Raw genomic sequence first — 72089 nt, forward strand, 5'->3', positions numbered from 1 at the left:
TAGATATTTTATATGCATATATAGTGTATACATACTTGAAATATCTAGATGTATGTATGTTTATATATTATTTTTTTCAACCTATTTTCTTTCTTCTTTTTTTTTTTTTTTTTTTTGAGTTTAAGACTGAGTCTTGCTCTGTCACTCAGGCTGGAGTGCAGTGGTGCAATCTCAGCTCACTGCAACCTCTGCCTCCCAGGAAATTCTCGTGCCTCAGTCTTTCAAGGACCTGGGATTACAGGCACGTGCCACCACACCCAGCTAATTTTTGTATTCTTAGTAGATTTTGCCATGTTGCCTTGGCTGGTCTTGAACTCCTGGCTTCAAGCAATCTACCTGCCTCGGCCTCCCAAAGTGCTGGGATTACAGGTGTGAGCCATCGCACCCAGCCTACAACCTATTTTCTTCCAAGAGGTCTTGAAAAAGAGAGATGTTTTAAAAATTTTATCAAAATGTGAGCCCTAGTACTTTTTATTGTTGTGACCATAAAGAAAAGGGCTACCGGTGACGAGCAAGTCTGGTGGTTTACAGGTTTTTAGAACACATTCCTAGATATTATAACATTAGCAAGATAGGATTGAGAAGAATCTCCAGAAGTCTTGTTGGCTGTATTCCTATATTTGGATAATCTTGTGGAAACCCAGGTGATTTATCCTCAAAAGAAAACTGTATTTGTTGCTTCTGGGGATATGTCCTTGTTCATCTCAGCAACAGAAATCCAGGAATCATTCCAAAACGGAACAGAATAAGCAAAAGAACTGGGAGAACGTGACATGGAAAACGAAGTCCTCCAGCTCCAGTTCTTGCCCATCCGGGCTGCTGGCAGTGCCCAGCCACAGGAAACCCCTTAATGTCTGCACCTGCTGTTGGGCTGGGCCAGGGCCGACAGGGCACAAAGGTTCGATGTGCCTCAGCTGGCTCTAGGCAAGATGAAAAATCATGTGAACAGCCACAAGATCACGGGTCGGGAAGGGTTACGTACTGCCAAGCAACTTGCATCTCCTAACCATGCCCACCCTCCATCACCCCCTGGGGACTCTCTGACAGACAATTAGAGCTTTTGATTTCTTGGTGGCCAGAGTCACGGATCAGGTCCCTAAAGGGAAATGATGACAAGCTCTCCTGGTAGACAGGCTTCTGTTTCTCAGCAGTGAGCAAAACACACGGAGCTTTGCACCCCAAGGCTCTAGTATCTGCAAAGTCCCCGAACCTTAGGGTAACACCTGCCTTATCGTGCCCTGGAGCAAATCGCACGCAGAGTAGTGACTGGTACCTGTCACATGCTGCAGACCGTCTGCTGGGAAGAACTGCCGTGGGACTCTGCAGAGTGAAAGCATGCCAAAGGGATGTAAACCATTTCTGTTTATGAATTTTTGCTTTCCTTATCACAGTGTGGCTCAAAGCACCAGAGAAGGCACACTGGTGGCCGTCCCCATTTGGCTTCCACTCCTCGAGCTGACAGAAGCTAGCGGTGGCACCTCAGCCAATCCCTAACTCTTCTGAGCTTCATTTTCTCCAGCTGAGAAAATTGTAATGGACGAGAAACATCCTGTTTGATGTCTAAATTCTATTTTATTTCAACTTGACTCAAATAAGAGGCATAGAATGAGTCCTAACTATTATGTACCAGGTGCTGTGCAAAAGTCATCCATTGTATTCTAGACTCTTTCCCATAACCCTTTGGGGTGGGTTTGAGTTGCTACTGTCATCCCTGATTTTACACACAGGGAAACTGAGCCACAGAGAAGTTAAAGCCCTTTCCTAAGTTTACACAGCCTGTAAGCAGCAGAACCGGGGTTCAGAAAGCAGCTGCCTGCAGAGGCTTAACTTTCAACCCCCCTGCTATATACCGTGAGACCCAGGAGGGCCGATGTCAGTCTTGTTTATCCCCTGAGGGACCTGACTAGGGCTGCACAGCTGACAAGTGGTTTGGCCCTGACTGAAAACCAGTTTTTGTCTGAATGTAAAGTCAGCCCTCATCGCCATTGTAATGTCACCTATGTCAAACCCCTGGAGGCAAAAATGGAAATGTTCAATGGCAGGGCATTTGTTAAACAGCCTCATAGCCATACAAAAGAATATGCCTTAAGATTATAGGGACAGGTGGGCATGCTCACGCCTGTAATCCCAGCACTTTGAGAGGCCAAGGCAGGTGGATCACCTGAGGTCAGGAGTTTGAGACCAGCCTGGCCAACATAGTGAAACCTTGTCTCTATTAAAAATATAAAAATTAGCCAGATGTGGTGGTGGGCATCTATAATCCCAGCTACTCAAGAGACTGAAGCAGAAGAATCACTTGAACCTGGGAGGTAGAGGTTGCAGTGAGCCGAGATCATGCCACTGCACCCAAGCCTGGGCGACAGTGAGACACTGTCTCCAAAAAAAAAAAAAAACAGATTATAAGGAAGAATATAGGAAGGAGACTGGAAAGTCAGAGAGAGGAACCAAGGAGATGCCGGCTTTCCCTGCAACTTTCCCTGCAGCATTTCATTTCATACACACAGATAAATACATACACAGCCACGTATTATTACAGATGCCCACATTGACTCATTCTGCTGGTGAATAGCACAGATGTGTTTGTTAGATTACTCTGTACTAATTTTTTTCAACTCCTCTAAGTATTTCATTTTTGTATAATAGGTATATTTACTTGGGGGTAGTTTATCTCCAAAGACTCGTGGTGGCTATTTTTAGAGGTTGGAATTATGGTGATGTAGATTTTCTTCTCTTTGAGTGTCGGTATTTTCTACATTTTTCAAGTTGGACATTTATTATTTTTGTAACAGGACAAAAAGTGAGTTATATGCAAATTTTTGTTGAATCTAGGAGCAAAGTGAGGAAGGAATTTAGACCCCTGAGTGACGTATTTTCATCACTGCCCTCTGTGGTGGTGACTGTCTCCACCCAGGACGTAAGGGTTAAGACATTGGGAAGAAAATGGAATTATGACGAGCTCTCTCCTGCAAAAACAAGAGTTGAGTGAGTACTGACTTTTATAAAATGCATGGGGCAATGGCAGGCTGGTGACAACTTTCTGCAGACAAGAGAAAGAAAAAACTTCTATTTTTGTTTCTAGCTCAGAGCACAAGTCTAAAACACCTGCTGGCTGGACAGTATAAAAATTGGTTCAAAAATATGGACACCTTGAAATAGTTTTAATTTCTTCATTAAAGAAATTAAGATGTTTTCATTGAATAGAAAGAAGAATTTGAATTGGCAGATGCTTCTAGAGCATCCAAATCACTTGTCATCTAAACTAGGACATTCTTGAGAGAGAGAGGACAGCTAACATGAATCAGGACTTCTCCCAGGCATAGGACATAAGGTCATCCTAACTACAACTGCCAGAAGTAGTTTGTGCCCCAAGGCTGCCATGCATCTAACATGCATTCAATCATCCAATGAGCATTTAGTGAGTGTCTACTGTGAACCTGGCACTACGCATGTCCTGGGAGAGTAGCAGTGACTAAGACAGACTTGGGTGGCCTCCACTGAGCTCATCACCTCCACAGAGAGGACCAGCCCTGCTTTCAGAGACTCCAGAGCCCAATGGCTCTGAGGCAGAGTCAGGTCAGACCCTGGCTGTTAAAGTCACACCTGAGACATGCTATTCAAACCTGCACTGATTCCAGCACAGGTGGTGGCAGGAACCGGGGGAATAGGGGTGAGCATCTCTAAGGAGAAGCTGGGAAACCATGTCGGGACACTTGCAGCCCATCATCTAGCGGGGAAGAATGCTGTTAAACAAGTAACTACTTCATGATTTGAGAGCCCAGGTTGTATAACAGGAAGATCTGACCTGGTTTAGGAGTTCATGGGTTTTTCCCAAGGAAATGGCATCAAGGCGAGGCCTCAAGAGTGATAGGATTTAGCTGGGTAAGAGGGAAGGGACTTCGTGCAGGGCCCCTGCATGCTGAAAAGCAAGAAGGAACAAAATGCATTTATGGATCTAAAAGAGGCCAACGTGGCTAGAGAGCAAAGAAGAGAAATTCATATGCTTGGCTTATTTCTCTAGTTTCATGTGTGTGTGTGTCTGTGTGTGTGTGTGTATGGGTATGTATATATGTATGTATGTATGTATGTGTGTGTTTATACATTTAAAATCGTATCCTGTTCTTAAAAACCACACTTCACTCGAGCAATGAGAGGCTTTCTGAGGCTTCGAGTGAAGCTGTGTACAGACACACTTTGTTTCCTGGGAAGTGTGCAGGCAGTGGCTCGGCTGATGGAATGGGAGTAACAGAGCCCTTCCCAGTGGCTGATGTCAGAGGTGAGAACCCATTTCTGCTGCAGCCAGGTAAGACCTGGCACCCCTGTAAATCATGTCGCTCCAGGTCCACAGTAGCCGGGGCGGAGCAGCTATGTGCGGTATCCTATGAGCTTGCTGGTTTTGATGTCCCAAACTCCCTCTTGCTGCTTCCTGGGTGAGGGTTTTATCTTTCAGGTGACCTAGAAATCCTGTGTCCCTGGGCCAGCACAGCAATAGCACGCAGCTCAGGAGAAAAGCAGCTGATCACGGCGACACAGACAAATCTGGCACTGAGAAAGGCGGGCTTCTTGCCTTGGCGTGGCTGGCTCTGTCATTTTTTTCTGGGGCAGCAGTTTCACTGCATTGAGCATGTATGGCTGGAACTGAAGCAGTATTGATCCGGGATGTTTGATCCACGACACATAACTGGATGGGGGCCATCAGAAAGATGAGCGGAGCTCTGGGAGCTGGGACCAGCATCCTGAGGTCAGCGCAAGGACTGACACCACCCTCCTGCAGAGTGTGCTGACACCAGGCTCTATCAGCAGCTGCTCCCCACCCAGGCACCCCGAAAAGGAGGTTACAGGATGGGCGTGGCTGCCAACTTAATCAGGCTGTCTCTCTGATGGTCTTTCGGTGGCTTCCATGGGAAAAATTGTAAAAGTTGTGCTAAAGAATTATGATAGTTGGCTGAGTGTGGTGGCTCACACCTGCAATCCCAGCACTTTGGGAGGCCGAGGCAGGAGGATCACCTGAGGTCAGCATTTAGAGACCAGCCTGGCCAACATGGTCAAACCCCATCTCTACTAAAAAAAAAAAAAAAATATATATATATATATACAAGAATTAGCTGGGCATGGTTGTGTGCACCTGTAATCCCAGAGCTACTCTGGAGGCTGAGGCAGGAAAGTCGCTTGAACCCGGAAGGTGGAGGTTGCAATGAGCCCAGATCACATCACTGTACTCCAGCCTGGGTGACAGAGCGAGACTCTGTCTAAAAAAAAAAAAGAATTATGATAGTTAAGTAGTACTAAGAAAGAAGCCCCACAGATTTTGGAGTCAGAAAATTCTGGATTTGAGGCTGGTCCTGGTGCCTCATCCTTATAATCCTAGCACTTTGGGAGGCCTAGGTGGGGGAATCACTTGAGGCCAGGAATTCAAGACCAGCATGGGCAAAATAGTGAGGCCCTATTTCTACAAAAATAAAAAATTAGCCAGGTAAGGTGGTGCATACCTGTAGTCCTGGCTACCCGGGAGACTAAGGCAGGAGGACTCCTTGAGCCCAGGAGTTTGAGGCTGCAGTGAACTATGATCAAGCCACGGCACTCCAGCATGCACAACAGCAAAATCCTATCAAAAAAAGAAAAGGAAGGAAGAAAGGAAAAGAAAAATCTGGATTGAAATCTTAATTTTGACCCTGCTAACTGGGTAACTTTGGGCATGTCACTTAACTCTTCAACTGTAAAATGAGACTGTCAACATCTATCTTATAGGGTAGTTGCAGGGATTACATGAGATCATGGCTATCAAATATTTAGCATAGTGACTAGAGGTAGTGTGTTCTCAGTAATCGCCTGAGTGACAGAGAACATTGTTTTTCTCCCTTATTATTCGTAGCAGAGCTGTGTTAGATGTCACTGGCTTGAAGATTGCACTAGGGGTAGTGGGGCTGTGATGGAGAAAGAGCCAAAATCTTCCATACTCTACCTATCACTATCCATGGGCTTTTAGAACTCTGATTTGAGCTGGGCACAGTAGGCACACCTGTAATCTCAACACTTTGGGAGGCCAGGGCAGGTGGATTGCTTGATCCGAGTTCAAGACCAGCCTGGGAAACACGGCAAAACTTTGTCTCTGCAAAAAATATGAAATTAGCCAGGCATGGTGGTATGTGCCTATAATCCCAGCTACTCAGGAGGCTGAGGTGGGAGCATCGCTTGAGCCAGGGAGGTAGAGGCTCCAGTGAGCCGTGATGGCACCACTCCGCTCCACCCTGTGAGCCTTGTCTTAAAACCAACAGACAGAAACAAAAAACCCTCTGATTTAGGGGACTTTCAGGAGTTGGTCATCCTTAAACCTCAAATCAGTGGGTCGCCTATAATTTAAAATCACTTCCATCTGTCTGGTTTGAGCAGGTCTTCCAAATGACAAAAACAAAACTTCCCAGTCCCAGCCAGTTGATTGAGGTGTGACGTAAAAATGAAAGGAGGTGGTCATCTAGATGTTATAACATTTGGAGAATATTGTAAATTTCTTACTACCTCAAAAATATTTGTTTAAAAACCTCCATCCAAACTCAGTTCTTATGACATGCATCCACTTGGTGGTCTCAGCCTCTGGTGACCAGAGCTAGGTGTATGGGCTGAGTCCAGTGGTCTGCATGCAAATGCGCAAAATGAGGTTATGAAAAGTAGACCTTGGCTGCCATCTGCAAGTGGAACAAGCCATCTGAGCCCCCTGGCTTTCAGCCTAGGTCTTAGTTATTTGCCAGACAGAATGCAGTTGATTTTAAAAGTTACAAAACTGGCCAAGTGCAGTGACTCACACCTGTAATCCCAGCACATTGGGAGGCTGAGGTGGGCAGATCATGAGGTCAGGAGTTCGAGACCAGCCTGGCCAACCTGGTGAAACCCTGTCTTTACTAAAAATGCAAAAGAATTACCAGGCGTGGTGGTACCTATAGTCCAAGCTACTCAGGAGCCTGAGGCAAAAGAATTGCTCGAACCCAGAAGGCAGAGGTTGCAGTGAGCCAAGATCACACCACTGCACTCTAGCCTGGGCAACAGAGCAAGATTGTGTCTCCAACAATCAAACAAAAATTATTAAAGTACCCGGGGTGGTGCTTACATGGAATCAGAACCTTAGGACTGTAGACTAAAGATCAATAAAAAAATCTTTTATGGATCTGTTAGCAACTTCCTGTGGGATGTGTTCTGGCCTTCCTTCTTTTTGACTGGGCAGGCTGCATCCATACCCTCCTGCTGGGGTGGATAGATCGGGAAACACAGAAAGCAGGTTTCTTAAACACAGAAAGCAGGTTTTTCCTGGTGTGAACAAAGAGTGATCTCAAAAAAATAACTCGTTCTGGTGTTCAGGCACTGCCAACTTACAGGGCTACAGAGGCAGTGCCCTAAAATACAAGGCATTGTTTCTGAAATTTAGCTGACTTTAGCGCATACCCTACATAGTCATTTAATTTATTCACATTTAATCTATGTACATATTTAAAATTATTACAAAATTAACATAGTTGATTAAGAAAAATGAAAAAAATACCAAATAGTGCAAAGTGAAAAGCTCTTATTATGTCACCATCTGGAGCCTCTGGCCGTTCATGATGGGATGTAAATCCTCTCAGTGTTTTTCTATGCCCTTACCCAGTGCTTTTGTTATTTGTCAGTATACAAAAATTGAAGCTGCAGCAAACATGCTGGCTTGCAACCCACCCCCTCCTTATTTTCACTTCACAATTTCTCTTGAACATTTTTCTATGTCATCATACCATCCATCTACCACTCTAAGAGCTGATGGACATACCACAGTTTTTCTTAACTTACCCCCTATTGCTGGACTTGCATACTTTTGCCAATATTTTACTATTATACACAGTAGTAGCTATATAAGATATCTACATATACATCTCTCTATATATTTCAGATTATTCTTTTAAGGAATTATTGGCAAAGATATGCTATATATAAAAAGCATTGACAAATATTGCTAGGGGCTGGTTCCCTTGAATCCATGTAGTAGTGCATAGGGTACTTCTTGTCTAAACCTGGCCTATGCTATTGTACCCACTTTTAAAAATCTTTGCAGTTTGATGTGTAATGCTGAGGTTTGGGGTGCAATTGAACCTGTCACCCAGGTAGTGAGCATAGTACCCAACAGGGTGCTTTTCTGTCCTTGCCACCCTCCCTCTCTCCTTCCTCCTGTAGTCCCCAGTATCCGTTATTCCCATCTTTCTGTCCATGAGTATCCACTATTTAGTTCCCACTTATAAGTAAGAACATGCAGTATTTGATTTTCTGTTTCTACATTAATTTGCTTAGGATAATGGCCTGTAGCTCCATCCATGTTGCCACAAATGATATGATTCTGTTCTTTTCTATGGCTGTGCAGCATTCCATTGCATATATGTACCATGTCTCCATTATCCATTTCACTGTTGATAGGAACCTGGGTTGATTCCTCGTCGTTGCTATTGTGAATAGTGCTGCGATGAACATGCATGTCTTTGGTAGAATGATTTATTTTACTTTGGGTAAATTGGGATAATTGGATTACTAGATTGAATAGCAGTTCGGTTTTAAGTTCATTGAGAAATCTCCAAACTGCTTTCCACAGTGGCTGAATTTACATTTCTACCAGCAGTGTATAAATATGCCTATTCCTCTGTAGCCTCACCAATATCTGTTGTTTTTCTGACTTTTTAATAATAGCCATTCTGACTGTTGTATAATGCCATCTCATTGTGGTTTTTATTTGCATTTATCCGATGATTACTGATGAACCAAAGAACACTGCTGATAATCACTCACTTGCATGTCTTCTTTTGAGATGTGTCTGTTCATGTCTTTTGCACATTTTTAATGGAGTTATTTGAGTTTTGGTTGTTGAATTGTTTAAGTTCCTTATAGATTCTGGATATTAGACCTTTATCAGGTGCGTTGTTTGTGAATATATTTTCCCATTCTGGAGGTTGTCTGTTTACTCTTTTGATAGTTTCTTTTGCTGTACAAAAGTTTTTTAGTTTAATTAGATCTCACTTGACAATTTTTGTTTTTGTTGCAATTGTTTTTGAGAACGTAGTCATAAATTCTTTGCCAAGACTGATGTCCAGAGGGTATTCCTAGGCTTTCTTCTAGGATTTTTATAGTTTGAGGTCTTATATTTAGTTCTTTAATCCATCTTGAGTTAATTTTTGTATATGGTGAATGGTAGGTGTCCAGTTTTATTCTTCTGCATATGGTTAGCCAGCTATCCCAGCATAATTTATTGAATAGGGAGGCCTTTCTCCGTTGCTTATTTTTGTCAATTTTGTCAAAGATCAGTTGGTTGTAGGTATGTGGCTTTATTTCTGGGTTCTCCATGTGTCTGTTTTTGTACAAGTACCATGCTGTTTTGGTCACTGTAGCCTTGTAATATAGTTTGAAGTCTGGTAGTGTGATGCCTCTGGCTTTTTTTTTTTTTAATAGGATTGCTTTGGCTATGTGGACTTTTTCTTTTGAAATTTTAGAATAGTTTTTTCTAATTCTGTGAAAAATGACATTGGTAGTCTAATAGGAAACATTAAATCTGTAGATTGTTTGGGGTAGTGTTGCCATTTTAAAGATATTGATCCTTTCAATCTATGAGTATGGAATGCTTTTCATTTGTTAATGTCATCTGTGATTTCTTTCAGTGGTGTTTGGTAGTTATCCTTGTAGAAGACTTTCACTTGCTTAATTAAATGTATTCCTAGAAAATGTTTCTTGTATGGCTATTGTAAATGGGATTGAGGAAGTATTGCTTTAACTAGCATTTCATTATTAATTATGAGTCTGAAGTTATTTTCTAATATATTTTGGTCATTTTTAATTTCTGTTCTTGAAAGTTGCTTTTCAATGTCTGTTGTCCATTTCTCTATAGAACTTGTCTTTTTATTACTAAATTATAAGAGCTCCTTATTTATACTACAAAAATGTTCCCCATTTTCTTTTCTTTTCTTTTTTTTTTTTTTTAGTTGTATTGAAAAAAACAGAAGTTACTAAGTAAATGCAGCAGGCATTTCTGGTCTCTCCCTCTGACCTCTCCTTAGCATTTCACAGAATTGACCATTTATGGTCTCTCTGGTCACTCTTTTATCCTTGGCTTCCATGACATTACACTCTTCTGCTTTTTCTCCTCCTTCTTTAGCTAGTCCTTCTTATTTTCCTTGTGGGATGCCCTGCCTCTGCCCATCACTTAAGCGTTCATGACCCTCCAGCTTTTGTAATTGCTCTTACCTCTCCTCACACTGTATACCCTCCCTAGGCAATCCACATCCACTCCCTTAACTTCAGTTGTTCAATTACAACTATAGGCTCATAATTCCCATGTCTAGAGCATCAGCTTGGATCTGCCTCCTGAGTATCAGACCCATATATCCAAGTGTCTATTGGATATCTTCCCTTTTGTGTCTCCCAAGAACCTCAAACACAATAGAAATCTCCATCTTCTCCTTGTAGTAATACTCCTTCTCCTCTGTTCCTTATCTTCTTAAATGGCTCCACCACCAATCTGATTGCCCACTTCAGAAGTCTGGGTATCAGCTGTGACTCCTCCCTTGCCCCCTTCCACACATTCAGACCATCAACAAGAATTGAAGGTTTTACCTCCTAAATTTCTCTCAATTCCGCAGTCTCCATCCCATACTTGCAACGCCAGTCCAGAAGATAATCATCTCCCTCTGGATTACTCCAAAAATCTCCTAAATCTTTTCCGCATGCTCCCTTCCATTCCATCCTCCCCATTAGAGATAGAATTATTATCTTAGTCTGTTTACATTGCTATAAAAGGATACCTGAGCCTGTGTAATTTATAAAGAAAATAGGTTTCTTTGGCTCACAGTTCTGCAGGCTGTACAAGCAGTGTGGTGCTGGCATCTGCTTCTGGCAAGGACTTCAGGAAGCTTCCAGTCGTGACAGAAAGCAAAGGGGAGCTGGCATCCCATGGCACTAAAGAAAGAAAGAGAGGGAAGGGATGCCAGTCTCTTTGAGATAACCAGATCTTCCAGGAACTCATAGAGCAAGAACTCACTCATTATTACGGGGATGACACCAAGCCATTCATGAGGAGTCCACCCCCATGACCTAAACACCTCTCACTAGGCTCCACCTCCAAACTGGGGATGGAATTTCAACATGAGATTTGGAAGGGACAAATATCCAAACCGTATCACTTATTTTCCAAAATATACAAATCTGATCAAGCAAGTTTGCTATTAAAATCCTTTAATGGCTTCTCATTACACTTGGGATAAAATTCAACCCGTTAATACTAGATGTATGGTGTGCCTCCCACCTGTCGACTTTCTCAGCCTTTTTTCCTATAAATTCTTATGCTTTTTCTCAAGTCTAACAGGACTACCTTATTTCAGTAAATCTGAAATACCAACCATGAGATGCACCATTATTTTATGTGACATTAAGAAAAAACAATTCTGCCAGTTAAAATGGTAAAATAACTTATATTGCAAGGCATGTCCAATTTCAGAGATGCAAAAATAGGAGAAAATCTGGGTTGGGACCAAACAGTTCTTTCCTTAGCTCTGTGGAACCAGCTTCCATCATGTCTGGGCCTCCGCATGTGCTAGCTCCTCTTCCTCCTTCCTTACACTCCCCCTCATGTTCATAACATTCCCCCACATCCATCTTTAGCAAAATTAAATATTAGGTAAAATTGGTCCAGTGCACCCATTCTCCTTTTGTCCTCTTTCTTACTAAAATCACATTTCCTTCCCCAACTAAGCTGAAGTTTGGAAGAGATATTGTTGGGGCTGGACTTTAGGCTTTGGCAGGTGTGTCCTTATTCTTAAAGCCTATCTGGGATCTCAGCTGAGTACCAGATGTGTTAACACAGGTAATGAAATTTCACTTCTCAGACATGGCATTCCAAAATGCCTCAGCACTGCTAACCCTCTGCCATCAGCGTCACCTTCAATCCTGTAGAAGTGTCTGTTCTTGTGTCAGTTTGCTGAGAATGATGGTTTCCAGATTCATCCACGTCCCTACAAAGGACACGAACTCATCGTTTTTTATGGCTGCTTAATATTCCATTGTGTATATGTGCCACATTTTCCCTTTCCAGTCTATCACTGATGGGCATTTGGTTGGTTCTAGGTCTTTGTTATTATAAACAGTGCCCCAATAAGCATACGTGTGCATGTGTCTTTATAATAGAATGATTTATAATCCTTTGGATATAAACCCAGTAATGGGAATTGCTGGGTCAAATGGAATTTCTATTTCTAGGACCTTGAGGAATCGCCACACTGTCTTCCACAATGGTTGAACTAATTAACACTCCCACCAACAGTGTAAAAGTGTTCCTATTTCTCCACATCCTCTCCAGCACCTGTTGTTTCCAGATTTTTTAATGATCGCCATTCTAACTGGCATGAGACGGTATCTCACTGTGGTTTTTATTTCCATTTCTCTAATGACCAGTGATGATGGGCATTTTTTCATATGTTTGTTGGCCTCATATATGTCTTCTTTTGAAAAATGTCTGTTCATGTCCTTTGCCCACTTTTGAATGGGTTTGTTTTTTTTCTTGTAAATCTGTTTTAGTTTTTTGTAGATTCTGGATATTAGCCCTTTGTCAGATGGGTAGATTGCAAAAATATTTTCCCATTCTATTGGTTGCTGTTTCACTCTAATGATTATATCTTTTGCTGTACAGAAACTCTGAAGTTTAATTAGATCCTATTTGTCTATTTTGGTTTTTGTTGTCAATGCTTTCGGTGTTTTAGTCATGAAGTCCTTGCCTATGCCTATATCCTGAATGGTTTTGCCTAGGTTTTCTTCTAGGGTTTTTATGATGTTAGGTCTTATGTTTAATTCTTTAATCCATCTGGAGTTAATTTTAGTGTAAGGTGTCAGGAAGGGGTCCAGTTTCTGTTTTCTGCACATGGCTAGCCAGCTATCCCAACACCATTTATTAAACAGGGAATCCTTTCCCCATTGCTTGTTTTTGTCAGGTTTGTCAAATATCGGACGGTTGTAGATGTGTGGCATTATTTCTGAGGCCTCTGTTCTGTTCCATTGATCTATATCTTTGTTTTGGTACCAGTATTTTGCTGTTTTGATTACGCCATTCTGCTCTGTACTAGCCTTGTAGCATAGTTTGAAGTCAGGTAGCATGAAGCCTCCAGCTTTGTTCTTTTTGCTTAGGCTTGTCTTGGCTATGCGGGCTCTCTTTTGGTTCCGTATGAAGTTTAAGGTGGTTTTTTCCAGTTCTGTGAAGAGGGTCACAGCTAGCTTTTTGGGGATAGCATTGAATCTATAAATTACTTAGGGCAGTATGGCCATTTTCACAGTATTGATTCTTCCTAACCATGAGCATGGAATGTCTTTCCATCTGTTTGTGTCCTCTCGTTTCCCTGAGCAGTGGTTTGTAGTTCTCCGTAAAGAGGTCCTTTACATCCTTTGTTAATTGTATTCCTAGGTATTTTATTCTCTTTGTAGCAATTGTGAATGGCAGTTTGTTCTTGATTTGGCTCTCGTTAAGTCTGTTATTGGTGTATAGGAATGCTTGATTTTCTATCCTGAGACTTTGCTGAATTTGCTTTTCAGTTTAAGGAGATTTAAGTTCTGAGATACACATGGAGGTTTGTTATATAGGTAAACTTGTGTCATGCGTGTTTATTGTACAGATTATTTTGTCACCTGGATAATAAGCCTAGTACCCATTAGTTACTTTTCCTGATCCTCTCCCTCCTCCCACTCTCTGCCCTCCAATAGGCCCCAATGTCTGTTGTTCCTCTATGTGTCCATGTGTTCTCATCATTTAGCTCCCACTTATAGGAAGAACATGTAATATTTGGTTTTCTTTTCCTGTATTAGTTTGCTAAGGGAGGGTGGCCTCCAACTCCATCCATGTTCCTGCAAAGTACATATCTCATTCCTTTTGTTGGCTGCATAGTATTCCATGGTGTATATGTTACCATTTTCTTTATCCAGCCTACCATTGATTGGCATTTAGGTGGATTCCATGTCTTGGCTAGTGTTAATAGTGTGTAGTGAACATACGTGTGCATGTCTCTTTATGATAGAAGGATTGTATGCCTTTGGGTATATCCCAGTAATGGGATTGCGGGGTCCAATTGTAGTTCCATTTTCAGTTATTTGAGGAATCGCCATTCTGCTCTCCGTAATAATTGAACTAATTTACACTCCCACCAACAGTGTATAAGTGTTTCTTTCTTTTTTTTCCACAAACTCATCAGCATCTCTTATTTTTTGGCTTTTTAGTAATATCCATTCTGACTGATGTGAGATGGTATCTCATCATGGTTTGTAAAATCAGTTTAAAGGGGAAAATAATGGAGAAAGTGGACAAAATTGCTTGAAAATGCATTTTAATAACAAATCATCCTGGAATGTAAATGTTAGCAATACAAATACTAGGGATTTGAAAGATTCATTTTTAATGAGCATTTTTTTTAGAGATTTACTTGGAAACAAAAATCAAATTGGAAATTCATGGAAGGCTCATGCCTGTAATCCCAGAGCTTTGAAGCCAACGTGGGCAGATAGGTTGAGCTCAGGAGTTCAAGACCCTCCTGGGCAACATGGTGAAACCCTGTCTCTACAAAAAATACAAAAAAAGTAGTTGAGCTTGGAGGCATGTGCCTGCAGTTTCAGTTGCTCAGGAGACTGAGGTAGGAGGATCACCTGAACCCAAGAGGTCAAGGCTGCAGTGAGCAGAGATCACACCACTGCATGCCAGCCTGGGCACAGAGTGAGACCCTGTCTCAGATTTAAAAAAAGATGTGGTAATGACCACCATGAGCTACTTCACAACACTTCAGGTACCTCCAGTGAGTCTAAGAGCTGTGGAATTAGGGAAGACGGGACTCCCCAGCAGTGCAGTACTTAAGACTGTGAAGTCAATCAAGCAGCCATGTTTATAAAGTAAAAGGTAGAAAATAGATTATTTCAATTGCTAATTGTTCTTGAGACCTTTACCAAGATATATTTTTTAATGTGGCCTAAATGCTCTTCTCGACAGGCATAGTGAAGGAATTACAGTTCATTCAGAGGCTGACATGCTGCTGATTGAAGTACAAAGAAGAGTAATCAAGGTGGTGGCTTTTATTTCCATATGGCTTTTAAAATTTACAAAGAAAATGATTTTAAGTGGTACACACTAGAAAGAAACAAGTCTGTAAACAGTTACCAATCAGCCAAATACACACCAATTGCTAGGAATAGTCCCTCCACCCTCATCTGTTATCTATTCCCATACCCCATAATCAGCATCTAAAGGTTACATGCATTATCCTTTTGTTCATAATTCTGAGGGAAGGGAAGGAAGGGTCAGACCGTGCTCAGACACCCCAGAACCACATCTTAGATAACTTTGCAGACACAAATCTACCACCATGATAGCGTTGGGGAGGCAGCCATGTGGGACGCCTCCATTTAGGATAAAATGAGCAGAGGTCAGGAAGCAGAAGGCTGCACAGACTAAGCTTTGCACTGGGTCTGCTGTGGAGGCTGGCCTCCTGTCCTCTCTTCAGAACTAAACTCAGGGGCCTCAGATAGTGAGTTTTAATTGGAGAAAAGGCTAGAGACTGTGAAGGGAGGAAATCAGACATACATACAAAGCAATTCCTCACTCCTGGGTGTCTTGAGAAGATTACCTTTTCCTGGAGTCCCAAAGCCCCGTTGGTGTCTCACAGGACCTCTTGAGGTGTCAGTAGGTTAATAGACTTAAGAATCTCTAAGTCACTGGCCATGTCAGGTGTTCACATCCCTCTTGCATCATAGGGAATTGATCATGCTGTTAAGGTCCACGCAGAGGCAGAATCCAGCCATGGTGACCTTGGAGACTCATCTTGGAATATTCTTAGACAGGCTTCTTAAAATCCCACAGATTGATGGTGGGTTCTAACATGCCTGTGAATTATAGGAAGAACATCTTACAGAACCATCAATCAGCCTATAGGCTGAGGTAGGCACTTTTAAATTTTATATTGTTTAATGTTTTAGTTTTCAAGAGACAGGGTCTTGCTATGTTGCCCAAGCTGAACTTGAACTCCCAGGCCCAAGTGATCCTTCTGCTTCTCAGCCTCATGAGTACCTGGGACTACAGGTGTGACTCATCATTCCCAGCTTAGGTCTGCAGTTTTTTAAGTGCCTACTGGGTCAAATTTTAAACTTGGTTTTAAAACCAAGAGTAACTTTGTGACAAAGGAGAAGAAAAGCAGTGATGCCCCCTTGGCTTCATTATTTCATTTTTCAATCCTAATTAACTTTTTCCAAATTTAATCTCTGCTATTCCCTATGGGATGTCATACATCTGGTTTACTCTCTTGGCTGAAGTGGCACAGTTTTAGTGGTTTCCATTTGATCCTTTTCATCACAGTTGTCCTTACTCCACACTTGGTAAGCCATATGAGGTTTCCCAAGCTGGGAAGTCAATCCATCCCAATAATGTCCTCAGGAGCCAGCAAAATGATCACAGAATGGATCCCATGAACTCAGTGGATCTCCTGTGGGATGAATCTGAGTGATGCCCATGTGCCTCTGTGCACCTGCACTAGGATAGAGGGGCCATGATGCTTTTTAGGTTCCACTTGTAGGAGCAATGACCAAGACCCTTCTATGCTCCTCAGAAAACAACTGCAAAATGTGGACTCAGTACAAAAGCAACTCTGAAGTACTGAGTGAACAGAAGCAGACAGTCTCTAGCAAAGAGTGTGAACTGGCGTAAAGAAGGGATACAAATCTGTTCTCATCTGCCCAGACTTTAGCCTGAGGCCAAGTGAATTCCATGTGGTGCACACAGTGGAGGTGGGGGTGCAGAAATGGAAAAAACCTGCAGAATTTTTTGTCTGAGAAACCAGAAAAGTGAAGCCAAGAAATTGTGAACATTGAAGAGTCAGGGAAAGTTTACAAGGGAAAGGCAAGAGAGGACATCCCACATTTTGGGTGCCCACGTTTCTGACGGACTCCTGAACTATGTACCATGGAGCAGACAAGACTTCACCAGACGCCAAAACAGCCAGTGCCCCAATCATGGACTTAGCAGCCTCCAGAACAGTGAGAAAATACATTTTTGTTCTTTATAAGCTCCCCAGTCTTTGTTATTTTGTTATAGCAGCACAACAACAAAAGACAAAAGCCAAAGATAGCAGGGAAAATTTGAAAGCAGCAAGAGGAAAATAACAGATTGTACAGAGGAGCAACAGTCCTAGTAACAGGTGACTTTTCTTCAGAAATCATGGAAGCCAGAAGAGAGTGGGCCAAAAAACCTGTCAACCCCAGATTCTATATCTAGTGAAAATAATATTCAAGAATAGGCCAGGCGTGGTGGCTCATGCCTGTAATCCCAGGACTTTGGGAGGCCAAGGCAGATGGATTGCCTGAACCCAGGAGTTTGAGATGAACCTGGGCAAAATAGAGAGATCTCATATCTACAAAAAATAGAAAATGTAGCCAGATGTGGTGGTGCACACCTGTAGTCCCAGCTACTTGGGAGGCCGAAGTGGGAGAGGATCACCTGAGCTTGGGAGGTTGAGGCTGCAGTGAGCTGTGATTGTACCACCACACTCCAGCCTGGGTGACAGAGTAAGACCTTGTCTCAAAAAAAAAAAAAAAAAAAAGAACAGACATTTTCATTTAAAAAAAAGTTACAGCATTAGTTACCAGCAAACCTGCACTATAAGAAATACTAAAGAAAGTTGTTCAGTCTGGAGAAAAACCAGATAGAAACTTGGATTCTCTGAAAATAATAAAAAGCATGAGTAATTGCAAGTACCTGGCTAAACACAGTTTTTTCTTTTTTCCCTTTACCTCTTAATTATTTTAATAAACTACATTTTAAAAATTATAACATGGTCTTGCAGGGTTTGTTATGTTATAGATGACTACATATAAAAACTATAAAATAAAAAGGAACATGGACTAATAGGGTTGCAAGATTTCTGTATTTTATGTGAAGTAGTGAAGTAATTATTGTAAGCACCCAGTGAAGTTAAGTGTGTGTGCGTGTGTGTGTGTGTGTGTGTGTGTGTGAATTCCTTCCACAACCACTAAAAAAATTAAGAAGTCTACCTAAATGAAAACAGGAAAATTTAAAAAGAAATCTAAAAAATATTCAAAGAATGTAAAAAGAAAAATCACAAAAGAAGGAACAAAGGAAAAACAACAGAAGAGACAAAAAAACCCAGATCCTGAACGCAAGCATATGACTGACTGCAGTAAGTGTTGATAAACAATTCAGTTAAAAAGCAGAGATTGTCAAAATGGACAAGAAAAAAACTATATAATGTTTATTAAAGAATGACCTGCAAATATAAAGGCAGATAGGCTGAAAGAAAATGGATAGAAAAATACACCATGCAAACAGCAGACATCAAAAGGCTAGACTGGCTATACTGATATCAGGTAAAATATACTTAAAACAAAATGTACCTTGTATATTGTTAAGTGGAGAATTTTACATGATATGAAATTTCATGTTATACCAACTATATCACAATGAGAAATGCATTATCATATAATTTCATTACTCCATAATGATAAAAATCTTATTGTCAAGGACAACACAACAATCAAAATTTACATACACCCAATATATGAAGCAAAAACACATGAAGCAAATAACTGACAGAATGAAAGGGCAAAAGAGACAGTTCCACAGACAACACTGGAAATATTAACATCTCTACCTAGCAACTACTAGAACAATTAGACCAGAAAATCAGAAAAGACATAGAAGTTTTGAACAATATTATCAACCAACATGACTTGATATTTATAGAACATTGCACCCCAAATGGCAGAATATACATTATTTTCAAGTGCACCTGGTATGTTTGTCAAAATAGGCCATATTTTGGGCCACAAAACACATCTCAATAAATTTGAATAGTTGAAAATCGCACAGACTATGTTCTATGTTCACAAGGGATTAAACTGGAATTCAGTAATAATGAGATAACCAGGAAATTCCAAATATCTGGACTTTAACATATAAATAATCACTAGATCAAAGAAGAGTCACAAGTGATATTAGAACATATGCTAATAATATGTAATATGATAATGAAAGCATATCAAAATTTGTGGGATGTAGGGTAAAACAGCACATAGAGAAAACCGTAGCTTTAAATGCCTATCTGGGAAAGAAGCAAAGTCTATATCTCAATGATCTAAGCTTTTACCTTAAGAAATTAAAAAATAAGTGCAAGTTATTGCTCAAAGTAAACAAAGGGAAGGAAAAGATAAAGGGTAAAAATCAATAAAATAGAAAAGATAAAAACAATAGAGAAAAATCAATAAAACCAAAAGCTGCTTTTTTGAAATAAACTCAATAAAACTGACCGGCTGTAGCCAGACTAGTCAAAAAAACAGAAGATACAAATCCCCAATATTCAATATTAGGAATGAAAGAAGGAGTTTCTCTACATGTCCTTTAGCCAGGAAAAGAATAATACGGGAACAATTCTATGCTGATAAGCTTGACAATCTAGATAAAATAAAATCTCTCAGCAACTAGAAATAGAAGTCTTCCTCATCTGATTAAGGTTATCAATTAAAAAATCTACCGCTAACATCAAACTCAATGGTGAAGATTTAATGTTTTCTACCTACAATCACAAAGAAAGCAAAACGAGGATATCCACTCTCACTATTTGGATTTAAATTTGTATTGTAAGACCCAAATAGTGAGTAAGGCAGGAAAAAGAAAAAGCAAATTGGAAAGAAGACATAAAACTCTCCTATTTACAGACATGACTATGTATGTGGAAAGCTCTAAGAAATCCAGAAAAAAGTTATAAGGGTTAAGATAGGTCACTTTAGTAAAGTTGCAGGATACATGTTCAAAACACAGAAATTAATTGTATTTCTATATATAGTGAAAAAACAGAAAATAAAAATGTAAATAACAATTTATAATAGTATTAAGAAAATTAAAATATTTTGGCATTAATTTAACAAAATATGTACAAGACCCACATACTAAAAAGTACAAAATATTTAAAGAAAAACTAAAGAATAATTAAATAAACAGAGAAACATACCAGGCTCAGGGACTAGGACGCTCAATCTTTTTAAGATGCCAGTTTTCCCTAGTTTGATATATCAATCCAATATCAATCAAATTCCCAGCAAGACTTTTTATAGAAATTTCCAAGCTAATTCTAAAATTTATATGGAAATGCATATGTTTTGATTATGTTTTTCCAACTTTGTTGTTTTCAAAATTGTTTTAGCTAGTTGTTTTATGCTAAAACAATTTTGAAAAAAGAACAGAGTTAGAAAACTCACACTACCTGATTTCAAGACTTGCTATAAAGCTATAATAATCAATACAGTGTGATATAAATGCTGTAAGAATAGATATATCAATGGAACAGCATAGAGAGTCCAGAAATAGACCTATGCTAATATGGAAATTATTTTTTTGAAAAATGTCAAGGAAATTCAAGAAAGTCTTCAATAAATAGTGCTGGCATAATTGGCTATCTGTAGGGGAAAAAAATCTAATTCTCCAAATTAGAACTCTATACTCAGGGAAAATATTCTTCAGAATTAAAGGAGAATAAATATGTTTTCTCACCATCAAAAACTGATTAAAAATCACTAGGAAACATGAACTAAAGGGAAAAATAAAAGAAGTTCTTTAAGTAGAAGAAAAATAATCACAGAGAAACAGAATTGCAGGAAGAAATAAAAGAGCAACAAAAGGGGCAAATATGTAGGTAAATATAAATGAGTACCAATCATATATACTAATAATGCATAGCATTATATATTAGTATGTCATATATTATGTATTCATATATTTTATATATTAGTATATATTATATATTTATACTAATGTATTATATGCTAATTCATATATATTAGTACATATGTGAGTATATTATTATAATGGTTTGGGAGCTTTAAAATGTCTGTAGAGTGAAATACATGACAACAGTAAAACAAAATATGGGAGGATGTTAATAAAGTGTTCCAAGGCTAACATTTTTGGGGAACCCAATATAAGTAATAATTTACATAAGATAGTAACAAGTAAGGAAGCATGCTGTAATTTCCATGGTATCCATGGAAAGAAATGTAAAATAATGTATGACAAGTTAATAAATAGAAAAATGGTATAAATTTCCTTTCCACCCATAAAGTCACAAAGAGAATGATTTATATACTTTCAGTAACAAATGATTCAAGACTCTTAACTTGTGAAATCCTTGAGTTGCTGTCAGTCTTGGTATAACCAAATGCCTGCTACATGTGAGTCAATTCTTATTTGTCATTTTTTATTTAGAGTCTTTTTTTATAAAAAAAAAAAGCACATTCATTGACTTAGCCAAAAAGCAAACATAAATTTTAGTGAATATTTTATTTGGACATTTTAAAGTTTCGCTTTGTAACCAGAAGGTATGAGGGTGAACATGTATTCACAGTCACTGAAATCTAACCAAGTCCTATTGTAGTATATTTGTGGGTAAAAGGGTTGGAAGTAGCATGCTCAAGACACTTAAAATTTTGAAAAAGCAGTCATGCATCTCATTGATCACCATATGTGCTCCCAGAACACAGCTCCTCCATAATCCTGCTGTTCAATGCTAGCATTGTTGATTCCTTAGATCCTGTATTTCCCTTCCTCTTCTTACTTGATACCTCACTTACATCGATCAAGGACTGGACTGCAGTGGAAGGGGCACGGAATTTTTGTAGGAATTGTTTGGCTTACTAGTCCATCAGCCTCCCGATGTTCCCAGAGTCGTGCCCTTGTCTCAGGTGAAGCTGTGGAAGTTTTTGAAGGAAGCAGCTACCCCTCTGTCATTCTGTGAAATTCTACAGTCCAAGTGGGAGTCAGGGTGATATGGTTTGAATGCTCCCCCCTCCAAAACTCATGTTGAAATGTAATCCCCAGTGCTGGAGGTGGGCCCTGGTAGGAGGTATTTGGGTCATGGGTTGGATTCCTCATGGCTTAATGCTGTCCTGGTGACAGTGAGTGAGTTCTTGAGAGCTGTGGCTGATTTAAGACTGTATGACACCTCCTTAGCACTGTGTCTTGCTCCTGCTCTGCCATGTGAGACGCTGGCTCCCCCTTCACCTTCTGCTGTGAGTAAAAGCTCCCTGAGGTCTCTCCAGAATCCGAGCAGATGCTGATACCATGCTTCCTGTACACTCGGCAGAGCTGTGAGTCAATTAAGTCTCTTTTCTTTATAAGTTATCCAGTCTCAGGTATTTCTTTTAAAAAAAAAAAAAAATCTATTTATTGCTCTACATTTTTTTTTTTTTTTTTTTTTTTTTCCAATTCTCCCAGATCCTGATAAGGTGTTTCTTTATAGCAACACAAGAACAGCCTAACACACAGGATTAAGTTGATTCCAGGTAAATAAACAAAGAGAAGCAATGACTCACTGGAGACAGCAGCAAACTCAGCCCAGTTTTATGGCAAATAAAATAAGTCAAGCGAATTGTGGAAATTGAGGGTACACACGAAGGGGTGGCAGGGAACGGGACTCTTGAAGATGGTCATTGTTTCCTGGGTTTGAACTTCAGAGCCAGACTGTTGATGCAAAACCTCTGACCATTGGGCCCAGGTCCATCAGGAAACACGTGACCAAGATGAGCTTCACACTGCAAAGGAGAGAAGCCTCTGTCATCTCCAAATGCAAACAAAGCTCTTTACGTAAAACCAGACAGACAAACCCCTCCATGGCCACTCCACTCCGAAATCTGACATCTGTGTTAGGAGAAAAAGTCTATTGAATCAGAATTCGATTAAGAAATGAAAGAAAGCAGGACACCATCATGGTAAATAGCTTTATTTTATCAATAGGATGTGAGCAAATTATTGAATTTGAGCCTTGAGTTACTCATCTAAAAATGGGGATAATTATCATACCTACATAAGAGAGCTGTGGGGACAATTAATTGGTATGTTGTATGTAAAGCCTTAACATCATTCCTGGGTAAGTACTGAATAATGTTGTAGTACCCAGTGTATTATTATTATTTATTACTGAAGGCAAAAAGACTCTATCTTAATTGGCTTGCCTCTAGTGTTTTACAAAACCCATGAGGCAAAAAATGTTAGCACCTAAGGATATCAAAATGAATTTATGATCTGGATTTAAGCCACTCTCTCCTAGTGGGCTCACAGAAGGCACAGAGTGCTGACGTCACCCGCAGCATTGCTCTGCAGGCCAGTGACTTGCTGCAGAGTGCAAAAGGAAGGTGGAGAGATGGAGGTGCCAGCCACGCTGAGTAAGTCCACGATGAGATACCAGCCACTCTGGGCTTTCTGCTCCTTATCCATGCACAAAAGAAAGTGAAGATCCTACCTCTGTTCCTGTCTCTGTGGAAGATTAGAACTAGGAAAGGCCACTGTAGAGAGAGGCTCAAGAAGCCTTTTCTCTTTTCTGCAGTGCCCAGATGGAAGGGAGACAGTGATCATTATTGGCATGTGTAGAAACTCCATGTGTTCTGGGCTGGGTGCAGTGGCCCATGCCTGTAATCTCAGCACTTTGGGAGGCCAAGGCAGGTGGATCACTTGAGGTCAGGAGTTTGAGACCAGCCTGGCCAGCGTGGTGAAACCCCATCTCTACTACAAATACAAAATTCACTGAGTGTGGTGGTAGGCATCTGTAATCCCAACTACTTGGGAGGCTGAGGCACTTGAACTCAGGAAGTGGAGGCTGCAGTGAGCTGAGATCATGCCACTGCACTCCAGCCTGCAGAACGGAGTGAGGCTCTGTCTCTAAAAGAATAAAAAAAAAAAAAAAAGAAATTCCTTGTGTTCTGAAGACAAAAGTAACCCCATAAAAGGACATCAGATTTGCCAAGAACAAGAGAGCTCTTTGTGGCACTTGGGGCAGCATCAAGGAAAGTAAAACAAAATAAGAAATCTCACCTGCTTGCAGACGACCTCTGTGCGAGCGGATCCTAACGAGGTGTCCAGACGTCTCAGGATCCCTGCGTGGCTTTCATCAGAGCCAGACGTACCATGAGCCTCAGAAAACGAAGGCCACCCGGTGCCAGAGCAATACTTTTTCTCAGAACTGTGGAAGACATAAATGACACTACAGCTGCTAATGACACTGTCATTAACATGCCAAGAGGGTTTCATGCCCCAACATGTCGTTCCAGTGAGCAGGCTCTGTTCCCACTCTCCTCTGCCAGATCCCAGTTCTGTGACAGTCAGTCGCATGGGAATCGTTCTCACTGCACCTTCACTATTGAAGCCATTGCCTCTAGAAGTGAAAGGACTTCTTGATCCTTCGATGCTAAAGGCTTCTCTCTCGATGTCCAACAAGGATCTAAAAACACATGGTGCTTTGTGAACTGTGCTGCATCTTAGGTAACACAGATCAAACCCATGTGTTGAAAATGTGAAAAAGGGAGAAATCAAAACTAGATACTAACGGTCCGAGGAAGTCATCATCGGGGTGCATCACGGAAGTGTACAGAAGGTCTCATGAGAAAGTCATCCTTAGCAACAGGTATTTCAGCTTATCTAAACACAGAAGCCTCTACAGGGATTCAAAAGCTGCCTCTGGCCACTGTGTGAAATCACAGCTCTTGAAGCCTCAGTTTGCTCACCTAGAAAATGGGAATAGTATCTGCCCCATGGGGCTGTTTTGAAGATTTGAGGGGAAACTCTGTGAAGTGTGATATAAAGCTTAGCACATGGTAAGTGCCCTGAATGCTTGCTGTGATGATGATGATGATGAATAACTAATACGCCTGGTCCCTGGCATCAATCACTGCAGTGAAATCTAACCCTGCAGAAGTCTCCCAGGGACTCACGATGCTGGCACAAGGTGAAGGAGAAGGACAACAGGGAAATCCACTCACCAAAGACCCACCGTCCAAGTGCTCTAATGGATAAGCTCCCTTAATGGCACTGGGAAAATAGTCTTTAAAACATTGCTATGGCAAGGAAATGGCTCTCTCTATCTAAGGAAGAAAGAGAATAATTGAATATTAAACCCAGAAAAAAAAAATAAGAAAAAGTGGCAAAGAATCAAATCCCTAGACTATGAACACAGAAGAAAGCATGGCTGACAGCACAAACTCCCACAGAAACAACTGTGTCATGCAGCAATTCTCAAACATTTTGGTCTCAGCGCCCCTCTATGTCCCCAAAATTAATAGAGGTCACTGAGAGCTTTTGTCTATGAGTTATATATGTCAACATTTAACAAATTATAAATTATAACTGAGAATTTAAAAATATGTGTGCATTAATTTTTTTTTTTAATATAGGTTGAGAACCCCTTATCTGAAATGCTTAGGACCAGAGCTGTTACAGATTTCAGATCTTTTTGACTTCTGCATTTTACTTGATGGTTCAGCATCCGTAAGCTGAAATACTCCAATGAGCATTTCCTTTGCGTATGATGTTGGTTCTCAAAACAAATCTGTTGGTTTCAGATTTGGCTAGGTGTGGTGGCTCACACCTATGATCCCAGCTCTTTGGAAGGTGGAGGTGGGTGGATCACTTGAGCTCAGGAGTCAGAGACTAGCCTCACCAACATGGTGAAACTCCCTCTCTACTAAAAATAGAAAAAAGAGCTGGGCATGGTGCACGCCTGTAGTCCTAGCTACTTGGGAGGCTGAGGCAGGAGAATAACTTGAGCCGAGGAAGCGGCAGTTGCAGTGAGCAAAGATCAGGCAACAGAGTGAGACTGTCTCAAAAAATAAAAAAGTTTCAGATTTGGGTGAATTCAGATCTTGAATTTTCAGAGTAGATATGCTCAACCTGAAATAAATTTATTACATGTTAACATAACATATATTTATGACAAATAATTGTACTTTTCAAAATGAAACAAATGTTTCATGAGAAGAGTTGCACTGTTTTACATTTTGCAAGGCCCTTTAATGTGTGACTTAGAAAAAGACAACTGAATCTTCATATGTGCCTCTGCGTTCAGTCTGCTGCTCTGTTGTTTTGATTTCCCTCCCAGGAATCCCTGGGGTCCTCAGACCAGGCTTTGGGAACCACAAATATAGCCATTAGGAGGAAGGGCTTTGACTTCTGAAAGATTTGGGTGTGAATCTGGGATCTGTCTGTTACATGTGTATGACCTGGGCAAGTCATTGAATCTTATGAAGCCTCAGTATCCTAATCCATAGAAAAGTATAAACTAAAAATAAAGTTCTAAGCTACCCACTGACTGAATAGACCCCTTCTTGGCCAAGGGGACTCTGGAAAAGCCTTTAAACCAAGTTTCCAGTCATGATGGGACAGAAGGTCAGACACACTTCATTATACCCAGCCCTTTCATGGTTTAGACACAAGAAATGACCAGCATTAATGTTTAAATAGAGATCATAAGACTGGCAGAACAGACTGTGTGTGGCAATAATATACCAAATTATAAACAGGACCTAAGGCCACGCCAGGCCAGGGTGAAGTCACGTACCCCTACACTTAAAGAATCAACTATGTTCTAACTGCCTCAAGGGTTTTCTTTTTCTCTAGCAGCTAAACAAGCCCTGGTCTTGAGGTAAGCAGTGCTGAGGCAATTGCAGCTCGCTCACCACCAGACACAGACTACCTGAGAGCCTCTGTGCCACCAGCCGTAACTACAGCTTTGATTGCACAAGGGGCTGATTTTAGTAACTTTCTCCTGATTAAAAGACCGTGAACTGGTTCTGGATGCTTTACGGAGGGTGGGCACTCTCGAGCCTTCATATCCTGAAAGATCTTTTGATGTATAGGGTCTAATTATGATACATTTAAATGTTAAGTTTCTACCCCCAAATAAACATAGGTCATATGTTACATGCATGTTTGTTCAGTATGCATATGTCAGGACCATCATCACGAATTTTCCTAGCCCCTTCTGTGATCTGTTAAATACATGTGTTTAGCCAACGCCATCAGCATAAAGCTCCTTCCCCAGCTGTTCCCCCTTCCAAGTGCCTGTGGCTGCTCTTGGCTGAGAGCTCGCTTCCCAGCCTGTGGGATGGCCACCTTGATGGCTGTAAGCCCTTAGAAGAAATAAAGTCTCCTTTTCTAAATTTATGGGTTGTATTATTTTTTAAGCTAACAATAGCAATGGCATTATCGCCTCACTTTCTGTGTATAGTATGCTTACCATAGGAAGCATGACACACGAGCACATGAAACATGCATGGCATATAAGTCAGTAGCTATTATTTTTAATATATTTTTATTATTAATAACAGAAATCTATGAAATTGGAGCAGAAGTGGGTCCAACTAGAAGTGTCTTCATATTCAGGTCGGGTTTACAACCCTCTTCCAGGGGTTCAAAAACATTCACCTGGCCACTCTGCTCAGGGTAAAACATCATTAAGTAGTGTTTCATCCCAGCCTTTCCATCCTCAACATTACATATAAACTAGTAGGCATTAAAGGAATTTTGATGGAGAATTATGAATATAATAAAAGCATTTAAATGAATGAATCTAAGACTAATAAAAACTCATTAAAGCATTTACGGGAAACAATAAACCTTTATTGATGCAATTAGCAGAATCTGGAGATTTTACCAAGTAATATGAGAGGCCCTACATATATAAATCAAGACTGGGAACCAAAAATATTAAAGCCAATCAGAAATTCCAATATACATATTTAAGTGGTTAGCGGATTGTAAGGTTTGCCCTTGAAGAACTAAAACCATTCTGAATCATATACTCTAAGGGCCTTTTGTTTCATTTTATTTGCTTTGGTTTTCTTTGATTTCTGGAAGTTCTGCAGTTCCCAACCAACAGCACAGGCACTTGGCGATAACTGACAACCCTAACCTCTTAGAAGAATTTCTATTCCTTTCAGAAAATGGGGCTCACAAAAGGTTTTTAACAATATTATTTAGTTACTCATGGCACGTACAACATCAGGATGTTATGTAAAAAGTGAACTAGTATCAGGCTCTATTTCCTCTTATTTTATGAAGACTTATGGTCATGAAATATGTGATCCCACAGTAGATTTTAATAAACACTTTCCAAAAAGGCTTACGGGGAAGAAAACAAGGGAGAAGGAAGGAGAGAAGGAGGAGAGGAAGCAGCAGTGGGGGGCAATGTCACTTCATTCCAAGCTAAGGAAATGAGAGTCTGGAGTCCCAGCTTTGGAGAGGCAGAAGCTCTCCAAAACTGTGCACCAAACTCATTCCAACAGCTATAGGATGATGAGGGGAATGACAGTAAGTCTGGCAGATGAGGGTGGGAACAAGGCTCTGTAAAGGAAACTCACGAGTTACACTGGCCAGTGTCACCCTTAGAGGCTGCTTACATCTGCTGGGAAACAATGCCTGTAATTCAGAAAACAGGCACTAGAAGGCGATGGCACCTATGTCAATGGTGCTGCCCACGTGGCTTACGGAAGCTCAGCTAGTGAAGAATGTGGGCTCTGAAGTCCAAAACTGTGGGTTGGTATTTTGGCTGGCTACCAATAAGCTGCTGAACCCTGGACAAGTTATTTCATCTTTCTAGGTCTTGGTTTCCTCATGTGAAATGAGAATAATGATAACACTACACTGAGCTGCCGAGAGGTCTGATGAAATGATGCACATGAAGAGCCTAGGCACAGCACCTGCCACATGCCCAGGGGGCTCCTTCATTGCTGGGGAGCTTCCCACTCTCCAGAAGAGTGCACTGTAGAGGCTCCAGTGGAACCCCAATCCCTGCACTATCACTTACTATATAAGTGATTTAATTCTTTAAGCCTCAGTATTCATATCTGTTAAATGGGGGTTTTAATAGCTCCTTATTGGAGGGTAAGGATTGTTTGCAAAGTACTGGAGCTCAGTGTCCGGCATATAAATGCTCAAGAAGTTGCAGCCACTTCCCTCACACATTTCCACAGTGATTTCATAACCACAGCTTCTTTTTGTTTGTTTTTAGGTGGATTCTCACTCTGTCACCCAGGCTGGAGTGCAGTGGCTTGCTCTCAGCTCACTGAAACATCCACCTCCCAGGTTCAAGTGATTCTCCTGCCTCAGCCTCCCTACTAGCTGGGATTACAGGCATGCACTACCATGCCCAGCTAATTTTTGTATTTTTAGTGAAACAGGATTTCACTGTGCTGGCCAGGCTGGTCTTGAACTCCCGACCTCAAGGCCTGCCTTGGCCTCTGAAAGTGCTGGGATTACAGGTGTGAGCCACCGTACCCAGCCCATAACCCCAGCTTCTGATAGTCCCAACATTGCTACAGCGTCTAAGAAGCACGACAGATATTTTCAATCAACCAATCAAGAAGTACTTATGGAGCATGTAAGTATTAGTTTCTGAGATGGCTATAACAAAGTACCACAAAGTGGGTGGTACTCTCTCACTATCTGGAGGCTAGAAGTCCAAAGTCAAGGTGTCTGCAGGGCTCTGAAGCATCTAGGGAATCCCTCCTTGCCTCTTGCTACCTTCTAATGTTGCCGGCAATCTTTGGTTTGTAGCTGTGGATTACCAGCCTCTGCCTTCACTTTCACATGGCTGTCTTCTCTCTGTCTGGGCTTCTTCTCCTCTTCTTATAAGGACAGCAGTGATATTGGAATTAGGGCCGACCCTACATCAGTATGGTCTTATCTAAACTAATTATACCTGCAGCCACCCTATTTCCAAATAGGTCAAATTCCCAGTTTCCAGGGATTAAAACTTCAACAGGTCTTTTTGGGAGACACAATTCAACCCCTAACAACTTCCCTGAGCTTTGTCCAAGAAGTATACGATGCCAAGGGACTCAAGGACCTGATCAGGTTTATCTCCTTAACTAAATAAAATACTGGAGCCAACAGGAGAATAATTAGGTCCTAAATTGTGTGCTACTGATAAATTAATAGGAATTTGAAGCAGATTGAAAAAAACCCACAGTATATGCTATCAGAGAAGGTTTCTGGAGAAATCTGCATTAGTGGGGCTGAGCAGATCCCAGGAGGACAGCTGGGCATGAGGGGAAATCCTGGGCAGGAAGCAGCCAGGCTGGAGCAGGGAGCTCAGAGGAGCGAGCCCTGCGCTTACTTGTTGAACGAACTACTGGTTTTGGTTGACCAGCTTTTCCCTTCATTTTCACTCTCCACAAGCATTTAAGGAATTATTATTTTTGTACCTCTTCTTCCTGCTGTACAGACTGGAGACCAGAGACAGAAAGAGAAGGAAAACCAGAGGCCAAACAAGAATGTATTTCTAAAACTTCTCTTGAATGGGAAGAAGGTTCAGCAATATAGTCTGCATTTGTATATTCTCATTAATTAAAATATAACTCCAGAATTCCTCAGGATCAAAGGCACATTCACGTCTACAGCCCTAAGAGGGGTCTATTGCTTAAGAATTCATCATTACTAACTTGGATCAAGTGCTGGCCTGAGTCAGGTATGTCAGGCATTGCTCTATGCTTTCCCATGTATTAATTCATGACTCAGATCATCCTCCCAACAACCTTATAAATTAGGTACTATTATCTTCATTTTATAGGTGAGAAAATCGGACACAGAGAGGTTAAGAAAGTTGCTCAAGGTCACACAGCAATGGAGCCCACTCTACTGCCTCTCCCATAGATGAGTACATCTTTAAGAAGAGTATATTCTGGAACATAAATAATCTTCAGAATATGTTATTTCCTTTGGCTGCAGTAGCAGCAACAGGAAAAAGGAACAGAAGCAAACTTAGAAGTCTTTAAGAATGCAAAATGGAAACTTTTCAACTCAAACTGAACGGTGACAAAAAAATAAGGTGGGTGAGTTGGCAGTCCTGTAAACTGGCCACTTGGTCAATGGGCTTTTGGAGAATTGCTGGTTTTCCTATTAGTCTTGGCTGTTTCACAACCTCCGGGACCTGGAGTTGGTCATGTAACTTCCCTAATTTGAACTAGCATTGTGCAAATGAACTAGCATTGTGCTCTGGCCACATGTGGCCTTTTGTTTAAATTGAAGTTAAATTCATAAAGTCAGCTTCTCAGCCACGCTAGCCACATCCTGAGTGCTCAACAAGCACGTGCGATGGGCGGCTAGCCAGATACAGACATCTCCATCACCACAGGAAGTTCTACAGGACAGAGCTTTCTACTCTGGACTCAGCAGCCTCCTGGCTCCAGTATTCTGACACCACAACTAAGCCTGCGAGGTGAAAGGAAGGGAAGAAGGGCCCCCTTTACAGATGCAGAAACCGGAACATCAAGGAAGTGGAAGAGTGAAGACCATGATTTAGGAGAATGCTCTTGCAAGGATGATTTACCTTCTGTATTCACAGTGCAAAGAGGAGACAGAGCACTGCCTGGTGCCTGCAATAACAAGGGAGCCTTTGACATGCAGGCAGCACAGTTCTCTGGCTGAAAGCCCGTGGGCCATCGCAAAGTCCTACCTCTCCTCTTTAACAGAACCATAAAAGGTCAAGAAATAACTATTGTCTCCGAAACCCGAGTCCCGCATTTTGCTGTGTAAAAATTAACCTCCTTCTAGTTTGCCCCATGCCAACATGAATGCATCCGGGCAAAGGCCTGCCCATCTGTGAGCACGGAGGAAAATCAATGCTAATCGCTCCTCATCCTTGCAGGCAGGTCCGGCTTCCTCACGCAGCCCACATTAGCAGCCAGCCGGGCAGGAAGGCCCAGACCACTCAAAGCCCAGAGGACAGAAGGAAGCACTGCCTAATGGGTGATACACAGAGCTGGCTTGATTTATGTTTTATTCTAAACCAATTTAGAGTTGATGCAAAAGAAAGGAAAACATCTTTGAAGTTCTGAAAAATCGTACTTCAAAGATATTTTCCTTTCTTCTCCATCGAATCTACTTTTTTTAAAGACTGTTTCCTGCATGTCTAAACAAAAAAGCCTTTGTGGAGAGATTTCAGATCCTGATTGACTTAAAAGAGGCTTTGAAATCAAGGGACAATTAAATTTACTTTTAGCTATATAGAAGAGGGTATGGTATTCACTACTGTCAAGCATTGTGGAGAATCTATCCTCATAAAATTCTACATTTCCTAAATTAAATTATAAACCCATTTTCCCTGGGAGAGAGAGAGTTTTAATCGCATGGCCCCGCAAATATAATCATGGTTTAGATATCTTTAAATACTTTCCCCCTAAAAAAAACAACAACAAGAAAAAAACCTCTGATAGCTTTACCATAAGGTGTCCACCGAGTTTTCTTTGGTCGCTATTTCTTGAGGATTCAGAAAGGAAGAATATAATCTAAGGAGTCTTGTTAATGACTCTAAATGCTAGGAAAAAAGTCAAGACAAGCAAGTATCTTATATGAATAGCTCTCCTTACAGCAACAGTGCAAAATGACAAGGGCAGTTATTTTTTAAAAAACATGGGTATTGTGGGAATTTTTTAATCCAAGAACTTAAATGAAACAGAGCAGCAAGAACCTGAAGGTTTGGTCTCCTGTGGCCTTCGATTCTTTACCTTACCTGAAGAGTGGATTATCGCAGCACACGCAGTGGTACATTCCTGCTTCCTTGTTATTCAGGTAGATCCCACTGAAAGGCTGAAAGTAAATTAGATATGTCACGTTCAGATTTCTCATGCTGCTGGCAGGAGATGATACAGCAGATTTAAATCCTGGGTAAGTCCCCACATCAAGGAATTTCTGTGCTGATTTGACGAAGTGCAAATAGGGCCGGAGAGAAAATAATCATGCACGCAATGAAGCAGCCTGAAAATGTCTTTATAGCCGGGGCTTTATTGCATCCGATATTCAAATTATGACATTAATAGTGCTTTGTATTCATACAGGAGTTTTCATCCAAGAGCTTCAAAGTCCGCGAAAAAGCAAGAAAACAGTCTTATCTTCTGTGATTGTGTGAGATTTTGGTCTTCCTTTCAAAAGAGTTGATACAACAGGAATCTAGTCTACTGTCTAACACACTGAAATCTCCAATTAAAGACAGAATACAAATACATAAAAAGCATAGTTCAGTGAGATCAGGGATTTTGCCTATAATATGCTTCATGTAATGTTTAGGACATGGCATACTTAATAAATGTTAAATAATGACCTAGATTCCCCCAAGTGCCTCTGGTGTCTCCCACTGGCTAAACTGAACCAAGAGCTGGGGGGAAAGGGAACTGTTCACTCTTCCTAAAGCTCAGAGCAGGGGAAGCCCGTGGAGAGTGGTTCTAGGGAGTAGACAGAGAAAGACCTGCACAAAACCTCGCCTCTATTGATACTTGACTCGCAGTTATTGCTCAGCCGGCCTGTAAATTTATTCATTGGCTAGCAGACTGCTAGCATATTACGATTGCCCAAGAAAAAACATACGGGACTGAATTTTAATTTAGAGTCACCAAAGAGAAGCCTCCGATGTTTTATTTCTCTTAGCTGAAAAAAGCTAATGAAGGCTTACAGTTCAGCAATATTCTAAAAAGGTAAATGTGGAAGTGGATCCATGGAAAGGGATTTATAACATTAGTTAAAATAATGAATGATGCTCATTTTGTCAAATGGCCAAGTGCAGAGAGTATATTGTACCATCTGTTTGAGAAGCCCACAGATTTATTTTCCTAAACATCTGGCAGCTCATCTCTCGGGTCTCTCTACGTACCAAGCCCTGCCTGGCTCTGTACCTGAGAATTAGGGTTGGCTTAGAATACTCTGGGAATACACACAACTGCTCAGAGTGTATCATGTGGTTCCCTTGTGTGATCTACACAAATGGCTAATGTAGTCTCTTTCCCAATGAGAGCTTTAATAAAATTCCACCCACAGGAAGTTTTCAAACATACCAGCATTTCAGGAGACTCTATTGGGACGTGCTGGCCCTTCTGATGACTTTAGCATTGGTGAAACAGAGGGTGGGGCCATGATTACAATGCCAGTGCACGTGGCAGTGACATGAGTTTTGCAAGTGCTGACGAAGGAAAAAACATTCATACTCTACCATACCTGAAGCCACAGGGCTGGGGTCCACTCTGTAGGATCTGCTTCACTAGGAAAAATATCTAATAATAAAGTTCAATTCTAAAAAGCTACATTCCAGTAGCTATATTTGGGTCTAAGACAGACCACTTGTTAAGAAACACGGCACTATGTTCTCATTTATATCTGAGAGCTAAAGAATTTGAGCACATGGAGGTAGAGAGTGGAAAATTGGATAACAGAGCCTGGAAAGGGTGAGCAGGGGGTCGGGGGAGGATGAAGAGAAGTGGCTTAAAGAGCACAAACATACAGCAAGAGAAAAATAATACACTCAGTGTTTGATAACAGAGTAGGAGCATGACACTTAACAAAAATGCATTGTATTCAGGTGACAGACACCCTGAATACCCCGACCTGATTACTATACGTTATATATGGGTAACAAATTTTCTCATGTACCCCATAAACTTGTATACACACACACACATGCACACACGCACACACACAGAAATGCAGCACTGTAAAAAATGATGTTATAATGAGGAACCACTGAGGGTTATTCTCAGAAAATGAATGGAAGCCGAGACTGCCGAATGCAGTTTAAACAATGTTTCCACCTCTTAGCCGGCCATCATTCGACATTCATAAAAGTTGATTTTTCAAATGCCTAGTATGGCCAGCTACCACGTTAGGTGCCAGGGGATATAGCAGCGATGGCAAATGCTATAAAGGAAGAGTTCTGCTAGAAGTGAGCTTTGCTGGGGGCTAGGAGAAGGTTTCCCAGAAAAAGTGAGGTTTGGGCTGACAGCTACAAGGTAGGTCTGAATGAATGGTTGGAGGGTGTGGGGAGGGATGATGGGACAGAAGAAGGAACGCTGGGTGCAAAAGCCTTAAAAGAAGGGAGACCAGGGCATGTGAAAGTTCAAGAGTGGTGCGGCCAGAGTGTGGAGTCAAGAGGGAGGATGACTGGATTTGAGGATCGGGGTGGGAGCCAGGGGCCGTTAGGACCTTATTAGCCATTTCATACTTTTCCTTTTCCTTGAAAGCACTGGGCAGCCACCAAAGGTTTTGAGCTTGGGGGCGATGTGGTCAGATTTGTGTTTTCCAAAGAACTCTGGCTGCAGTGTGGAGAATGGGTTGGCCGGAGCAAGAATGGCCACGCACAGGGGAGGTGACAGTGACTTGGCCCTGCAGGGAGGTCAGAGCAGTGCATGGAAGTGAAATATGGGAAGGTTATTTAGAAGTCAGAACAGAGACGATGTGTCCAGGGAAAAGTGTCAGGTTTCTACAGCTTGATGGATATCGATACCTGGAGAAGGGAACAATGGAGGGGGAAGACCAGGTCTGTGGGGTGTTGACGGGCAGCTGGGTTTCATAACGGGACCTATTCCAACTCCCCCTCACTGCCAACACACGCAATCAGAAAACCGTAAACCAGCTTCGCTTACCGGTTCCGTTCCCTTTTCTCTGGTGACGTAGAATTGCTCTGGGGTTAGTTTCTTTTGCCACTCACTCTTGGCAAGAGGCAGCTCACACCCTGTATTGTTAAACAGGAATTTTAAAAATTAAAACAAAAATGCCCGATGGACTTTTCTCCCTTGGCCTTTTTCCCTAAGTGCACTGTCACCCAGCAGAATAATCCAGTCCCTTCCTCTCCCACGAGTTCATTCTTCAGGGGGACCAGAAGCCTCAGGCACAGAATGCCTTCATTGTCTATTTAATTAATAAGAAATTAATAAGAAGTAGAGAGCCAGTTTTCTAGTTCTCCTGAGGCATAGAAGCTAAAGAGGCAGCTGAAATATGAAAGAATGCGGAATACATTCCCTTCAGGTACCTAAGGGTAGAAACTGATCCTCTCTTCTCTGATGACTTTGACAGGAGCAGCTGCTGTCAGGATCCAGCCAGAAGTAGTTGAGGCATTGGACAGAAAGAACTGTAAGCTAGTTGGTTATTAAACTCTTCTCCCTTGCTGGTTTATAAGGATATCTCTGATTTTCCTTACCAAGGTAGGTCTCTATTTTAAAAATCTTTTTGCGTGGAACAAAAGATGAAGCTCCCATAGCATAGTCCTGAAAGGGAAACAGACCTACCAAAATCTATTACTATGCTTTATGGTTTGTGTCCATATTTTGTTTTCCTCTTTCCTACTCTCCTTGGCATGTATATTACTACATTTATTCAGGTGAGTGTAAACCAAGTAACTAGAGCAAGACTCCCTTTAGCCAAAGGGGGTAGGAAGCCCAGCTCCTATAATAAATGTTTTTAATCATCCAACATTAAGAATTTGAAAGGATTTTATAATGTGTCCAACTCCTCAATTTACAGATGAGAAACAGAGGCCCAAAGGGTTAGTAATCTGACCACGGCACTGAAGATGAAATGTTAAATGCCTGTGATGTCAGCACCTATTTATCAAACACATCAGAAGTTATAGTTGAAATTCATTTTGGGTTATAAAAAAAATGCCCTAAATTATCCTTCGGCAAGAAAAGACTTATCTTTTCGCCAGTTTATAATACTGAACAATATTGCATTTCCAGTGGTGCATTTAGCTGATTGCTTACATTTTGCTAAAAGGTTTTTAAACTATTTAATATATTAACACTTTTTTTATTTCCTTTTATTACTATTATTATTCTCATACAAGGGCTCCCCTAGGAGTTATCTTTTATTAAATATATGCTTTATAAGACTACAGGGGTTTCTTTTAACTATGGAAATATATCTCTGAAATTCTTATAGAATATACCTCAGTTAACACATGATTTTTTTGGGTATTCGACACTTTGGGGCCAAAACAAAATGTATTTATGTGATAATCATTATTTCCCAATGGCCTTCAGAGTTATCATGCAGAATGTCAGGTGATAAATGAAGAATGAAGTGTAGAATTTTTAAAATCACCATTTTGTAAAAATCATCAGAGGATTCTAAAACTCCTGGGTGAAATATTTCTGGGGAACAGAATAGTCATATCTTCCCAAAATGCAACCCCAAAGTTTATTAGTTACACTGAAGAAAATGCCACCACCTTCACCAAGTAGGCTAAGTTAGCATCACCAGCAGTGGGACAAGTGACATCCTGTCTTCCCGATGTGATGCCCTGGAAAGGACACAACATCACCAGGAAAGTTGTCCTGCTGAAAATGCTCCATCTGTGTCTCGTGGAGAAACAATCACGTAAGTGAAAATTGAGGGAAAGTATTCAAAACAAGTACTCTCCACAACTAAATACAATGTGTGACCCTTTATTAAATTCTAGATCCCAGAAAAAAAATAAGAGCTATAAAAGACATTGTTCGTATACGGCAGGAAATTTAAGTATCAACTATGTATTAGACAAGGGTGCTCAATTTGCTGAGTAGGAAAAAACTGTCCTGCGGTTTTGTAGGAAAACATCTTTGGTCTTAGGAGATACGCTGAGACATTTAGCAGGAAAGCATCATGATGTCCACAACTCTCAAATAGTTAAGCAAGAGCTTAGTGTTAGTGTGTGAGTGTGAGTTTGTGTGTGTGTGTCTCACTATTGGGGAGAGAGATGGGGAAGAGCACATGAATCTAGAAGGGAATTTTAACTCTATGAGATTTTCTCCAATACCCCATAATCCCAGTTTAATTGTGAGGAGAAACATCAAATAATCCCAGACTGAGGGACATTCTACAAGGAACCTGCCCAGTACTCCCCAGAACTGTCAAGGTCATAAAAAACAAGGAAAGACAGAGACAGTTTTGACATATGTACCATGATTATGTCAGAAGTTAACCAGGGGACCTAGGTGAGGGGTTTTGAGAACTCTGCACTATCTTTATAACTTATCTATAAATCTAAAAGTATTCCAAACTTTAAAAAGTTTATTTAAAAGACTATCTTCTCCATGGCTACCCCTGTACCATTAAGCACTACTGGAGAAAATCCCCCACCTGGGGAGAGAGTTGTCCTTATAAACTCGAAGTTACTCTTCTCACTGGGATTTCTGTGAACCACAGTGAGTATGATCTTTCCCCAGCCAGCTATCTTCCCATTTCTCTGCAATGGGTGTTTTAAAACTTTTCTACTCTCAGGAATGTAAACTAGTAAAACCACTATGGAAAACAGTGTGGAGATTCCTTAAAGAACTAAAAGCAGAACTACCATTTGATCCAGCAATCCCACTACTGGGTATCTACCCAGAGGAAAAGAAGTCATTATATGAAAAAGATACTTGTACATGCATGTTTATAGTAGCACAATTCACAATTGCAAAAATATGGAACCAACACAAATGCCCATCAATCAACTAGTGGATAAAGAATTGATGGTGTATATATACCATGGAATACTATTCAGCCATAAAAAGGAACAAAATAATGGCATTCACAGCAACCTGGATGGAACTGAAGACTATTATTCTAAGTGAAGTAAGTCAGGAATAGAAAACCAAACATTGTATGTTCTCATTCATAAGTGGGAGCTGAGCTATGAGGATACAAAGGCATGAGAATGAGACTTTGGGACTCAAGGGGCAAAGGGTGGGAGGGGGAATGAAGGATAAAAGACTATATACACTGGGTACAGTGTACACTGCTCAGGTGATGAGTACACCAAAATCTGAGAAGTCACCACTAAAGAAAGAACTTATTCATGTAAGGAAACACCACCTGTTCCCCAAAAACCTATTGAAATTAATAATAAAAAAACAAACACCTTTCCACTATCCTCAAACCTCGGTATCTACTACATCTCCCCTTCCTCTCAATAGATGATCTTGCTTTTGCAAAATCAAAAGCCAGAACAAAAGAAATCCCTCAACTTCTTGCAACAAACCATTACACTTACCTATGCCTATATCTATCTACTCCTTTTCCATCTTGTTGCAATGGAACAAGTGACTGCATCTGATATGGTTTGGCTCTGTGTCCCCACCCAAATCTTGTGTCAAACTGTAATCCTCAGTGTTGGAGGTAGGGCCTGTTGGGAAGTGATTAAATCAGGAGGGCAAATTTCCCTTTTGGTGCTGTTCTAGTTAGTGATGGTGAGTTATTGAGAGATCTGGTTGTTTAAAAGTGCACCTCCCCTTCTCTCTCTTCCTCCTGCTCTGACCATGTAAGACCTGCCTGCTTCCTATTCGCCTTCCACCATGATTGACAGTTTCCTGAGGCTTCCCTAGCCATGCTTCCTGAACCACCTGTGGAACATGAGCCAATTAAACCTCTTTACTTCATAAATTACCCAGTCTTCAGTATTTCTTTCTTTCTTTTTTGAGATGGAGTCTCGCCCTGTCACCTGGATGGAGTGCAGTGGCATGATCTCTGCTCACTGCAACCTTTGCCTCCCAGATGCAAGCGATTCTCCTGCCTTAGCCTCCCAAGTAGCTGGGATTACAGGCAGGAGCCACCACACCCAGCTAATTTTTGTATTTTTAGTAGAGACGGGGTTTCACCATGTTGGCGAGGATGATCTTGATCTCTTGACCTCATGATCCACCTGCCTCCGCCTCCCAAAGTGCTGGGATTACAGGCGCAAGCCACCAGGCCCGGCCTCTCTCTGGTATTTCTTTACAGCAGTGTGAGAACAAAGTAATACAGCCTCCTCTTTTCTGTGTTGTTTTTCTTTTTCTTTTTTTTTTTTTTTTTGCCACTTCTGTTCAGGATCCTATCTCTTTTTGTCCACCCCAAATGAAGAAAAAAGGGAATGCTTTAGCCAGAGGCACTAAAAAGAGCAAGAACAGGCTTTGTTAGTAAGAGTGAAACGTCCTGGGTTCCTCCTCCAAGATCTAAACTCTAGTCCCATGGGGAACTTGTGAGACTTAATCTCTGGCCGTCACTGACATCTGTTAAGGAAAGGAGTAAACAGCATCATGATAAAACACCCTCCTCTTGGCTTTGGCAAAGATCTTGCATTATTCCTGTGGATAGGTAAGAGGAGGACTGACTTCAGGTACGAAGGTTGAAATTTACAGTCTGTGAAGCTGGCTTTATCTTCCTATCTCCTTTCAGGAAGGAAGTGGAGTGGGCTTAGAAAAAAACCCTATTGTCTCCTGGAAGCACTGTCCTTCGTGTGACTTAACAGGCAGTACAATATAGTAGCTGACACTGGAAAGAGGGAATTAGAGACGGGCTAAAAGTCAGTGGGACTCTCATGAATTGAGCTTTAAAACATGTACTTCCTTCACTTTGAACCTACAGCTTGAGATTGTCTGGATTTCCCAGCTCTGTCTCCCACACCTCTATATTTTGTCACACCTATTAGAGAGAGACTATCTGTTCTTCAGACACCCACCTTCTCCCTCTGCCCTAATTTTTTCTAAGAGACTGAGTGTCACTGTGTTGCCAAGAATGGAGCACAATTCATAGGCACCATCAAAGCACACTACAGCCTGGAGCACCTGGGCTCAGCGGTTTTCCTTCCTCAGCCTCCCAAGTAGCTGAGACTACAGGTGCATGACACAGTGCCCCGCCATAATGTTTTCTTGTTAAGTTTAAAATATATAACTAATATTTACATTGCTAAATGAAAGAATTAAGCCTTCATCTAAATACAGTATGAAACGACATTTTTCATGGTTCTTTTAATCCTTATCAATGTGGACATTTTACAGTATTTTTAATGTATCTGAAAGCTTTAGTGGGTCAGCAATAATGTTTAGACTAGTTCTTTCTCAAGCCCCAATTATACAACATTTAGCTGCAGAGTTGCCAGCATAGAAGGCTCACTCAAGGGCAGATGGACGAGATAGCTCGGTGACCAATGCTCAGTTGGGTACACCCTGGTCAGGATATATGTGGGCTGTATCACTTTAAGAGGTTTCTTTGACTTGGATGTTAAGAGCTGAATTGTGACACTCCCTGTCACCCAACTTCCAAATTCATATGTTGAAGTCCTAATCCCCAGTACCTTAAAATGTGACTGCATTTAGAGACAGGGCCTTTAAAGAGGCAATCATGTTAAGATAAGCCATTAAGAGGGGGCCCTTGTCCAATAAGACTGGTGTCCTCATACAAGGAAGGGAGAAAAGGCCACCTTGAGGACACAGCAAGAAGGTGGCTATCCCCAAGTTAAGGAAAGAGGTCTCAGGACAAATCAGCCCTGCTGCCCCTTGGTCTTGGACTTGCAGCCTCCAGAACCGTATGATAATGAATTCCATCGTTTAAGCTGCCCAGCCTATGGTATTCTGTTACAGCATCCCTAGCAGATGAACACACTGGGGCTTTAGGAAACAATGAAAATTTAAATAAAAATTGCAGTATGAATAAATTCTGTGCAGTTTTAACAAACAGCAATTTAGTCACCTGTACATTAGAGACACAACAAGGTCTCTGACTTGGGAATGAGTCAATCTTCTGGCCTCCGTGGCTACAGAGAGGTTTCGACACTGGCTGTGTCCTTTTGTATGTGTGTGCCCAGGTGCTTTCTGTCTTCCGCACCACGTGCTCACCCTTTGAGGGCTGTACGTTTCCCAGATTCCCCCTACATTCTCTTGCTATCGAAACATTTATCGGTTGCTGCTCTTGCACAAGATAGCTAGAGTTCACAGCTTTACTCTGAGTTATGCCTTAATAAACTCAAATTCCTTGGAGTTCTTTTCTGAGTGCTGTGATTTGCACAGGCCGTGTATCTTGGTCAGAAGTTTCATGCGGTGGGCCTCAATTTTTTCATCCCTAAGGAAATCCCCTCTTGGTCCTTTAGTCACCTACCAGGTGCCACCTTTGGGTTTTGCTAACCTTCCTAGCCACAGTTGCTATAGTGCCAATTGTCATGCATAAACCCACTTCATTCTGATAAATATTTGTTGAATCTAATGGAACCCACTAGAAACTGGTATTGGAAGAATGCCCAGGCCATTGTGATCTGCAGAACTGTCTCTCCCACCACAGTGCCTAGACTATTTTAACCCTGTGCCCTGGGTGGTTTCCTAGCATAGTCATGTCTATAAAGAATGTTTTCCTGAAGCAAGATTGTTTTCTCCAGGATATTTCTTACTTTGCTTTTTCAGTTTGCGCTTTTTCAGTCTGGAGAACAAAATCACTCTAAGCATATGAGAAATTGCAGCACTGGAGAAAAATACTGTCATTTCAACATCTTCTCATTCCCCCCATCCCAATTTCTCTCTCTCTCAACAGACCCCCTAAGCCCACAATGTAAGTTAAATGTAAGCTACATTTTTGTCCTTTCCACTTATTTATGTAATCATAACTAACATTTATTGTGTGCCTGCTAAGTGTGAAGCATTGTAATAAAACATCTAATTAAAAAGTTACTTTGTACAACAACCTTACCCTACCATTACCATTATCCTTACATCATAGAAGGAAAAAAAATCTGAAGTTTAAACTTACCAAATTCAAAAACGTGTCCAAAGACACTGTAACAAACTGAATGTTAGGTGTTCTCCCTGATCCTCTCCCTGCCGCCATATGTTGAAGCCCTAACTCCCAATAAGATGATATTTGGAGGTGGCGCTTGGGAGGTTATTAATTTTAGATTTGATCATAAAAGTGAGGGATTAGTGGTCCTTCCCAGACAGTCACGTGAACGCAGAGTGAGAAGGCAGTCAGCTACAAGCCAGGAAGAAGGTCTGCATCAGGAACCAAATCTGTTCCCACCTTGATCTTGGACTTTCCAGCCTCCAGAACTGTTAGAAAATGTCAGTTGTTGAAGCCACCCTCTCCACGGTATTTTGCAATAGCAGCCTGAACTCGGACACAGAGCCAGGAAGTCACAGAGAGCCAAGACTCAAAATCTGCGTCTAACTGTACCCAAGCCCTTCATCACAGAACTACTACCTGTTTATCATTTTTAATGGCTGCCTAACAGTTTGTTGGATTGAGTTTTCATGATTTATGTAAGTATTTCTTAACTGATTTGGGTTATGGCCAGTTTCCATTCTGTAATAGTGTGTAAAGCATCTTTGCATATATAGCTTTGTTCTTCTTTTGAGCTATTTCCTTCGAATAAATTCTCAGGAGCGGGTGTCTGATAAGGTACACAGCTCCTGTTACCTACTGGTGTCTGGCCAAATTCTAATGTTGCTGGAGAACTTCAGATCCCAGAGCAATTCATTAGGCTGCTTCTGACAGCAGCAATTACAGCCATGAAGTAGTTCCCGTTAAACCACTATCCTGTACCAAGGGGGATAAAGATCTCCAGTCAGTAACTGTGATCTGTTTCTGTCACCTGTAAAACTATGCTTGGCACACAGTAGGCTCACAACAAATGTCATCAGACTGACTGACTAGAGACACCAGGGGTTAGACAGGCCATAGCCGGAAGTCATGTTGGATCAGCTAACATTCCATGACGCCAGCGCTTTTATTTAGTTATGTATTCTTTTAATACAGCGTTTTGAAAACTTCAGTGGCTAAACAGAGCTCCGAATGAGTTGGATACATTTTCATCAGTTGGGTATCACTGAAGTTCTTCAATGAACACATATAAAATTGGATTCAGAGGTGGGTCAGTCTGGCAACTGCCCGGGATGCCAATCCTCTGGAGCACTAAATTCCCCTGAAACAGACCTTAAATACAGGGGTGGCTGGCGCAGGTCTCCGAGGTGACTCCCTTCTGATTGGTGAAATGTACAGGTACCCAGATCCAAGAGAGGACACACACACACACACACACACACACACACGGGTCTCTGTCTCCGTTATTAATAATGGTTGTCACCTTGAACAAACGATCAACCCGGTCTCCCTGGCTCCTAGACACATTCATGGGAAGACAGCAGGACAGGAAACACCCACAGGAACACCAAGTCTGAACTGGCTGCTTCTCAGCTGCTGGAAGGAAGCCCGTGGAACTACGAAGAGGACTGCAGTGCAAAGTACCCGGGGCCTTCACACGGGCGCCGGGCCCGGCTGCTGCAGCCCCGACCTCCGGCCCCGCCTGGAGTCCCCGATAAGGGTCAGGGGCCCCAGGGCCCCACTTCTGTGCCCTCACTCTCCCCGCCCAAAAAGAAAAAAAATTATGCGCACATTTAGGGGGATAATTTGCTCATTTCCTCGGATTCTCACAGGGCTCAGTCCCCACCCCCACCAAGTTTACAATCCACTGTCCCAGGCCCTCGGGCGGGGGCGCGCGGCGGAGGGCTCCGGAGGAGGAGGGCAGCGCCCGGCCTTGACCCGCCCCAGGCCCCGGGTACAGCGGGTGAAGTGAAGCGGAAAGCCGGAGGCGGCGGCGGGGCCTGCGTCCTACCTGCCTCCCCCCGGCCGGGCCCCGCGCCGGACCCGCGGTCGCCCGCTCGGCCCCGCATCGCCCGCAGAGGCGCCGCTCCGAGAGGCAGGCCCCGGGGCCACCGGAGGAGTCGCGCCATGACGCCCGCTCGGGCGCCGCCCCGCCCTCTGCACTCTGCCCGCCTCTGCCCTGCCCCACCCCTCCCTTCCCCCACCCCTCCCCTCCGCCGGCGCCAGTCGGCCTCCCTCCCCACGCCCCGCCCCACCGCCCGCCCCGGCTTTTCTGTTTCGTGCCCCTCCCTCCGTCCCAACTTCCCACCTGCTCCTCCCACTCCGTGCCCTAGGCCCTTCCAGGTCCGCGGCCCTCTTCCTTCCCGCTCTGCCTCTGCCTCCTCCTCCCTCTTCCCCTCCTTTCCCCCTCGCCTTTCCTCCCCCTCCTCTCTCTCTTCCCTTCTATGAGACCCTCCCCAGCCCTCCTCTGCATCTCTCAGCTCCTCCCACTCCTGCTCCTCCCTCGCCCTGCCCCACTCCACCCATCCCCACTCCACTCTTCCTCAGCCCAAACACTGATCTATTTTAGTCTGCATTTTCTAGAGTCCTCCATAAATGGAATCATCCCATATGTACTTGATTTTGTCGGGCTTCTTTCACTCAGCATGGTTACTTTGACATGCCTGAGTATTTTTGCAAGCAACAACCATTCATACCTCGCTAGTGCTGAGCGGTATTCCATTATGGATATACCACCGTGTATTTATCTAATCACTACTTGATTTAGGCTGCTTTCAATTTTTCCCGATCAGAACTGCAGCTGCTAGGAACATTCCTGTGCAAATCTTTGTACAGACATATGCGGATTTTCTTCTCTGGGGTAAATACCTGGAAATGGAATGCCTAGGTCGTAAGGTAGGTGTAACCATTTAAGAAACTGCCATACTGTTTTCCCAAGTGTTTTTTTTTTTTCTTTACATTCCCACTAGCAGTCTATTCGAGTTCCAGTCGTTCATCATCCTTGCCAACACTTGAGTGAGCAGAGATTTAATGTGTCATGGTAGCTCATTGTGCCTTTCTGATGCATTCTGTAATCGTTAATGATGTTGAACATCTTTTCATGTGCTTATTTGCAGCAAATATATTTTCCTTGCTGAAGTGTCTGTTCAAATCTTTTGCCCATTTAATGTTAAGTTGTTTAATTATTGAGCTTAGAACATTGTATATATTTTGGATAAAAATCTTTTATCAGATATATGCTTAACAAATATTTTTTTCCCCAGTCTCTTGCTTTTCTGTCTCCTCTTAGTGTCTTGGGAAGAGCAGAAATTTTTAATTTTTATAAAACCCAATTTATCAATTTTTTAATGGATCATTCTTTTTTTTTTTTTTTGGTATTATATTTAAGAAATCTTTGCCTAATCCAGGATCACAAAGATTTTCTCTTGTGTTTTGTTCTAAAATTTTTACAGTTTTAGGCTTTACATTTAGATCTCTGACCCATTTTGAATTAATTTTTATATATGGCCAAAATTTTGTTCTGTTTTTTATCTGTTTTGTTTTTGCATATGTATATCCAGTTGTTCTAGCACCAACTTGAGAAAGACTACCCTTTCTCCACTGAACTGTTTTTGAATCTGTGTCAAAAATCAGTTTTCCATCAGTATGTTGGGTCTATTTCTGGACTTCCTATTGTGTCCCATTAATTAATTAATTTGTCTATTTTTACATCAACACTGCAATATCCTGATGACGGGACTTGGAACCAGCTAGCATGGGTACTGTACCTCTGTTCTTTTTTAAGGTTGTTCGGGCTATTTTAGGTCTTTTGTATTTCAGTGTAAATTTTAGATTCAGTTTCTCAATTTCTACACACAAGCTTACTTAAATTTTGATTGGGATTGCATTGATTTTTATCCATAAGTTTGGGGAAAATTAATATCATAACAATATTGAATCTTCTGACTCATGAGGAAAGATATGCCTATTTATTTAGGTCTTCCTTAACATCTACTAGTAGTGTTTAGTAGTTTTCAGTGTATAGGCCTTGTGCATCTTCTGACAGGTTCATCCTAAAGCATTTCATATTTTTGATGCTGTGGTATTGTTTTATCAATTTCAATCTCTGATTGCTAGCATGTAGATTTTGTATATTAATCTTGTATTCTGAAATCTTGCTAAACTCACTTCTTAGTTATAGTAACATTTTATTAATTTCATCTGATTTTCTACATAGAAAATCATGTCATTTGTGTAGAAAGAGTTTTACTCTTTCCTTTTTAATACAGATGTCTTTGCTTTCTTTTTCTTGCCTTATTGCATTGGCTAGAGCCTGTACAATGTTGAATAGAAGTGATGAGAGTGAACATCCTTGTCTTGTCCCTGATCTTAGAGGAAAAGCATTCAGTCTTTTACCATAAAGTATGATATTAGCTATAAGTTTTTCATAAATTTTCTCTCAGATTGAGGAAACTTCTATTTGTAGTCTACTGAGAGTTTTTATCGGAAGGGATGTTGGATTTTTGTCAAATGCTTTTCTGCAGCTATTGATATAATCATACTTTTTTTCCTATTTTATATTTTTAGTTTGTTACTTTATTTTCAAATGTTAAAACAACTTAGTACTTTTTCAATAAAGCCTGCTTTATCAGTTTTATTATTTGTTACATATTGTTGGATTATGGTCAATGTTTCATGGATTAACATTTTTAGAATTTTTGCATCTGTGTTGATGAGGGATGTTGGACTGAAATATTCTTTTCTTATAGTATCTATCTGGTTTTGTATCTGAGTAATAAGTAAACAAATTCAAATCCGGAGAGGTTAAGTACCTTGTCTATGATCATACTGCTAGTTAGTTGAAGAGTTTGTAAAGTTTCCCTAAAGTTTAGAATTTAGAAAATATCAAGGAATAGCAGTTTAACTCACCCACATCCATCCCCAATCCCAAGTAAAGTTAATAAATTACTTAACATTGTGACATTGTGGGGGAAAAAACATGGAGCCTGGTGTAAAACCTACCCAAGTCAGAATATCTTAAATTTAAAAGATGCATAAGCTTGATCAAGTATTCAACCCGTGACAGATCAGTTTTCTTATCCCCAAAATGTGGTTATTATAAAGATTAGATACAATATATGTTAAAACACCTAGCAAAGCCTTTGGTACATACTTGGTTTTAATAAACGTTAGTTGTTATTGAAGATCAAATGAGGACAACAGTAAATGGTAAGCAGAGCTGATAACCCCGATCTATCCTCGCATTTCTGCACATCGTCTCAAACTCCCAGAAAGACATTCTAAGCACAGAGGAAGTCCCTCCCTCCCTCCCACCATTCTCCTTTACACCTCCTAGGAGGACCTTTACCTCATCTTTGCCCAGACCCTTTCTGGTCTTAAAATGCTCCCTCTTCTCACCACCATTTGTCTAAATCCAACTTAACCACCCAGGCCCTGCGTTGATCTCACATTTTTGGACACATGGTCTTAGCCTGAACAAAACTGACTTTGTTTCCCCTTTTACTTCATACACTGAGTGGTAGAAACTACCAGTTGCCTGGCCGGTATCCACTCTCTCTACTTACGAACAGATCTTTGATTTTATTAAGAGTAGCAATATGCCTAGCTAAACTCTTACACCTGCCAGCTCTCTTGTAGTAGTTGGTGGCAGTCATATGACACTGTTTTGGACAATGATAGGAGTAGACATCACTGGGAGCTGCCAGGAAAACCAGTTAAAGAGGAGCTGGCTCAGTACTAGCCTTTCACTCTGTCTTTTCTTTCTGCTTGGAAATTAGTCATGATGGCTGGAGCACTGGCAATCTTCTGCTATACATGAAGATGAGACCCACATCTTGATTTTATAAAAGTAGAAGACATGAAGGATCCCAGGTTTCTGAAGACAGCGTGGAGCCAATATACTGGCCCTACATTGCCTGCTTTCAGATTTCCAATTACATGAGAGAAAAATAAATGTATATTTTGTTTAAATCACTGTTATTGGGATTTTATGTTTCATAAAGTTGATACAGTTTATATCTGATGTCCTGAATTTGATTGTTAGAATCTTCAGGAAAGGCAGAGTTCTATAACTGTGACTCTTTGTATGTCCAACACACTTCCCTGCAAACTATAAGCACATAAAAAAAATTGCTGATGATGAAAATCCCTAAAAGATAAAATAGAATGACCAAAAAATGGGAGATCAGTGCAAAAGCCAATTTGCTTTTCTCTACCAAAAAAAAACCATTTTGGAAAGAATAAGGGACTGGAATAAGCTTTACACAATTTCTCTGCCATCACCCTCTTCCGTATGAAGAAGATATATAAGTTTCAACCATTCGAAGACTCAATTTTCTTTGAGTCTCATATTTGCTGGGGTCCTGTGTCCGTGTGCACTTTAATACATTTGTGTGTTTTTTCTTCTGCTACTCTATTGTCAGTTTATTTCAGAAGGCTGACTTCAGAGGGAAGTTTAAACTTCCCTACTACACACACACACACACACACACACACACACACACACACACACGAAATAAAACAATGCTGCATATATCCATTTTAAAATAAAAAGAATTTTCAGACAATAGAAGCAATAAAAGGAGTTAGCACTGACAAATGATAAGGTTGACGGGTTCAAGTGAATGAAATTTAAATACATACATACATACCACAAGATGAAGAACAAAAAATGATTAGTCTCAAATTAGAAAAATTAAAATGATAAAAATATGAGAGCATTGTAATACACATAACAGTAAACGCATTACATCTATTAGGGAAATTAATATCTATATGGGCAGTTTCAGGTCTGACTGGACAGATGGTTAAAAAATATGAACAGATGGTTTGCACAAGGAAAAATACAAACAGCGAACAAACACTTGGGAAAATGTTTAGCTTCCATAATAATTAAAGAATTAAAAATTAAAATTGCCTAATATATTGCCTCATGCATATTAAATTTTTATTAATAGTTTTTTTTTGTTGTAACCAAAGTTATCAGAGCTTTGAGGACTCTTATGCTGCCTGTAGAACTAGTATCATACTTTTTCTGGAAAGAAATCTGACAACATGTACTAAAGATCACAATTTGGCAAATTGGCTTTGGGGAGCAAATGCCAAGGAAAAAACTCAATAGCGAGTTGAGTTTTTAAGAAAGCGCCAGTTTTGCAAAGAAGTTTACAGTTGTGCTTTTCATAATGGCAGATTAATCCAAAATCATTAACAGCCAGGAAATGACTTAGTAAATCTTGACATAGCATTACAACAAAACATTATGTAACCATTAAAATGTCATATATGAAGACTATCTGGATTTATGGAGTGGTCTACATGAAATAATGTCAAGGAGAAAAAAGTAGAACACAAAATAGTTGATACCTGACAGTATCAGTGGATAAAAGCATGCACATGGAACTGATCTGTACTGAGGCATACCATTTTGGAAGAGGTTAGTACTGTTTGGTGAAAAGAGACTTCTTTTGTACTTTTCTCTTCAATGACTTTTTACATTTCACAAAACTTCATTTTAGATAAATTAAAAAATAGAAGCAGCTAAAAAAAGTATTGAACACTGTCTCAGAAATCATTACTGATAATATTTGGAATATATTTTCATTCAATCTTTTTTAAGTATACCACAATTGATGATGGATGGTTTAATTACTTTCCCTTCCCTCTGAACTGTAATTTTTTCTTTGAGAAACAACTCCCACTCCCATTCTCAGTCATGAGATTTAGATAAGATGGCTCCAGAGCAGTATTTCCCAACCTCAGCACTATGGACATTTTGGGCCAAATAATTCTTTGGCGAGCATATGGGTGGGTCAGGGGCTGTAGGTTTCAATTGTCCAGTGCATTATAGGATGTTTAGCAGCATTCCTGGTCTCTACCTCCTACATGCCAGTACCATCCTCCTCCCGTGTGACAACTAAAAATGTCTCCAGACATTACCAGATGTCCCCTTAGGGAAAAAGTCACCCACCATTGGTTGAGAACCACTGATCTAGACTTAGACTCTGATTGACTTAAGCCACTTAGCTGATTCCATCCTATTTTCCTTAAAGATCTGATCAGAGATGGACACACAAGCCAAACAGGACTGCCAAGGAGCCAGAAATCAATCATATGCTGAGCCCATGGGGAAAGAATGAGCTTTGTCATTCTTTCCCTGGTCAGACAGTGCGAGAATGAGAGCTAAGATCTGGAAGCATCATGAGGAAGAGTCTGTAGTGTGGGTGGCTGGGTTAGGGAACATTGTGTAGTACTAGTGACAAAACCAGTCACTGCGAAAACAGAATAGAGAGGTGTGGAGAATCTGAGTCATTGGTGATGTTGCTTGAGCGGCTAGAACTCACCTGAAGGTTTCATCTTGACTTTTCATTTACTTAATAAATTTCTCACTGTCTTTTTGAAAGTCAGTTTGAAATAGGTCTTTGATCTTTAGAACCTATAAGTCTAACTGAATTATATTTTTTCAGGAGTGTCCTTTTTTGTTTGTTTGTTTGTTTGTTTTTTGAGACAAGATCTTATTCTTTTGCCTAGGCTGGAGTACAGTGGTTTGATCAGAGTTTACCGGCGTCTCGACCTCCCAGGTTCAAGCAACCCTTCTACCTCAGCCTTTCCAATAGCTGGGACTACAGGTATGCACCATCCTGCCAGCCAATTTTTGTATTTTTCGTAGAGATGGGGTTTCACTATGTTGTCCAGGCTGGTCTCAAACTCCTGGGCTCAAATGATTCTCCCACCTCAGCCTCCCAAAGCGCTGGGATTGCAGGCGTGAGCCATGGCACCTGGCCAGGAGTATCTTTTAAAAATTATTATGTAATTATGAGAGACTTAAAACATCTAGAAAACAAAGACTACAATGTAACATATCTATAACCTGCAGAGCATATTAACAGCAAGGTTAAATGTTTTGAATATTTGCCTCAGACTCCTCTCTTCCCACATTGCCCAATCTCTCTCTCAACTAAACATGGTAATACATGTGAATTCTCATTCCCCATTCTCCTTTCCTTATCTTTCTCTCCATTTCCATGTGTGGTTTTGTAGTTTTACAACAGATGATTTATATTAAAAGAGTTTAAGCCAACATTCAGTGTATTTTAAAACCTCACAAGAGGTATCATATTGTCTGTATACTTCTGCAACTTGAGTTTGTCATTCAGTATTATGCTTTTTAAAGATTTATTGAGAGAAAGAGTTTGATTTCATTCATTTTAACTGCTGGTGAGAATCCATTGTATCAATAAACTGGAGGATATCCATTTTCCTCCTTAGAGATACGGTTTGAGTCTGTATCCCCCCAAAAATCTCATGTCAAATTGTAGCCTCCATTGTGGGATTGGATCGTGGGGTTGGATTTCCCTTTAGTGGTGCTTTCATGATAGTGAGTGAGTTATTGTAAGAGCTGGTTGTTTGGAAGTGTGTAGCACCTCCCACCTCTCTCTCTTCCTCCTGCTCTGGCCGGGTAAGACATGCCTGCTTCCCCTTCATCTTCCCCCATGATTGTAAGTTTCCTGAGACTCCCCAGCCATGCTTCCTGTACAGCCTGTGGAACCATGAGCCAATTAAACCTCTTTTCTTTATGGATTACCCAGTCTCAGGTATTTCTTTACAGCAGTGAGAGAACAGACTAGTTCAGAAAATTGACCTGCTTTCATTCTTTAGCTATTACGAACCATGCTACAATGAACAACTTCACACAAATCTCCTTGTGCATGCAAGATTTCACTAGAGTAGACATCTAGAAATGGAACTCGTGGATCAAAGAATACACTCATTTCAGTCTTCCTAGGACTCCGCATCATTCGTCAAATTAGTTGTACCTACAGTGTCTGTGGGTTCCTGTTTCCCTACATCTTCACCAATATTTGATGTCATGAGATTTACTAGTTTTTGTCTATGTGATGGGTACAAAATGGGAGCTCACTGATTTTTAATTTTTAATTCCCTGACTGTTAACGGGATTTAGAATTTTTTCAGATATTTAGTGACCACTGTGGTTTTCTTTCTGAGTTGTGGGCATTTTGTCTCTTTCTTTCAGATTATTTCTTTTTTATTACAACCTTATTGCAATCCTTTATTATTATGCATAACCACCGTTTATTGAATATATGGGTTCCGATTATTTTCTTCTGTTATGTGGATTGGAGTTGTACTTTGCTCATGATTTTTTTTTCTATAGATGTTTTGATAATTTTAAGTAGTTTAATTTGTCTAGCTTTATACTTACAGTTTATTTATATACTTTTATTATGTTTATTACCATATGTGTGCATATAATTGTCTACAAACAGTACATATTCTTGTCATTACACCGTAGGTATTCTTTTCCACCTTGTTTTCTCATTTCCTCTATGGATTTTTAAAATCTATTTTATTTATTCTAATGGATCTTGTGTAATAATGATATACTCCTAGGCTGTCTTCTAAAGTTTCACATTTCAGTTTTTAGTCCACTTGATATTGCATTTGAGGTATTGTGTGATGTAGTGATCTAATTTAGTCTTTTTCCACATGGAGAACTAGTCGCTAGTTGTCAGAGTCATTTGTTAAATGACCATTCAATAAGCCATTTATTAAAAAGTATATTCTGTTCCATTGACCATTTTTCTAGCTTTGTACCAATATCACAGTTTCAGTACTGTAGTTTTATAATTAATTTGTAGTCAATAATTGTACTTATCTATGGGATTCAAAGTGATGTAGTACTGATATAGAAAGATTAAATCAAGCTAATTAATATATCCATCACCTCACCTCCTTATCACTTTTTTTGTGGTAAGAATGTTTAAAAATCTATTATTTACATAATTTTGAAATATACAATATTATTATTTATGGTCACCATGCTGTGGTTTAAGACACCCAAAACCTATTCATCTTGTCCAACTGAAACTCTGTATCATTTGACCAACATCTCCTTTCTCCCTGCCTTCACTCACTGCCCGCAACTCTTCCCTGGCTCTGGTAACCACCATTCTTCTTTCTGTTTCTATGAGATCAATGTTTTTAGATTCCATGTATACATGAGATCATATAGTCTTTCTGTGCCTGGCTTATTTCACTTAGTACACTGTCCTCCAGATTCATCCATGTTGCAAATGACAGAGTTTCCTTCTTTTTAAAGGCTGTATAGTATTCTGCTGTGTAGATATATCAGATTTCCTTTACACATTTATCTGTTGATGGAGACTTAGGTTGCTTTAATATCTTGGCAATTGTGACTAATGCCGAAATGAACATGGAAATGCACATCTCTCTTCATCATGCTGATTTCAATTCCTTTGGCTATATACTCAGAAGTGAGATAGTTGGATCAATACTATCATTTCATATTAAGCCTTAGTATTTGGCAATTATAAATCTCCCTTCATCAAAAATTTATTGGCTATTTTTGGCTCTCCATTCATACAAATGAAATATAGAATCACCTTCCATGAGAAATCTAGTAGCATAAAAAGAATTCTATTGAAATGCTGATTGGAATTGCTTTGAATTTATAGAGTAAGAGGCAGACAATTGCCTTTTTAAAAAAATAATGTGACATTAAAATAATAAGTTAAAAATAATGAAGTTTTCTATAGTTTTATACTATTGTCCGTAAAACACTTACACATCTTTTGTTACTTTTATTCATAGAAACTTTGTGACCTTTCTTGCCATTGTGTGTGTGTGTGTTAAACATTCTAATTTCTAGTTGTTGTGTATTTGAATGTAATTTTAGTATAGTTATACAGCTATATATTGCTTAATGAAGAGAACTGCTCTGAGAAATGCATCATTAGGTGATTTTGTCATTGCGTAAACATTATAGAGTGTACTTACACAAATGTAGATGGCATAACCAACTACATACCTAGGCTGTCTGGTATAGTCTGCTGCTCCTAGGCTACAAACCTGTACAGCATGGGACTACACTAAATCCTGTATGCAGCTGTTAATGCAATGGTAAATGTCTGTGTTTCTAAGCATATATAAACATAGAAAAGTTATAGTAAAAATGTAGCATTATCATCTCAATGAACTACCATGGTATATGTGGTCTATTGTTGAAAGAAATGTCATTATATGGTGTATGTATTTTACCCAGTCATCTTGCCAAACTCCCTTCTTGCAATCAACAATGTGTCTTGAATAATTTCTTAGATTTTCTAAAAAAATGATCTTATTATCACATCAGCTTTCTTCCTTTCCTGTCCAATACCTTTAATCTCTTATTGTGCTGGCTGAGACCTCCAGTCAATGTTGAATAGAAGTAGTGATAGCAGGTGCCCTTGTTTTGTTCCTGACTCTAAAGGAAATCCTTCTAACATTTCCCCAATACATAACATAGATTGTTGGAGATTATTAGGATATCAAAGTTCCTTTCTGTTGCTAGTTTACTAAGAGTTTTTGTCATGAACAACCATTGAATTTTATTTGTTGACTTTCCTGCTGCAATGAGATGACAGTATGATTTTTCTCTTTTACTGTGTTAATGTAGTGTTTTATATTAATAGATTTTCTAATGCTAAGCCATAATTGAAATTTTCAGATCATTTTCATGACCATACTTGGTCTTGATGTGATTTGTTTTTTTAAAAATATGCATTTAATTTGGTTTGCCAGTGTCTTCTTTAGGGTTTTTGCATTTATATTCAAAACTGAGCTTAGTTTATAACTTTCTTTTTTCCTAGTTCCATTGCCCATTTTTTTAAGTTAAGCTTATGCTAGTCTTACCAAATGCATCTCGAAGCGTTATGTATATTGCTCAAAATCAATCTGTCTGTGTGTGTGTGTGTGTGTGTGTGTGTGTGTGTGTGTGTGTAATTTTAATGCCTTCACTATTGTTTGGATATATCATAATTTATTTGCAAGTTGAAGAACATACTTTATGTATAGTTTGTTGGTGATTTTAATTGAAAAGATGATGAACAGTTAATAAACCCAATATAAAAAGTAATATTTTATTGTTCTGATCTATCTGGTTCCATTCCCATATCACAGAGTTTTCTTGGCTAAATTGTTGGGCTAGCACTTACCTTTTAGCAGAGGTGAGTTCCCCCTCGAGAGGCCTGGCATCTTTCCTGCTCTGCAGACTGGCATCATTTCAAGATGAACCTAGGTTTTGTCTGGGGAACTCCTACTCTGGTCATTAATCTGTGCTCTTCGTGTCCAAGCTATCTTGTCTTTATCCCCACACTCTGCCAATTAGTTTTCTTCCATTAAAATATGAAGTCTTTTGGTGCCTCTAGTGCTCCTCTGGGTCCTTTACTTTCTGAGGCTAACCTAAATGTGTTCCTTGTTTTCTCAAGGGAGCCAGTCCTTATCTGGCACTCTAGAATAAAGGTCTAGAAAGCTGAACTCTAACTCAGTAATTTCTCTGGTTGTCCTCCAGTCTATGCACTTCCATTTTCATGAGACTTTGTTTACATGTGAAGTGTGATTCCAGGAGCAGGAGGGTTCTACTGGCTTTTTTTTTTTCTTTTTTTGTTTTTTTTCTTTGTTTTGAGTTAGGGTCTAACTCTGTTGCTCAGTTGAAGTGCAGTGATATGATCACGACTCACTACAGTGGCCATCTTCAAATTTTAAGCGATTCTCCTGCCTCGACCTCCTGAGTAGCTGGGATTAAAGACACACACCACCATGCCCAGATAATTTTTGTATATTTTTGTAGAGATTTTGTTGCCCACACTGGACTTGAACTCCTGGGCTCAAGTAATCCTCCCATCTCAGCCTCTCAAAGTGCTGGGATTACAGGTGTGAGCTGCCGCACCGAACCACCGCACCTGGCCTCCAATGGCTCTTTGTTCTATCTTTACAAATATTCAGTCTGGTCCTTGAAACCCAAATACCACCCTCCTGTGGCAGAGAAATATTTCAGCATGGAGGAAGGTCTAGATTATCCTCTAGTTGCATTTTAATTTTACTGGGTCCACTGAATAAGACTTTCAGAGCAAACATCATTTGTGCCTTCGAGCACCTTCAGCAAGTTCTTCAAAATCATGATGGCAAATCTCTGAACATATTTACAGGGGATGGTGAATCTTCTCTCTCCAGATGGCTCACCACAACAAGTTAATCCCACTTCATGTAACTGGTAATTGAATTCTCCCCTGAGAAGAAAATTGTGTGAGATCCATGCACATTTGATGTATGGATATTTCTAAACAGCCTGACTTGGAAAAGATTAAAACAGCCTCGTATTCCCAATCCCTCAGACCTCCTCACCGGCAGGACCCAGATTTTAATCTGCTCCAGGTGGCTAAACTCAGGAAGGCTTATACCTCTCAGCATCTTCAATTAATGCCAAGTGTAATCATAGTTGGCAGAGTTCAGGGTGTTCTGGCATGTTCAAGGGACGGGCAGAGAACCTCCCTGCCAAGTCCTCAGAGTCCTATCTTTTGGATAGCACTTTTCATAATCAAAAGCTACCGTGATTAATGAGCTACAGGCAATGGGTAATCCCCCGTACTTAAAAATCAGAACCATGGAAAAAGAAGTAAGAGCAAATTATTCCACGTAACCTTGGGTTTCTTGACCTCAGAAGCTTTCTGCAAAATCTTTCTTTTAGGACCTTTGCCATGCAGACAGCTGAAACCTGATTGAGTAAGAGAGAGGCTACCTACTGCTCTGTGTCCGTGAGTGTATTTGTTTAAATGCTGCCCGTGAGCCCAAAGGTGTTTGAAATTGACCACATTTGAAAGTAAAACAAAGCATCAAGACATTGGGTTTGGAAAATAATAACATAGCTGGGCTTGCTTTTTTTGCCTGTCTGACTGGCATCTGGTTCAAGGCAACACTAAGCAAGCTGCTTCCAGAGCTGTTATAAGGACAACTCCATAGTGGAAACTGACCCCCCGATGCTACTTTTAGCAAGTCATAAAGTCCAGTTTATACTGCAGGATTGAAAAGGAAGTTTTACCTTAGGAAAAAGAATTAGGAATTGAGCAAATGTTTTTCTTTAATTTGATGGCTATGGAGAAGTTTTGTTTTGTTTTTTAAAAAGAAGCTGTGTAAATTTCCCTAGAAACAAGTAAATCAGAATTGCACAGCAGAGAGACTAGTCCTTGTATTTAATGCCTTTTCAGAAATACTACCAAGATAGTAGAGTAAAAATTCACCTCTAGAAACTTAATAGGCTTACAAAATTTTTGATGTAGGTAATATGTTAGCTTTTATGACTATCAAAAGGTCAACAGAAAACAAGAAAATAGTGTTTATCATTCAACTAAGTCCTTGGCTTTTTTTTTTTCAATTTTATAAATTACTAAAGTTTTTATTTAAATTAGATTTCATTAGTAATTGTAAAACGGCGCATTGACTTCATTATGGATTATTTTAAAAGCTGTAGAAATGGAGTCAATTTTATTTTATCACGCACACACGACATAAAAGTCTTTGTAATTACTTTGTTTTATGAGACTCCCCATCAGTTGGGTACATTGTAAATATCCCATTCCACAGTTTATAGGTGGGGAAAATGAACCACGTGGAGGTTAAGCTGCTCGTGTTCACATTACAGCAGCAGTGATGGAATTAAATCTGAGCCATTCTCGGTAACGGAAGAATCTACCCCCCTATATGAAATCCAGAGCCCTCCAAGTGTTTGGCAAGAAAGAGCTCTAGAAAGAACATCCTAGAACTGGAGAAAGTGTCCACATGTGGATCTCAATTCCGTCCTTCCCTTCTGGCAGCAGTCAGTGTCCAGTGTCCTGCTCTGTTGTCAATAACAACAGGAACAATGAATTTACTGTGTTCCCTTTTGCACAGCCCAGGCAGACTGACAATTCCTAAACAACATGAATACATGCAAAAGGAAAACCAGAAGGAAATAAACAGTGAATTAAGCCTCCTCAATTCACCCATCGCCTCCCATAATCAGATTTTGCAGTGCCCTAGATTCACCCTTCCTCCCACAAGTTCCCTTCCACATAAACTCTTCCAGCGAGTCCTCTGGAATTCCACTTCTCCCATAAACAAACTCCTGCTTTGAGGCTCAGGTTACTTATGTCTACAAACATCCATGACCTGTTTCTCAGTCCTGTCATCTGTCAACCTTTGGGTCACTCTCCCGTATTCACTGGGGACAAGTATGCCTGGTTTAGTGTCTTTCTCTCTAGTCCAGCAGCTGGGCGACCTCAGGGTTCATGCCGAGGACTGTTCAACACTCCCACTGCAGGTCTGTGTGCTAAAGTCTAATCTTCCCCACTGCCTCCTTCAGGAAGCCAGGGCATCAGGTGCTCAGAATGTCTGGACCGGGCAATTTAAATAAAAGTCTGTCCCCAAAACTTTTTGCCTCAAGCAACTCCCAGTCATAGAATCAGAAATACTTCAATCATTGCATAAATAGCTCTTAGTCTTAAAATGTGTTTTATCTGCAGCAAAGCAGAATTCTTGTTGAAACTGCTAGTTAAGAAGGTTCTAAAAAATTTCTCTTGACTACAAGATAGTAAATGAAAATTATTAATCACCCATTCATACAAGGTTCATGTGTATAAATTATCATAGATATTACTATTGAGTTTGTGGACTGCCATGGCTATGTGATGTAGTGACTGTAATAATATTTATAAGGGCTTTTCCCATAGGAGGCGAGTCCCCCCAGGAATCATTACGCTTGACTCAGGGGCTTATTTGGTATTTGTTTTCTATTTGTTCTGTTTTTTGTTTCCTCTAAAATCTTATTCCCTGTTTTTTTGTTTGTTTGTTGCCTTAATTGAGTTTTTGGCATTTTGGTATGCTATTTTTCCCTGTGTTGAATTTTTGAGTTATGCCTCTTTGTATTTGTTTTTAATGGTTGCTCTAGAAGTTACCATTACATCCTTATTACGTCTATTGTACCACTTCTCACATAAAATCTTAAACTATATGCAGTCACCTCTCCATAGTCATGGGTTCTGCACCTGGACATTCAACCAACCATGGACAGAAAATATTTTAAAAAACAATAAAAGATAACAATATAAAATACAAATAAAATATAAGATAGCAACTATTTATATAGCATTTACATTGTATTAGGTATTAGAAGTAATCCAGAGATGATTTAAACTAAATGGGAGGATGTGAGTAGGTTACATGCAAATACTATGCCACTCTTAATAAGGACTTGAACAACAGCAGACTTTTGTATCCGTAGGAGGTCCTGGACAGTCTCATCTTTGTGCTATTGTTTTTAAACATCTTACTTCAACTATACCATAAACACCACAACACAATGTTTTATTTTTGCTTTGTTTGTGTTTTATTTTTAAATATTTTTGAGAGACAGGGTTTTGCCATGTTGCTCAGGCTGGTATCAAACTCCTGGACCCTGGACTCAAACCCTGGATCCACCTGCCTAGCCCTCCCAAAGTGCTGGGATTACAGGTGTCAGCCACTTCACACAGCCCTATTTTTGCTTTAAATAGTTAATTTACCTGTGAAAACATTTTAAAAATGAGAAAAGATCTACATTTATCTATATATTTGCCATTCCTGGTGTTCCTTATTTCTTTGTACAGATTTGAGTTTCCAACTGGTATTATTTCCCTTCAGACTAAAGAACATGCTTTAACATTTATTGTAGTGCAGGCTTGCTGACAACAAAGTCTCTCGGTTTTGTTTTTTTAGAAAACGTCTCCTTTCACCGTCATTTTTGAAAGGTATTTCTCCCATTTATAGACTAGATTGACAGTTCCCCCAGAGAACCCCCTCCTGCCTCTTCAGCAGTCTAAAGATGTTATTTCATTGACTTCTGGCTTGTACTGTATTATGAAAAGTCAACAATTATCTTGTTCTCCTACATGTAAAGTGATTCTTTCCCCAGCCCCACCAGCTGATTTTAATGTTTGATTTCCAGCATTTTGACTATAATGCCTAGATGTGACTATCACTATGTTCTAACTAACGCTTATTGAAATTCTTCAATTTGTGGGTTGAAATTTTCCCATAAATTTGAAAATTCTTCAGCTATTATTTCTTTAAATGTTTTTTCTTTCTGCCTTAATCTCTCTCTCCTCCTCTTCTGTGACTCTAATTATATGTTTATTAGATTATGTGATACTGTCCCACAAGGCACTACTAAGGCTCTGTCCATGTTTTTAAGTTTTTTTTTCCCCTGTGCTTCAGTTTTGATATGCTACCTGCAAGTTCACTGGCCTTTTCTTCTGCAGTGTCTAATCTGTTAAATCAATACAATTAAATTTTATATTTTAAACATTTTATTTTTTAGGTCCATACTTTCTCTTTGCTTCCTTGTTTTTACATTTCTCATTTCTTGGTTGAGATTCTGTATCTGTTAACTCCTTAAGTTTATATTTTCCTTTAAATCCTTGAATAAATTTATAATAGCTGTTTTAAAGTCCTGTCCAAGAATTCCAGCATGTGCCGTCTTTGGGTCGGTTTCTATTAATTTATTTTTCTTCCTGATTGTGGTCCACTTTCTTCCTGCTTTGTGTCACAGCTGGTAATTTTTTATTGTTTGCTGGACTTTGAGGATGCTGCCTGATGCTGGATTTTGATGTTTTTCCTTAAAGTGTGTTGATTTCACTTCTGGCATCTGGTTTCTTTACTGATGGATTAGTCTGATTTTGCTAAGACTTGTTTTAGGCTTTGTTAGGGCAGGTCTTGGGTGGTCCTTGTTTTAGGTATGACCTTTCTAGATGAGATCTCCTGACCTCAAGTTATCTGCCCACCTTGGCCTCCCAAAGTGCTAAGATTGCAGGCTTGAGCCACTGTATACCTGAGGTGGCTCTCAGCTGAATACCTGAGGTGTTCAGCAAGTTCTCTCCACTCTGGCTGGTTGGAACTCTGACATCTTCCAGCTCCAGGTGACCTCTGGAACCTCTGCTCTGTTAAGAGGTCCCCAGTAGCTGTTCTGTGCCCCACAGGGTCTAGACTTCCATGTGTATAACTTTGTCTTCAGCCAAAGACTTAAGGATTTAAAGGACCCTTTATGAATCCAGGAATTCTGCAGTTTCTCTTCTGAGAAGCTCTGGCCCCCAAATCCCAGCTGCTTTAATAGCCTTGAACCAAACTCTGTTTTGTTAGCACAGTGAGACCACTGCTATCTGTTTGGGCTCCATTTTCCTCTTCCACAGCGCAGAAGGTGCCCCCAGGTACCTTCCAAACCTGTCACGGCAAATGTACTGTTTCCGTTATTCTAAAGATTATAACCCTTTGCTGTCTGTTGTCTGCGACTGAAAACAGATGCTGTATGCATTTTGTCCAGTTTTGTACTTACTATTTTTAAGTGTTAGGTCTGATACTTTTTAGTTCATCATGACCAGAACCAAAAGTCAGCTCAGGAGTTTTTAGAGCTAAAAATCTTCATGTTTGGGGGAAGAAACATTATATTTTAATTTATTTGTTTTTATAATGTGGCACTGAAAAAAATATTTCTACCGTTTTCATGTCTTTTTCTTTCCCCCTTCTCTATATCCAGCTTCTTCTTTTTCTAATTATCCTTAATAGGAGTGACCCAAGTTCGGTTTATATGTAAACTGGAATTCTGGCAACTATAGAAAAGTTTTATACAACACTAAATCTGCAAATCCTCGCAGTTTACTCTCGAGAAATAGAGAGGGATTTACGTATAGAAAACATCTAAACAGCTAGGCTTAGAAAGCTCAGGAAAACATAACTTTTTTTTTTTTTTGAGATGGACTCTCACTGTGTCGCCCAGGCTGGAGTGCAGTGGCACAATCTCATCTCACTGCAACCTCTGCCTTCCAGGCTCAAGTGATTCTCGTGCCTCAGCCTCCCAAGTAGCTGGGATTAGAGGTGCCCACCACTGCACCGAGCTAAGTTTTACATTTTTAGTAGAGACAGGGTTTTGCCATGTTGGCCAGGCTGGTCACAAACTCCTGACCTCAATTATCTGCTTGCCTCAGCCTCCCAAAACGCTGGGATTATAGGCGTGATCCACTGCACCCAGCTGGAAAACATACCTTTAATAAAGTTTGCTTGCCTTATTTTCCTGGCTTCTTTATGCCTGTATAAGCACAGTCTCAATTTTCACTCAAGAGCGTTTCAAAAATCTTCCTTTTTTTCTTTTGACAAGGCCAAGGAACCCAGTTCATGCTTCCCAACTTCCCTCAATCTTCAGATTCATTTTCTAGTCTGGGAACGTGTCTCCTTTCCGAGTACATAGCAGAAACTGTATGGTCTATACTGTGGCTTTCATCATGATAAAGTGAAACCCCACCCTCACCCCATCCACATCATGGAAAAGCTACAGAGTAATCAACGCATTACAGGTTCATGAAATGACAGTGTTTTAAAGATGCAGTCATCTTACCATTCATAATTAAGAGCTGAACACATAGTGTAATAGGAGTTGATTCTTGCAAGTGTTTGCAAGTATCGTGCTGAATTTTAGACCAGAAGGGGCCTTAGAGGTCATCAAATTCAAACCCTTCATTTGCATTTTAGCCAAATGAGATCCATAGAGGCTGATACTTTTCCCAGCTTCACACACCTAAAGGATTAAAAACAGATCAATAGGCCGGGCGCGGTGGCTCACGCCTGTAATCCCAGCACTTTGGGAGGCCGAGGCGGGTGGATCACGAGGTCAAGAGATCGAGACCATCCTGGTCAACATGGTGAAACCCCGTCTCTACTAAAAATACAAAAAATCAGCTGGGCATGGTGGCGTGTGCCTGTAATCCCAGCTACTCAGGAGGCTGAGGCAGGAGAATTGCCTGAACCCAGGAGGCGGAGGTTGCGGTGAGCCGAGATCGCGCCATTGCACTCCAGCCTGGGTAACAAGAGCGAAACTCCGTCTCAAAAAAAAAAGAAACAGATCAATAACTTGTATTTTCTGACCTCTAATACAGATTCTTTATGCTTTACTATGTAAATGCAAGATTGACCTCTCCTGATTCCCTTGTTCTTTATAGGGGCAGAGCTGTTTTTTCAACAAGTTCTGTGCACTACAGAGCTCTGTAGGAGGGCCATGGTGAAACTGAGATGATCTAAATGATCATATCTATTTTGTCTTGATTCTTTTGCAGCACTCTATTTCTTCATTCTCAGTTTATTATTCTAAAGGCCCATATTTTGATTGAACATATTCATTTTTTTTGTTATAATGAATGAATAAACTTTATTTAAAAGTATCCATTTTACTGCATGTCTTAACAGCTGAATAAGCAGGCCATTGCTGCCTATGTTGATTACATTTTACCTCCCTTCTCTTTGCTTGCCTAGATCTGGATGATTGATTTAAAATGAAAAAGTAGAACATCACATTACACTTCTCTGAAAGCCAAGTTCATGTGCATTTAGTAATTATCCACACAGGGTGGCATCATTTTCATGCTTTTGTTAATAAAAAATCTTCACTTGAATAAAAATCATCTACTTCTTGATTACTTATCATTTATAATTTATTGAATGTTATACTTTCAAATTACGAATTAAAGAGGTATCATCTATAAACTCACAATACCATGACTGCTACCTCGTTTAAGGACTTAAGTTAACAAGTATTAATTACATGCTTGTGAAAGGTCATAAAGGACATGGTATTATTTCTGTCTTCATGCACCTCTAACCAAGTCTGGCAGTTAACATATAGATTCACATGAATGGAAACACAGTTGGGGATAAACTGGGAAAGTCAGGGACAGTTTTCCAGAAGGAGGGAGATTTGAGGGAGCTGTGCGTAGAGAGAGAATTGGGAAGTTGGAAGAAGCAGGGGCAGCAGTGCAGCTTATAATCCCAGCACTTAGGAGGCTGAGGCGCAGGGACTTCTTGAGCCCAGGAGTTCAAGACTAGCCTGGGCAACAAAGTGAGACCTCGTCTCTACAAAAACATACAAAAATTAGCCAGCCATGCTGATACACAGCTGTAGTCCTAGCTACTTGAGAGGCTGAGGTGGGAGGATCGCTTGAGCTCAGGAGTTAGAGGCTGCAGTGAGCTATGTTTGCTCCACTGCACTCCAGCCTGGGCAACAGGGTGAGACCCTATCTCAAAAAAAAAAAAAAAGGAAAGAAAGAAAAGAAATAAAAATAGAATGCCAGAACAGAGACATAGAAAAAGGAGCAAGCAGGCTATCTATGAGGACTGTTAGGGTTAGGTGATAAATAAGAACCAGTATCTAACATTCCTTGAATTCCAGGAACTCTACTGATCTCTGTATATCTTTGATGTTTTTTTTTTCTTTGTGTGTGTGTGTGTGTGTTTGTGTGTGTGTGTGTGTGTGTGTGTGTTTTTTCAGACAGGTTCTTGCTGTGTCGCCCAGGCTGGAAGATAGTGGTCTGATCTTAGCTCACTGCTACAGCCTCTATCTCCCAGGCGCAAGCGATCCTCCCACCTCAGCCTCCTGAGTATCTATCTGGGACTGCAAGCACATACCATCATGCTGAGCTAATTTTTGTATTTATCGTAAAGATGGATTTTCACAGTGTTGCCCAGGCTGGTCTTGAACCCCTGGGCTCAAGTGATCCTCCCACCTTGGCCTCCCAAAGTGCTGGAATTACAGGCATGAGACACTGCACTTGGGCTCTGTTATTTAGTTTTTTAACAAGACTTGTGCCACTGACCAAACTATGTAAGTAAAAAATTGTAACACCTCCTTCAACCCAGCACACACAAAGCTTTAGTCAGGCATGCACACTCACTAACTCCCCACCAGGAATGCTCTGTCAACCCTACCACACGAATGCGTGGCAAGTCAAGCCAGCTGAAGACTCTCCCGGTCCATAAAGTGCTATCTTCCTGTGTTGTAAGACAGAACACGGAAGGAGCTTCCTTTTGCAAGGCTCAGGGATAGTTGGGGTCCCAAACAGCGAAAGAGAACAGCACAGCGCTCACACCATGATGAACAGTAGGCATCTGGAAGGTCGTGTACACCAATGTGTTTCTTCTTCCTCCTCGTAGTAAATTTTTAGGAGCTAATCTTTCCGGGAGCTCCACGAAGAAGGAAACCAGGATCTCATCCTAGTTTAAGTCAATATTCTAAGAATTTTGAGGCACACGCATTGTATTTATTTATTTACTCATTTATTTATTTATTTATTTTGAGACAGGGTCTCTCTGTGTCACCTCGGCTGGAGTGCAGTGGTGCCATCATAGCGCACTGCAGCCTTGAACTCCTGGGCTTAAGTGATCTTCCTGCCTCAGCCTCCTGAGCAGCTAGGACCATTGGTGCATGACACAATGTCTGGCTAATTTATGTATTTATTTATTTATTTTTGGTGGAGATGGGTCTTGCTGTGTTGCCCAGACTGGTTTTGAACTCCTTGGCTCAAGTGATCCTCTGCCTCAGCCTGCCAGATTGCTGAAATTCCAGGCATGAGCCACAAAATATCTTTTAGAGAAGGGAAACCATATTCTAGTTCTTTTCCTTAGGACTTCTATTCTATTCCACTTCCTGATCAGGTAAAAAGTATACCGGAAAACCCTACCTTCTTTAGTATTATCTTTAAATTCTCTCCTTTTCTCCAAGATAACCATTTATGGAAATTGGAGTGCCTGCAAGAAGGGGAGACTCGCCTCTGATCCTCTGGCCGGAGGCTTAAGGAGCCAGACTAAAGAGCGGTGAGAGAATACTTGACATGAAGTCTCCGGAGTTTGGGGCATACAAGCTCATGAGGCCTGCTGCCAACTTTCGTTCTAGAGTGTTCTGAAGGAGGATTGTCCAGTGGAGAACTCACTCTGCACCAGCAAGTCTTTTTATTTGTTTGTTTGTTTTTGAGATGGAGTTTCGCTCTCGTTGCCTAGGCTAGAGTACAGTGGCACAATCTCGGCTCACTACAACCTCCACCTCCAGGGTTCAAGCAATTCTCTTGCCTCAGCCTCCCAAGTAGCTGGGATTACAGGTGCCTGCCACCACGCTCAGCTAATTTTTTGTATTTTTAGTGGAGACGGGATTTGGTTATGTTGGCCAGGCTGGTCTCAAACTTCTGACCTCAGGTGATCCACCCGCGTCGGTCTCCCAAAGTGCCAGGATTACAGGCATGAGCCACTGCGCCCAGCCCATACCCACAAGTCTTAAAGCATGGCAGTGGCCTGGGAAGAAGTGACGTGCAGCCCTACCCCAACCAACTTCTCTGTGCTCCTTGGAGAAAAGCAAAAAGTGTCCTATTCATCCCCATGGCTGTGCATGAAGGACTGTGGAACCTAGAGAAAGTTAAGAGCTATGGGCTTTCCCAGGGGCCACCAAGCAAATGATGGAGTGCTCCCCATTCTTTGGGCTGCCATGTGAGGCTAAAGAGAGATGGTCTTGGTCTTCAGTGACCGAGGGGGTGGGGATGAGACTTAACGCTATCCAGGGAAAGATGATAAACCTGTGCACTGAGTCAACCACATCAGTCTAGGTCACCATATGAGAGCAAACCAAATGCAGGCCAGAGAGCTACCGTTCTGAGTTTTACGAAACAACGTGTCAAAGCCATCTGTTCTCTTGCACTTAGATAAAGATCCAGCTCTGCAGAGAGTTACTGGAAGGCATTCCAACATCAGTTCCTGAAAAATATTTATCGCAACAACTGCTATTTACCAACTGCTGTGAGCTTAGTGTGTTAGTAGCGCTATCTCCTTATCCCTCCTCTACGTCCTCACTGGGGAACATCCTCCCTACCAGACAACCAAACACAACATGCGAGGGTGGGAGAGAGAATGAAAAGCAATCCAGACCCCTTACAGCACTCCAAGCCCTTGTCTCCGCGGTCTAGCCTGTATCAAAGAAGAGCTTTGAATTTAGCAGACTAAAGAGCTTTTTGTTTTGTTTTGAGACAGGGTCTCACTCTGTTGCCCAGGCTGAAGTGCAGTGATGCAATCATAGCTGACTGCAGCCTCCAATTCCTGAGCTCAAGTGATCCTCCTGCCTCAGCTTCCTGAGTAAGTGGCACTACAGGTGCACACCACCACACCTGGCTAATTTATTTATTGTTATTTTTTATTTATTTTTAGCAACAGGGGTCTTGCTATGTTGCCAGGGCTGGTCGCAAACTCCTGGCCTCAAACAACCCTCCCGTCCTTGGCCTCCCAAAGTGCTGGGATTATAGCAGTGAACTACAGCACACGGCCAGACTGTTTTAGGAACTGAGAGTAACTGATGGTGGCCTATTATTTACAAGTCTGAGTCTCTGTTTTGATGATATGGAATCTGTCTAAGATGTCATTAGTGGAGGGGAGAAATTCATTTGACATAGCACCACTGAAAGCTGTGGTTAAGGCAAGAATAATATCATTATACTTTCAAATAATTTAAATTCCTTAGTAAATCAGTTATATAGATAATTTCACTTTAGAAAGATTGCCATCCAAAGTGGCTGCTCTTGGCTGGGTGCAATGACTCATGCCTATAATCCTAGCACTTTGGGAGGCTGAAGTGGGTAGATGACCTGAGGTCAGGAGTTTGAGACTCGCCTGGCCAACATGGCGAAGCCACGTCTCTACTAAAAATACAAAAATTAGCTGGGCGTGGTGGCAGTTGCCTATAATACCAGCTACTCGGGAGGCTGAGGCAGGAGGATTGCTTGAATCCGGGAGGTGGAGGTTGCAGTGAGCCAAGATCACACCATTTTGCTCCAGCTTGGGTGACAGTGAGGCTCCGTCTCAAAACAAAAACAAAGTGGCTGTTCTTTTCCTAAGTTTGGGACTTTAAAGAAGAGATTCTTTCACCTACAAATTTAATTTATGCACTACTGTAATTTTTTCAGTTATTTAAGGTATTGGTATACTTTCTGTTTCCTCCCTTGTCTTTCCAAAAAAAAAATAAAGGAAAATTCTTGGAACCTGGGAGAAAAATGGTCATAAATAGAAGAAGTTCTTTAAGTAGGAGGTATCTTATCTCTTTAAGTAAGAGGAAAGTTCCACTCTCATTCACCTGTGGTTAGTGCCCATGACAGCAATTTTCCAAATGGTAACCTCATGCACAAAGTGCACTCATATTTCTTAAAATGTGAGCCATTGAGCTCCTCTTACCTGAAGGGTCCATCCCCAAGTAACACAAGAAGAGGAAGCAGAACTATGAAAAATTACAGGACAAGAAATAGAAAACCATTCTTTTGTCTTGTGTGAGTTCTTCTGTTTTAGTAAAGAGGTTTTATCATCTTAAGTAGTCCAGTCAGCAGCACCAAGACCAAAGTAAAATGAGCCTAATTCCAATGATGTTGGCATACTTTTTACAAGTCTCAGTCTCTGTTTTTGATGTCCATTTAAGATTTTTGTATAAATTTTGTAACACTTTTTCCCTAATGTGTATTCTATCTTTGGTATTTGGGGATTTGGGATCAAAACAATCTGTCATTATATTGAAACTTTTAAAATAAGCAATGGCATGGTGGCCCATGCCTGTAATCTCAGCATTTTGGGAGGCCAAGGCAGGAGGATCACTTGAGGCCAGGAGTTCAAGACCTGCCTGGGCAACATAGCAAGACCCCATCTCTCAAAAAAAAAATATATATATATATATAAATTGGCTAGTCGTGGTGGTACGTGCCTGTAGTCCCAGCCATTTGGGAAACTGAGGCAGGAGGATCACTTGAGCCCAGGAGTTCAAGACTGCAATGAGCTGTGATGGTAGCATTGCATTCCAGGCTGGGTGACAGAGCAAAACCACTTCTCAAAAATAAAATAAGCAATGGCCAGATGCAGTGGCTCACCCCTGTGATCCCAGCACTTTGGGAGACTGAGGTGGATGGATCACCTGAGGTCAGGAGTTCCAGACCAGCCTTGACCAACATGGTGAAACCCTGTCTCTACTAAAAATACAAAAAATTAGCCTGGCATGGTGGGGGGAGTGGTGCCTGTAATCCCAGCTACTTGAGAGGTTGAGGCACGAGAATCGCTTGAACCTAGAAGGCGGAGGTTGCGGTGAGCTGAGATCACGCTATTGCACTCCAGCCTGGGCAACAAGAGCGACACTCCATCTCAAAATATATATATATATATAAACAAAATAAGCAATCGACATTATCTCTATGTGCCTTGAGGAAAAAAGGCAATGATTTCTGAAAAACTTAGTATACAAAATAAAATCTTGCACGATCCTTCATTACCAATATTCTGCCTTTGATCTTGCTGTACCTGCAGAGCCTTCATGGAATGTTGTGTCAGGCTACGTTATGAAGAAAGGATGGTGGAAAAGGATTGGGTAGAGTAAGCTAGGCAAAAAGTAGAAATTGTGACAAATGAACAAATGAATGAGTTTCTCAGATTAATCTCTGCCTTGCTGATCAAGAGATGGAACTTGGGAAGGGCAGTAATAAATCAGAGACTGTTGACAGTTACTGATTACTGAGAGCAAGGCCCTCAAAGTAAATCAGCTGTCCTGGACATAGGCTGACTTTGGGTGCATGTAGTTAGAGCACCCCTGTGGACCACTAAGACCCAGGAGGATGTATGAGAGGGAATGATATTTATGGCAAGAAAGTCAAAAACAATAATAAAGGAAGCTTTTAAAAAAGAAAAGCCTTACCTTTGGACAGCAGATTGCAACCTTTGTTTATTTCATCTTAATTCTGATGCCAGCTATGGAGTATGTTTTGCTAGTTTATAATAAGTGAGTGACTGCTCCGGGAGTCCCTAACTGGAGCCATCACTCGACCCAGGTCTTCTGATGCCAGCCCCAGTGTTCTGTCCCTGATGGGCTCAAGCAGAAGGATGAAGTTACCCAGCATGCCCAGAGCATCTCCCATGGGACTGTATGTGCTTGAAAGGTACTTCAACCCAAAAATTGGGAACAGGCTTTCTTCTGATGAAATGGAATGGTTTGTTTCCTTCCTTCCCTCCTTCCTTCCTTCCTTCCTTCCTTCCTTCCTTCCTTCCTTCCTTCCTTCCTTCCTCCCTTTCTTTCTTCTTTCTTTCTTTCTTTCCTTCCTTCCTTCCTTCCTTCCTTCCTTCCTTTCTTTCTTTCTTTCCTTTTCTTTCCTTTTCTTTCTTTTCTTTCTTTCTTTCTTTTTTTTTTGACAAAGTCTCACTCTGTTACCCAGGCTGGAGTGCAGTGGTGCGATCTCGGCTCACTGCAAACTCTGCCTCCTGGGTTCAAGTGATTCTCCTGCTTCAGCCTCCCGAGTAGCTGGGACTACAGGCGCGTGCCCCCACACCTGGCTAATTTTTTGTATTTTTAGCAGAGACGGGATTTCACCTGTTTCATCCTGTTAGCCAGGATGGTCTTAATCTCCTGACCTTGTGATCCACCTGCCTCAGCCTCCCAAAGTGCTGGGATTACAGGCATAAGCCACTGCGCCCAGCCTGTGTTGACTTTTTAAAGAGAAGATGAATTTTATGAACTTTGCATTTCTCCTTTTTTTTTTTTTCTTTTGGCTTCTGAAAAGCCCAGAGCCCAATTTCTGGCCTGGTCTCTAATTTAGAAAATTGCACATAACCTTCTGATCATATTTTCCCATTCTATCCTTATTATCTGTCACCTTGACTTTTTATTCACATTTTCTTATTTTAAAGTGGCATGCATATCATCAGCCTCTTTAAATTATTTGTGGAACAAGGTGGGCTATGAATATATAAACCAAAGCCAATATTTGACATTGGATAGCTCTAGTTTCTGGAGGTAGAGCTATCATTCTGAGTGCTATAAGACAACATCTAAACAGCCATCTTTTTACCTGCGCTTGGACGAATAAACAGCTATATACAGTGATGTTGCAAACCATTCAAGCATCAGTGCCTGTCAAAGATTTTATCATCATAACAGCTGTATTTTATCGAGAACTTTGCGCACTGCACTGCTGCGTGCACCAGGAGAGGGGTGCGGGCTCTCTGGATTTAGGCAGGAAGCATAGTCTACTTTCATCACTGAGGAAACTCCCATTGGGAAGAGGTGTTAAGTCTGGACTTTCCAAATAATCACACTAGAGGGGGAAGAAGCCCCTTGGTTGTACAGAGCTATGTCATCTGTAGATTTTCACACCCTTCTAGCTCCTGCCCCATCTGTGCCAGGAGAGAATGCCAGCTCAGAGCTCCATCCGCTCCCTTCCTGGAATCCTGATATTTCTTCGTTCCCCTCCCGCTTCTCAGTTCTGAAGAGCCAGGTTTTCATACCTCATAATCTCATTAGCCTATGACACCAACGGTTTTTTTTTTCTTTTTCCTTTTTATTTCTCTCTCTCTCTCTTTTTTTTTTTTTTTTTCTTTTTTTAGGCAGGGTATCTCTCTGTCACCCAGGCTGGAGTTCACTGGCATGATCTCAACTCACAGCAATCTCTGCCACCTGGGTTCAAGCACTTCACCCACCTCAGTTTCCCAAGTGCCTGGGATTGCAGATGTGTGCCACCACAGCTGGCTAATTTTTTTTTTTTTTTTTTTTTTTTTTTGTAGAGACAAGGTTTCACCATGTTGCCCAGGCTGGTCTCAAACTCCTGGGCTCACACGATCAACCTGCTTTGGCCTCCCAAAGTGCTGGATTTACAGGTGACACTTGCAGTCTTGAAACGCAAGGAGAGTGTGACCATTACTCTCTAAAACCCCAGTATCACCATGATGTATACATACATGATATAAGTTAAGCACTTTGAACAGCATAAAGTTTACCTATGAAATAGTGTCATAAAATTTTTAACAGGCACACATGTTATGAATACAAGTGGCTGGACACCATGGCTGACACCTGTAATCCCAGCTACTTGGGAGGCTGAGGCAGGAGAATCGCTTGAACTCAGGAAGTGGAGGTTGCAATGAGCCAAGATCACACCATTGCACTCTAGCCTGGGTGAGAGTGAGACTCTGTCTCAAAAATAAATAAATGCTTTTTTTAAAAAAATGTTATGAATATAAGTGAATTTGGATGCAATCTTTTCATTTTTCTTTTTTCATACAATCACTAAGCGTCACACCTATGCAGTTATAAAGATGGCCCTTGGTATATCATGGCCATCATCACTGAATAAACATGGACTGGGGCTAAGCATTTTGCTGAGAGGGCCGAATCTACAAGACCCCAGCTGCAGAGCTCATAGTGGAGGGCTTCCTGAAACAAAAGACACAGCTAAGGCTGCACGCTGCGCACACACGTAATTACAGGTTGAACCATTTGTATATCAGCTTACAACACTCAGGGCTGGCGGGCAGTGAGTGGATAGAGAGCCATTTTGATACAGACATAAGTAAACTTTATGATCGCTTTTCTAATTTAAAAATCCTGTGCTAAAATGGGCAATTTAAAACCATAAAGCTATCACTCACTTCTAAATCCCTGTTCTCACTT

At 40.8% G+C, this 72089-nt stretch overlaps 1 protein-coding gene and 2 long non-coding RNA genes across 4 annotated transcripts; 1 reads left to right on the forward strand and 2 right to left on the reverse strand.

Annotated features, from left to right (window-relative positions):
- Positions 1–2359: 2359 nt before the first annotated feature.
- LOC116527100 lies at positions 2360–10874 on the reverse strand. The gene is made up of 3 exons (XR_004258386.1): positions 10842–10874; positions 3803–3909; positions 2360–3724 (listed from the first exon to the last, which is right to left on the reverse strand). It is a non-coding gene; the product is annotated as an uncharacterized LOC116527100 (long non-coding RNA).
- A 10462-nt stretch (positions 10875–21336) lies between these two features.
- Positions 21337–44190, reverse strand: MSRB2 (methionine sulfoxide reductase B2). Of its 2 annotated transcripts, XM_032243881.1 has the most exons (6): positions 44020–44124; positions 39264–39273; positions 35248–35336; positions 32352–32428; positions 23882–24029; positions 21337–22605 (listed from the first exon to the last, which is right to left on the reverse strand). In XM_032243881.1, exons 1-6 carry the CDS (start codon positions 44089–44091, stop codon positions 22501–22503), a joined length of 501 nt encoding a protein of 166 aa, XP_032099772.1. In that variant the 5' UTR covers positions 44092–44124; the 3' UTR covers positions 21337–22500. The 2 variants fall into 2 exon arrangements, with proteins under 2 accessions (XP_032099772.1, XP_032099771.1); XM_032243880.1 differs by lacking the exon at positions 39264–39273 and having other exon boundaries at positions 43974–44190.
- Positions 29055–36254, forward strand: LOC116527102. Its single transcript, XR_004258387.1, has 2 exons — positions 29055–29219; positions 35678–36254. It is a non-coding gene; the product is annotated as an uncharacterized LOC116527102 (long non-coding RNA).
- Positions 44191–72089: the final 27899 nt, after the last annotated feature.

Source organism: Sapajus apella, unplaced genomic scaffold (assembly GCF_009761245.1).
Source record: "Sapajus apella isolate SASKATOON/1434 unplaced genomic scaffold, GSC_monkey_1.0 scaffold53, whole genome shotgun sequence".
NCBI classification, from domain to species: Eukaryota; Metazoa; Chordata; class Mammalia; order Primates; family Cebidae; genus Sapajus; species Sapajus apella.

Bases quoted from the DNA above. Each gene is read 5' to 3' on its own strand.
- MSRB2 (XM_032243880.1), bottom strand. From the start codon at position 44,091: ATGGCGCGACTCCTCCGGTGGCCCCGGGGCCTGCCTCTCGGAGCGGCG. The intron at 35,337-43,973 runs GTAGGACGCAGG...TTAACAATACAG, and splicing joins GCCCGGCCGGGGGGAGGCAG to GGTGTGAGCTGCCTCTTGCC. The intron at 22,606-23,881 runs GTGAGATTTCTT...TCTCCTTTGCAG, and splicing joins CAGAGGTCGTCTGCAAGCAG to TGTGAAGCTCATCTTGGTCA.